Source organism: Carassius gibelio, chromosome B8 (assembly GCF_023724105.1).
Source record: "Carassius gibelio isolate Cgi1373 ecotype wild population from Czech Republic chromosome B8, carGib1.2-hapl.c, whole genome shotgun sequence".
In the NCBI taxonomy this organism is placed as follows: Eukaryota; Metazoa; Chordata; class Actinopteri; order Cypriniformes; family Cyprinidae; genus Carassius; species Carassius gibelio.
In genome coordinates, this window is record NC_068403.1 from 5,059,503 (window position 1) to 5,120,450 (window position 60,948).

The window sequence follows — 60,948 nt, forward strand, 5'->3', positions numbered from 1 at the left end:
TTTAATTTTTAGAGTTGTTATTTATGTAGTGCTTTATCTCTGCAACAGTCTTTTAAATATTTCACTGAAGAGCCCATTGGTTCGAACTTTTGTTCGAATGGAGGTGGGTGTTAAACCACAAACCTGTGATCTTCTTTACCATGATCTCGGAAATATCTCTCTCCTCCGATCATAAGTTACAAGTGTCAGACGTGAGCTTCTTTATAGATATTTAATCTTCATCTGTTTCTTCTGAGTTGAGCTGCAACTCTTGAGATACAAGAAAGTAAGTCTCTGATTACTTCTATGCTGAAAAGAAAGATTTTTGAGAAAAGAAAACATTTGGCTTATAATATATAGTACATACTGTATATAAAAAATTTTAATAATGTAAATGAGTAAATTATTTGGTATATAATCAATACTATTACAGCGTATGCAAAAAGTATCCTATTTCTGAATGTACTTTTTTAGCCATTGCAGATCTAATTTAATAAGAGAAGGTAAAAAAAATGTTTAAATAAAGTAAATTTAATTTTATCATTGTTTGATATTGCTTGGCTGAAAATAAGTTACAAAATATATATGATGATGATAAGCAAATACAAAACCACATTAATTTCTTGTTATTATTTATTAGTAAGCATGTTTGACAGCATCCCAGGATATGAGGGAATTGCGGCAGGTGGAGGTGGTAAGAAGCAAAAAAACTATAATACAATTTTTTAGAATGATGTATTATTAAATTATTTATTACATCGCATTATTTCATTTTTATTGCAATAATTAATAGGGCCTCTACCATATAACAACATTCAAACGTTTGGGGTCTGTGATTTTTATTATTATTATTTTTTTATTTTTTATCTGAAAAAAAAGACTAAGGAGTTATGTCCCCCAAGTCTGCCATTATTTGATCTAAAATAAAAACAGCAATACTGTGAAATATTATTATTATATTTTAAAATGTATTGTTTTTCCTGTTACATAAAAGCTGAATTTTCTCAAAGTTCAGAAGAACAGTATTTATTTGAAATAGAAATGTTGTTTATAAATGTCTTGACACTTTAATGCATCATTGCTAAATGTATTAATTTCTTTAAAAAAATCTTACCGACCTCAATTTTTGTGAATGGTAGTGTATTTACTGTTTCATTAAGTTATTAAATATACAATTAAAAATTATATGAATTGCAGTGTCTCACTTATAGGGATCCAAGTACATGTAACCCATTTTGTTGGAAACAGAAGAAAATTAAGGAAAGAGTATTAAGGGGGTCATAAGATGTTGCTAAAAAGAACATTATTTTGCATATTTGTTGTAATAAAATGTTTATGTGGTTTAACATTCAAAAAACAATATTATGTTTCTCCTCTATATTCCTCCTTTCTGAAACGCATTGTTTTTTACAAAGACCATCAGTCTGAAAAGCGAGGTGTGCTCTGATTGTGTGCATCTGGATATTTGAGTTAAACTGTTCTGGAACAGTGTCGTAAATACAACTTCATCTCTGATTTCTTATTGTGTCCTCTTTTGGAAAGCCAAAAAGTATTTTCACTTTCACAATGAAACATTGACTCCACAACATGGTGACGGTGGCAACATTGAGAATAAAAGGTTATGCCATCTTTCTTTGCTTGAACATTTGGGTGGAATTATGCAAATTTTCCCACAGATGCTCAGTGAGGCAGACATGTGAGGCATGTTTAAACGAGGCATTTTAGGGGTGTGTGGACTAGTCTTATTAAGAATGTCTTAACTTTGATAAAGAACATTTCTGTGGTTTTGAGACTTTAGTCTTGGTTATTTTGCAGATATTCTTCATGCACCAAGAGCTTGTAACACTCCAAAGAGAAAGGAAAACTTGAAATCGCATCATATGATCCCTTTAAGAGTACTAAACAGTTGATGTGTTACCTTTAATTGTTGCAGAGGTATAGCTTCTAGGTTTTAGAATTTGGATGCTGGACGGGTTGCTGGAGTTATAAACAGAGGTCTCTTGTGAATGTTCTTGTAACAGGTGCCTATCTTCCTCCTCCAATTCCCTCTGTGCTGACGCCTGTGCCAGAACACGCTTCCAGCAGTCCAGAGTGGCAGTATGTTTTTCTTCTGTCAAGTCACATTTATTTATATAGCTGTATACAATACAGTTTGCTTCAGGAAACAATTGTCAATTAGTGTAAATCAAGTTTTAAACACTGTTTACATGTCTGTCGGGTGTTTCTGATAGTCAAGCCAAAGGCAAGTGACATCAGTTATTGCTTCTGACTTGTAGAGAGCAATCAGTAAAATGCATTTCCTGATACATCTACTTGTAGACGACCCAGTATAATTGAAATCAAAAACTTGGCTTTTCTTCTGCTTCATCGGAATCGGTTTCTGGTTCAAATATATATTTCTGAATTTATCCAATATTGCTAATATTGGGAAGTATTTTTTACTTCATTTAACTGAGTGAAAGTGGAGCTGATAGTCAGAACTTTTGTGATTGAGTGGAGATGGGAACTAATTTGCATATTCATGATCATCGTATATGAAATGAGGTAGACTTATATGTAAGGTATTTAGGTAAATTGATAATATTACTGAATATGAATTAAATTATTTTTCAAAGATAAATGCACAGTCTTTGTGATTTTTCAAACTGACTCCTGTTGTTTTTTCATATAATGTGTTATTTAACATGTCTGCATGTCATCAGTATATCAATATCTTCCTGTTAGCAACAACATTCCTTCCATCTCAGAAGGAAGAGCACATCAAGCTTTTGAAGAGTACGTCTCCAGCAAGTGCTGCTATAGTTCTGCCCCGGTCAGAGAAGGGGTCATAACTAACATGGAGTCCTTTGGTACCTACAGGGTGAGACGTAATTTTCATCATGAGCTTGATGATATTTTAATACATTTTGAGCATGTGGAGCAGAAATGTACAAGTAAATATGCATAATTATGGAGTTGTTTTGGCTTTATAGAGCCAAGTGTTGATAGATGTATTCATGAGGTCTGTCTTTTTGTTGTTTTTGTTCTCAGTATCGTTTGGAGACATTCACAGAGTCAAGATCTACTGAATGGAGTCAGGAGCCTTACACAGGTATAGTCAATAAAGAGATGCATGTTTAGGCTGCGATATATTTGCTGAATTAAATCCAATACTTGGTTCTTACTAATTATGGTGTGCCAATTCCAAAATAGTCCAAAATGTTGATCGAACACATCACACTTTTTCAAAATATGATGAATTTCTGCTTTCGACAACCATTTGTGAAGTGAAGAAGTCCCTCAATCAGTAGAAAACTGCCATAAATACATGATTTACATATTTAGAGTCAGATTCCAACTATTTGTTAGGTTCTCATCTGATTTTCACATGTAATCTCAACTCTCGCTCAGGGCAGCATGTTGATGCCAGTATTCAGCATCCTCCAGGACCATGGGAGATGGCAGCTCAACCTCCATCCTACTTTACTGACCACATGGAGACCATTAGAGTGCCTTACACTTCCTCAGTCAAGGTTTAATCAGACACAAACAACAGAGCCTGCAGCAAATACTGGAATTGAACATTTTTTTAAAGGGGTCATATGATGTTGCTAAAAAGAACATTATTTGGTGTATTTGGTGTAGTGAAATGTGTTTATGCGGTTTAAGGTTTAAAAAACACATTATTTCCACAGACTGTACATTATTGTTTCTCCTCCATGCCCCACCTTTCTGAAATGGGTAATTTTTTTACAAAGCTCATTGGTCTGTAAAGCGAGGTGTGCTTTGATTGGCCAGCTGTCCAGTGCGTTGTGATTGGCTGAATGTCTCAAGCCCTTTACTATACTGTGATGCATGTCCCGGTTGGAACATCGACGCGACCAGACAAAAACAATAAAACCCATTACCTGGAGCCTGGAAAAGTGTTGTAAACACAACTTAACCATTGATTTCTTATTGTGTCCTCTTCTGGAAGGCCAAATAAACAAAACATTTTCACAACAAAACAGCGTCTCCACAACATGGCGCCGGTGGCAACATTAAGAATAATAGTTACCCCTTCTTTCTTTGCATGAACATTTGAGCGCATTATGCAAATCTACTCACATCGTGACTTAGACATGTTGAAATAATATCTCTTTGGATTCAAGACTTTACTCTTTGCAACTTTACAGATCTTCTTTAAGCACCAAGAGCTTGTTACACTCCAAAGAGAAAGGAAAACTTGAAATAGAATCATATGACCCCCTTAATGATCACATAATCATATTTAACTATGAAGCTTTTGGTAGCACTTAATTTTAAGAACGTCTTGAAGACTTTTAGTAAAAAAAAAAATAAAAGTCATGTATGTTATATAGTCTAAATGGTTTCTGGTTGTATCCTAGAAATGTAACCCATGCAGTGGAATGGGAAAAAACTCCTGTTCTTCCTGCACTGGAACTGGAAGTGTAAGTAACATATTATTGTGTTTTGATTAGATGAGGTTATATTATCATATGTAAAATGACCCTTTTATGTCTGTCTTAATGCAGAAAGTGTGCTCTGAATGTAACGGTTCTCGTCAACGTCCTGATAATGAGTCCTGCGATAAATGTGACTATAGAGGACAGGAAGAGTAAGTCTGCCATTCTCCATGTGGAAACTTTTATTAACATTTTTCAAACATCTGATAAAATGATAGAAACCTCATTTAGCTAATATTTTCCAAACATTAAAAACAATGGATATTTTCTCACAACTTTTAATTAATTAGCTGATCAAAATACCTGTCCAAAACTGCAGAGCAATAAATGAGCAGTAGATTTAGAATCTCCAGGAACATAAGGCATGCATTAGGTTTTTTTTTTTTCAGATTATATTAACAGATATATTCCTACAGCATGTACTACAGCATGCAGGGGCGGATCTACCGGGGTGGCATAGCAAATGCCTTTCCACCCCTGCTGCCACCCCAGTTAGCAGCAACGAATTAAAGGTTATGGCCAATTTGAAAATTTACAAGCGAGAATCTTTCGTGATTCGTGATGCCGCTCCGAACTCCCGAACTGATTCAAATGATTTGCGATCCCCAAACTGACTCAGATGATTCGCGAACCCGCTTTGAACTCCCGAACTGACTCAAATGATTCGTGAACCCGCTACGAACTCCCGAACTGACTCAAATGATTCGCGATCCCGCTTTGAACTCCCAAACTGTCTCAAATGATTCGCGATCCCCATAACTGACTCAAATGATTCGCGATCCCGCTACGAACTCCCGAACTGATTCAAATGATTCGCGATCCCCAAACTGACTCAAATGATTCGCGATCCCGCTCCGAACTCCCAAACTGACTCAAATGATTCGCGATCCCGATACGAACTCCCGAATTGATTCAAATGATTCGCGATCCCCAAACTGACTCAAATGATTCGAGATCCCGCTCCGAACTCCCGAACTGATTCAAATGATTCGCGATCCCCAAACTGACTCATGATTCGCGATCCCGCTCCGAACTCCCGAACTGACTCAAATTATTCGCGAACCCGCTCCGAACTCTGACATATATTCAGATATAAATGTAGGTAATTTAAAAAATAAATTAATAATTTTCGATTTTCAAATATTGCACCTGTCAAACATAGTCTATTTTGCCGTCAATACTGTTGACGGTGTCCTTTATCAGTAGGCTTTATATTTATGCTCAACATGAAGTAGCTATAGATATTGTTGTCCTGAAGACTAGACCCTGGTCTGTCAGCGGCCTCCCTCTATGTCACCTACAGCAGCAGCAGTGCGCCAGCGCCGCGTCAGGCACGATTCTGGTGTGTAAAGATCATAGACTGTAAAAAATAAGGGATTGAATCGCGCATTTGAGGAGAAAGACTTGCAGTCATAAAACTATTGTAATGTGTTCATTTAGGTGTCAGCTACAATGCACACCTAATACATTTTTAATATATATATATATATATATATATATATATATATATATATATATATATATATATATATATATATATATATATATATATATATATATATATATATATATATATATTAAAATAAAGTATAAATCATTTAGGTAAAAACGAGGCCCGTTTATCATCTTCAGGCACATTCCTGTGAAAGTTTTTTTTTTTTTTTAGGTTTCCTTACGAAAATTACCCATGGTTTTAACAATAACACCACAAATCATTGTTCTTGTAGCCATGGTAACTGCAAATTAACCATGGTTTTGTAACTTCAAATAATAATTTACAAAGTATTAATATACTGTAATATTTTTTTGTTGTTGTTGTTGCTATAAAAACAGACCTAAGCCATCAATAGCCTTTAAAATCACTTAAAATGCATTATATAAAAATAATGAGGCAATAATGATTGGTCAATAATAACACTGTTAAAATACATAATGTAAGCACATACAAAATAAACAATTTATGTACATGTTATTACAAATGCCATGTGATTGCTGCTGTTACACTTACAGGACAATCAAATCCTTGTTTAGGCTACTGACCAAACATTAATTCAAATATTCACTTAATCTTTCATTTTTGGCCACCTTTATGCTATAGATGACACAGCCTTTATAATTTCTTCAACAAAAAATGTGCATATCACAACCCTTACAAAAATAAACCATGGTTTTATCATAGTAAAACTGATTTCTGAATGCTTGAGACTATAAAATAAATTAGAGTCATAATAAAGTTATAGCCACATGTTAATGTCGAGAGCTACAATTGTGATTTGGAAAAATACAATTTATTAATTTAGTTTTTTATTTAATTAAAGTTCTATTTTCACCTCTACAGTATTTTTTTCCATCATCATATTTGAGGAAGGGGGGCACAACACACACACACACACACACACACACTGAAGCACGCGTGGTGTTTTCAGCTCTTCACTATATTGATGCAGGATGTATTCTACACATGTGCACGTCAGCGCGCTATGAGAGGATTTCACCATTTCATTTGATAAAACTATCGTCATTCATTTGTATCGTATACACAGACTGACAGAAACGGCAATGTCTTTATGACAACCTGTCAAAATAAAATTTCGGTATAGCTTTGAAGAAATTCAAACAGAAATATAGTACTATTGCACAGTAGAGTATGCTATACTTCAAGTAGGCCTATTAGCTAATAATAATAGTTTGTTAAAAAAACACAGAAACTCTGTCTACAACCCACCAGAATAAAAGTTTGGTCTAACTCAAAGAAATTATGTAAGAAATTGCACAGTAAAATATACTTTAGAAAAGATAAACTAAAACGTTATTTTAAAGGAATATCACACAAGTTTTCATAGAAGTATTAATCTAAACTTGCCAAAACAATAACACCATCTTTTTCAAAAACAATCTCTAAAAGTACATTTGTATTTGTGCCTATAATGTTTATTTATTTATTATTATTGTCAGCTAATAAAACCTATGCTTCAGATTAACACTAGACAGATTGTTAATTAGTGATTAACACTAAACAGTAGAAAATCAGTTGAGTCTCCCCAGCTGGAAATGTCATTGACTATTAAAATCTTGTGTTTCTTATAATAAATTGACATTGGTAACACTGAACCTTTTATAATACTCTTAATTACATGTCGATGCATACTGTATGCATTAGTGAGTGTGGTGGTGCTTATGGGGTATGGTCACTTATTCCTTAAATGAACTGTTTCAAATGCACTACATTGATTGCATGAGATTAAGTTTGAAAATGATAGCCTGTGTTCTTTTGTAGTGTGCACATATATTTATCATCAAACTGTGATGACTTTGACTAAATTCAGTATATATACGTCTACCATATGTTGCCACCCCTCAAAAATTCCTGCCCCCTTCTCGCCACCGGATCAATATTTTTCTAGATCCGCCCCTGACAGCAGGTAAAGGTTGTTTTCTAAATGAAGGCTTAACCAAAATATATCTTTGGGTAACACTTCACAAAAAGGCTGCATTTGTTATTATTAGTTATAAACAACATTATTAAACATGAACTAGCAATAAAAATCACTTGCATAGTTTTAATCTTAGTTAAATTGTTAATTTCTTAATTGACTAAATTATTATTCAAATTAAAAGATGTGTCTGTTAATATTATTTAATGCACCAGAGCTGACATGAACTAACAATGAAGTAAATGTGTATATATGTATGTATATAAATATGATTAAAGTTAATAATTGATCGATTTAATCGATTTTTGAGCCTTTTCACTTTAAAAATCAAAATAATATAATATAAAAAGTTAAAAATAATTGTATCATTTTAAAATATCATCTCACTATCACAAAGACATTTGAATGCTAGGCTATGTAGTTTGCTATAGTAATTTTCTCAGAAAAATGCATACAAGATAAAATGTGACATAAATGTGAAGTAATGAGATCAAAAGGGTGTTTTGAGAAAGGAACACATCCATTTATTTTTTTTTATTTTATTTTTTTCTTAACACTTAACTATAATTACTGTCAAAATCATACGACTTTTTTCACTCTGGCTGTTTGTGACTGATTTTTGATGATTTATAAGTATTAAAAAAAACTCCTAAGAGAATGAATCCTTTGTTAGTGAGTTGTTTGATTCTCATGAATCTTTGATTTTTCATGTGTCTGACTTCACCGGTTGTTGTATTTGCGACCAGTAAAGACTTCACATCACAACAGAGAGAAGTGTTGTCTGTTGATTTGGCTTTGTCTCTCAAACACACATGATTCAGTCTCTAAGCTCAACTGTCATGGTGTCCTTCCTGCACGTCCTGATTTTGCCAAGTTCGATGTGTTCCTAGGTCAACATATTTTGTTGACCCTGGAACAACATTTTACTCCAAAAATATATTCTTAACCATATCCCTACACCTAAACCTAACCTTAACCATGAGTAATCCCTAAAATCAGAGGATATGATAGATGAATGACACTGATGTACAAGCACCAATGTTAAGCGTAAACTTCACAAAATCTATAAACTGGTTCTTCAAATCTGATTGGATAATCACAATGTTGTTCCAGGGTCAACAACGATGTTGTCCCAGGAACATGTCTCACTTGGTAAAATCAGGTTCTGCGTCCTTCCTTCACTCATGTTCTATTCTGCAGTCTTTAAACAGTTGAACATGCATCCAGTAGAGGGCAGCTGAGCATTTGTCTGATATCTTTCAGATGTAGTTCATGTAGCGGCAGTGGCTTTCACAAGTGTGACACCTGTGATGGAAAGGGACAGCTACTCGTCTTCATCAGCCTCAAAGTTAAATGGTATTATCATCATAATTTCACTGATAATATCCTAACCCTGTACACTCTGTCAAACTCATCTGTCTCAATCGGAAAGCTATTTTCTGGGCCGTTTCAGGAACACTGAGAAGGACGATTACACAGCGCAAGATTCGAGTGGACTGAGACCAGAAAAGCTGGGGAAGGTTTCAGGAAAGGAGCTTTTCAAAGACGCCCAGATTATGGTAAGAACAGATGAGTGCAGAAGATAGTTAGAAAGAGTAATAATCAGCTGAAGATGATATATGTCCAGTATGGTTGTATGTTTACTGCAGGTCTATCCAGTGATGGGTTTCCCTGATGTTTCTGTTGCACAAGCATCTGAACGTTTAATCAGAGACCATCAGGTGAAATATACCAAGGATTCTCGCATAATTCAACAGGTAACTACTGTATTTTATTGACAATTGCATATGTAATCATGATCACTTGTTACTGATGAATCCTGAATGTCGTTCTTTAAATCAATTTTCTTTTGTTTCAGAGGCAGACGATTGAGCTCATTACCATAACAAGAGTGAATTACACATGGAAAGAGAAGTCCTATGTTTACTATGTGTATGGAAATGAGTTGAAAGTGAACGCTGATGACTATCCTGCCACCTGCTGCTGTTCTGTCATGTGACTCAAGTTGATTCAAACCACTGACTGCACATCCCACATTCATCACATCTCAAAAACACCTGTCAGAGATGGCTATTATTCCATATTTGTAAACTGTTTAAGACAAAAGTACATTATGATCATATACATTTTCATACGATTAAAAAAAAAACAATATTAAAACTTATTTTAATGCTAGATTATGCACAATTTCCGAGACGGACTTCTTCAATGTATTCTGCAGTAAATTTAGAAATAAAGTCTAAATACAGGGAGTTTTGTGAATGGAGCACAGAAATTTGGCTTTTTATTTTTGTAAAAATATATCCATCAATGTGAATGCGGTTCAAAAATCTAAACTCAAGAATACTTTTTCACACTTCAGGTTTGCAAAAAGAAAAGTAAAAACTACTCAGAAATTAAATCGCTGGTGTCTAAATGTTAAGTTATTCTCGCACAGTTTAAAGCGGGTGAATGAAGAAGTGTTCATTGGTGACCAAATGTAGGGGTCCTTATTTGAATGTATAAAATAAACGAATAAATAGGAATGAAAAAAAAAAAGAATTACATCTAACATTAACTCATATGGTAACCTCATTAAAGGAATAGTTCACACAAAATGTAATAATTTAATAATATTTACCCAAACTAATTTACATCTTTTATGTCCTGAAGGTTTCTTCATTAGAAAAATTTTGGAGAATTTAGCATTAAATTACATGTTCATCAATGGATCCTGTGCAGTGAATGGGTGCCGTCAGAATGAGAGTTCAAACAGCTGATAAATACATCACAGTAATCCAGAAGAAATCCACACCACACTAGTCTGAATAACATGAAGGATGTGTCATCCACGAGTCACTCTACTGATTCTGAACTGCATAATATGTGTATCATTCATTCATTCATTTGTTTTTAGTTTTAAAATTGAAAGTAGAAAAATGAAAAAAAAATTATTTTGATTTTCTTCTGAAAAACATAAATGAGAATTCATCTTACATTATTATTACTGGGGCAGAGTCTAGACAGGGCTTTCTTCTGTGTAGAACAGTAGTTCTTAAAGAGATATTTGTATTCTTAAAGATACAAATAATCAACTTCATGCTTTATAAGAGTATAATTTTAAAAATAAAAGTAATGTCATAAAATAACCATTCTTGTTTCTCCAGTAAACTTTTTAATGACCATTTCTTAAAAGAACCTTTTTTTCAATAAACATTTCAATAATCTAAAGAAACTTTACTTCCAGTGGAAATGTTACATGGATAAGTAAATAAATATATATATGTATAATATAAAGGAAATAGTGCTAAAAGACCAGCACCAACAACCCTAGGTGTATGTGGTATGTACAACTCAAAACTGTAGAAACAGTAAAATGGTGCTAACATTAATCGTTATTAATTGTTAATCTAGAACAGCTTATTTATGTTACAGAATGATAGTTATATAATCATTTCATTTTTTTTTCAGGTAAAGACTTATGCTTATGCTCTGAATTTTTATTTCATAATCATGCATCTGTCTACATCCAGTAGGGGGCAACCTTGTTGATGAGTCTTGATTTTAAAATGTTTTTTAATCATGTTTGTTTACTTAAAAAGTTCTTTATGGCTCTTTAGTGCATTAAAATTGTAATAAAAATAATCATTTTATTACTAGCAATACATATGTCAAGCTTGTATTTTAAAGTCACTTTTTGTCACCGAGAGAAAAAGCTACTACAGGCTTCAGTTCCTCATGAATGTGCAGATGATTGTGAGTTACTATTCCAGAGAAATATATTTTTAATCAAAGCTGACAGGTGTGAAATTAGAGTCAGTGCATGAAGATCTTCAGTCCTCTTATCTGTGACAACATGAGACAGCTTTCTGTGCTTCTACCGACCCTTTGGTCACTCGTTAGTAAGTACTCGAGATTCATTGAGCTTTTCTTCATATTTTGTGTCTACATTTTTAATAATGCAGTTTAACAGCCTTCTTTTTATATAGATTCATCTCATTCATTATTCAGTGGTTATCACCCTTCAATGACAGGTAATCTGGCATTTTCCTGTCTAATATCTAGGCTACATAATATAATTTTAATAGCAATTGAAAGGATTGATGCAAGATTTGTGCAATCAGATAAAGTAAATTCAGGGTAATGGGGGACACAATATGACTGAAAACTGTAGGGGAATTTACAGTTAAAACCCAAGGACCAGATATGTTGCAATGAAGACCAGGAGTCAGAGATGAGTTCAATAATAATAATTTTACTTGAAGAAAATAGTTTGCAATTTCATCAGCAGAAGTCAGCTTCAACACTCTCGAAGGAGTTCGCAGGCCGCCCCCATACAACTAAAAATCAACCACAGTTATACCCTGACAGAGGATACTAATTGCGTCAATACATAAGTCAAAAACATTCTGATTGGTTCCAAAACCTAGATAAACTCTCCAAAGACGTATATCTGATACGCTGGACACTGGCAGTTGATCGTTTGTTCTGGGACTGTCTGAGCTTCTCCCTGTACAGACAGATACTAACACACGTACACAGAGAACTTATCTAAAATTCAAGGCTTTCTAGCACTGGCAAGTGTCTTATCATTACGATTGGATACACACACATAATATGTGGACATTACTCTTGAGGAAAAGAAATACAGGGTAAAACAGGATTCTTTAATATCTCATAAGCACACATAAGGTTACACATTTCACTCTTGCCATAACTTGATTAATAGTCAAACAAGAAATCATGTAATAATATAATTAATATCAGTATGAAGGATATGGCAACTCGGCATCCACTTCTTCAAAACAATAAGTAAACAATAATCTTACAGTGATACACACACACACATACACATTTCAGACCAGTTTCCAGTAACATAAAATTTATACAGAGGCTAGTTTTGGATTAATATGCACATTTATTGTTTTACCTTGTTTTCTGTAGCACCAGTAATCAAAATTGTGTTGTACAAACATCTTTATTATTGCTATTTTTCTAATTTCAGCACTAAACTGGATCACTTAAAGTATGTCTTTAAATATTTTATAACACAAAAAGTTGTAAATAAAACAGATTTGTTTTGTATGTTTTGTAAGAAATATATTTCAAATATTCAAATGTTTAGATGTTATGTCTGACTTTTTATTTTTTTGCAAAAAATAATCTTATTTCTAAACACTTATATTTGTCCATTTTATGAGCCTATAAACTGTTGAATTATTTATCACATCAGTGTGTTTCAGAAGCTCCAGTGCCCATCATCACAGTGTACCAGCAGATGGAGGACAGAGAGCATGTGATCGTCATGTGTTCGTTTGGAAGAAGGTTTATTGAGAGCTCTTTCCAGCTGTCAGTGGACTATGAACAGAACTACACCCTGAAGAACCCAGCATGCATTGCACATGCAGTGTGTGTGTTTAACATCACTGTGAGACCTCCTGTTTCTCTAACATGTATACATGAGATCATTACCTTTGGAAATGAGAGTTATCTGCTGAGTGAGACCTACGGTCAGTCTGATAAAATACTAGATGCATTTCTATGAAATATAACACAAAAATTATGATCATTATGATCATTTTTCTGTATGTACAATCAATGGCAGATATAATATGTACACATACAAATTGTAATGTTTTACACCTCTGTATTTATCATCATTTTCATGCAGTCTTAGAGCATCATGATGGAGTATCTTCATTCTACATTGGCTTTTTCTCCTTCATTGTTGTTGGTGTCATTATAATGACTGCTGCAGTGATTGTGACCAACCTTAGAAGCAATGCACAAGGTGTGTGTTTAGTCAATTATTCATTCATTTATAGCAACCGTGACCAAAGTCAGATCAAACCTAAACTAAATCAAAATGCAAACTTTAACTGAAACTTTAATTTGTTTCAACACAGATTTACTCTCTGAATGCAAACACTTAACATGTTGAAGTACAAGAGAAAAATAACTTATACATGTATATTTATGTTCTTTCATGACAGATTTCAATAATGATTATGTGGATGTCTGAATAACAGCGGATTACTGACGACATAAATCAGACATGAAGGATGATCTGATCTGGAGGGGGGCAGCTTCTCGTCTTCTTAAAATAAATGTCACATACACTGAAAAAAAGGTGTACATTGAATTAAATTACATTTTGTTGTATAACATACTTCAATAACATATTTAACAAAAAATTAATTTAATGTCTTTTTTTTATAATCTTTCCTGAGGATGCCAGCTTCCATACAGAAAAAAATTAATAAAAAAGGTAATTGCTACTTTTTATTTTGCAAATCCAATATTTTGGATTTATATTTACATTTCCCAAACGAGTGTAATATCACACTGCATTTAAATCTCACAATTCAGACTTTTTTTTTCAGAAATGTGCATTTATATCTCTCAGTTCTGAGAAAAAAGTCAGAATTACCTTTTTCGTAATTCTGTTGTGGATAAAATCTTTCATATAATATCCTTCATTCAAAACGACACAGATTAAAAAATGCTATGATTCGCTTTTAACTAAGTGCAAGTTCTAAATGTATGTGAAACACAGACAAATATGGAAGCTGTAAGCTTGTGGTTGCGTGATCAGATCAGATGATCTGTCCTGATAGCCACAACCCTTTTAGAACAAAAGGAAAACAACATGACCTCTTTAAACTACGTAATTGAGGTTTTAATTATTAGCTGCATCTCAGTTATTCATCCACATATAGGAAGCAGGCATTAAATCAGCATCAGCTGATGAAAAATGGGCTTATAAGCTCTTCAAATCAGCCTCATTTTCCAAATCCAGCAGAAGTTTGAAGTTAACGTTTGTCATGAGAACCACTTCTGCATTGTTACATCTACTCTGCATTTTTCATGTTAACCCAGAGGAAGTCTCTCTATGTCAGACTCTCTGACCGCATGTATCTCAGAAACCTGTGGTCTGTAATCTACAGTATGACAAGATGAACCAACTTTCTTCTTAGTTCTTACCTCTAAGACCTTAAAATAAATTCTGCCAAAATGTTAAATTCATATCTAATAGATCTATTTTGAATTTCCCTGTATGAGGATTTCAACGCTGTTGAAAAAAAAAAAAAAAAAAACCTCTTATAGCTGGCCTGTAAATCTGACAATTCACACACTAACAGACTGACCCTGTGTGTGTTTTAGGGCACACAGGGCCTACCATGACATTCACCAGCAAACAGTGTGAGAATGCATAAAGAACCTTGCGGCTTTCTGAAGAAAGAGCATAAGAACAAGAAGAGAAGGCAAAACAACATTGAAAAAAATAAATTAAATTAAATAAAAAACAAAGAAATATCTCTTTTGTAAATGCAGAAGGCGGCGGAAGAAGCAACCATGAATATAAATAATAATCATTTCACTAGCGGTTGAAATTAATTTGCACTTTTGTTGCAATAATGTGTTACATCATTTAAAAATATATATAGAAATACAACTCAATATTTTATGTATTTAAGCTTAACAAACCTCACATCTGTTTTTGTTGTTCCTCTCCTCATCTTGTAGTTTTCTTGAATAAAAATATCTGCTAAATGAATAATTGCAAATATCAATGTTTTTTATTATAATTATCTTTCATGATTTGGAATTGTAGCTGTTGAATTAATCATTAAAAGTAAATGATGTTTAATGTGGCTCTTTCACCTGTAGGGTAACACCTGCTACAGTATGGATTGAGACTTAATCTTAAATCTTAAATAACGTGCCAAAACAATGTAATTTTGAGCAAATCTTGTTATTTCACATTCTCCATCTGCACACACAGACAGGTTTTATATTCATAGAGTAAAACTACTTATTTTTTGTTACTGAAAGTTAGACACTTCCTCTTCCTCTTTGCATGCCCGTGTGATAAAAATGGTTTGCTGAATTTCATTTTTTAATCATGCTTAAATTCTGAGAAGCTTTTAATGATCCATTAATGTAATAATTTAGTATTTTTTTGTAAATTTAGTAAATTTAATATGTAATATTTTATGACTGAGAAACACATTGAAGTGTGTGTGTGTGTTTATGACTGAGAAACACATTGAAGTGTGTGTGTGTGTGTGTGTGTGTGTGCTCTTGTTTTTGTGACATATCAGGACACAACTCTGTATAATGACATGGGTATGACACAGGTATTACAAGAAGAGGTATTACTTATGAGGACATAACCCATGTCCCCATTTTTCAAAACGCTTATAAATCATACAGAATGATTTTTTTTTTTTTGAGAAAGTAAAAATGCACAAAGTTCCCTGTGAGGGTTAGGGTTAGGTGTAGGGTTGGTGAAGGGCGATAGAATATACAGTTTCTACATTATAAAAACCATTACGCCTATGGGATGTCCCCACTTTTCACAAAAACAAACATGTGTGTGTGTGTGTGTGTGTGTGTGTGTGTATTGTACTGTCACAGTGTCTAAAGCTGTGATCTGCGGTTATGTGATTTAAGTGCTGATGATCGGAGCTGCATATGTAGAAAAGAATTGTGCATGTAAACATCTATAATCTGTAAAATAAAGATACTACTATATCAAGATTTTTTGCATTATAAAATATGACACTGTTTGTCCTCATTTGGTGCAGCAGGTTTAATATCTCCTAAAACCAGCCTGATTTTGGTGATCCAGACAATGTTATAGAATTTTTGTCACGAGAGCTATACTTCTGCTTTCCACATTAACATCAGTACTTTTTTGGTTAAGAAGCTATTGAGTCACTGTGAGTCTCGGTCACTGTCATTGTTGTATTTTAGAAAGTTGTAGTCTCTACAGCATGAACCAGATTTATATCCTTTTATTGGCCCTTTGGTCAGCCTTCAGTAAGTGAATTACATTTCTTTGCCTAAGATTTTGTGTCTATATAAAATATATGCAATATAATGTTTGTCATGTTTTTGTACAGATTCCTCTGATGCATTGTACTGGAATTACCCTACAACACCAGGTGCATCATCTAATAACTTTAATCTATTCACTTTTCTATCTTTGTTCTTTTTAGAAATAAGCATATTGAAGTAAGACTTAATTTGGGGGAAAACTTTTACCGAGATATCTGTTCATAGTGCTCAGAGATATATATCTATATATGTATGTAAAGATACTGTATATATATTAGTTTTTATATATATGGGTCATTGATTCTGGTTTTATTTGCTTTTGATGCAATGCGACACGATGCAATGCAATATAACACTTGCATTCAGAATAAACGAGCATTAATAAATGTTTTGTTTATAATGAGGACATTTAAGATATGAAACTTGCTGGATATTTTAATGGTACAAAGACCTCTATCATGTCATGATACATTTAAAAATATTTTAAAGTGCAATTTAAAATACAGGGAGGATAAAATTGAATTGAAGTATCTGTGCTCAAGAAGGGAATCAATAAAGGGAAATTTTATTTTTTTTATGGATCAAAAATCTAAATGAAATGATTCTGTTCAAAAATGCATTGAGTTGTTGCCATGAACAGATTTGCATTTTTTTTTTATTAACAAAAATTAATATTTAATTAAGTAAATGATAAAACTGTGTAAAAATCTCTTTCAGTTTTTCAAGACGCCGTTTTGTCCGCGTCCTTCTGGATGCGGTCGTTTCCTGTTCTCTGACAATGGCCACGTTCGCTCTCTTCCGTGTCTGGGCATTCAGCACGCTGAAGGCGCGTTCATGGATGGTTCATGCACGCATTGCGTGTGTGACCATGGCAACGCTGTGATCGCGTCACCCCTTTCTTAAAGGGAAGGAAGCAGACCCCTCTGTCACTACCCGTTCTGGTTTCTCTGTCTCGAGCAGAGGACCGCTGGCTAGTGCTCTGGGAGATTTGAAGGTGACAGTGAGAGCTTCTCCGCCGGGCCACGCCCCACGGACCTCTTACCCCTTCCACAGTGTTTGTCCTGTGCGGCTACTGGGTGATTTTGCTGGGCTGTCTTATGGCAGTCCCAACGGGTCATTCAGTTTGCCACCGGAGATCAGATGTCGATTGCAGCATCGGGGATGGGCTGTGGACCTCTGTGGATGAAGATTCGGCGGGGCTGCCCCCATCAGGTGTTGTCGCCACTGCCGAATTGTACCCAGAGTTGACAGCCGTGCTTGCCCGGGCAGCTGTGAGCATCAGGATGGAGGTGAATGCACCGCCCAGCCCTGAGTGCTCATGGCTGTTTGATTGGTTCTCGGTGTGGAGCGCGATTCACAACCGCGTTTTACTCTGGTTCCTTTCTTCCCGGATGTGCATGGGGAAGTGATGTAGTCGTGGATTGCCCCTTTTACGGCCGGAAGCAGCTCATTTTGTTCCTCCGTCCTCACTACCCTCGATGGCGGGGCAGCTAGGGGTGCGTTGACATTCCCCAGCAGGAGAGTGCGATTGCGGTGCACTTGTGTCCGCAAAACGCCGCCACTGGGAGGGATAGTCCGCGCCTCTCACCCAAGGCCTGTAAGCTGTCGGCTGCGCTCGCTACCCAGGCTTACAGTGCTGTGGGCCAAGTTGTCTCTGCTTTGCATTCCATGGCTATCCTGCAAACCCAACAAGCCAAGGCTTTAACAAATGCACGAGGATAGGACCAACCCGAGGTTGATGCAGGAGCTGCGCATGGCGACTGACCTCCCCCTTCCGGGTGACGGAAGTCACAACGCAGTCCCTCGGGTAGGCGATGTCCACTCTGGTGGTCCAGTAGTGCCGTTACAGGTTCAGCCTGGTCTGTATGAGAGACATTGACAAAGTGCATTTTCTCGATGCTCCCATGTCCCAGGCTGTCCTGTGTGGCGACGCTGTCAGGGGCTGTGCCCAGTACATCCTGACAGAACAACAGCAGACTGAGGCCATACAGCACATCTCGCCACGACGTGATCCTCCGGTTGCCCCCATTCCGTCGCAGGCAGTGCCTCAGCCTGCTCATCGCCGTGGGCGGCCCCCTGCGTCCTCCACACCAGCTCCGCCCCGTGCTGAGAGTTCTTCGAGGCTGGCGCGTCGAGCCCCGCACAGGAGAGCGGCGCCCACCGTGTCACTCCCGGCTGCGAAGTCCTCAAAGAAGTCGACTAAACGGCCCTGACACGGGCAACTCGGAGATGTGGGAATCTGCTCTTCAGGAGCTGGTGAAGACAGCTCCACTCCTTCCCCCGGGGGAGGGCCGGGTGGAAAATCTTCAGTTATGTTTCTTTCTGTTCCGCCGCTGGTCAAATGGCCAGTGGCACCCACTTTTTCAATGAAAGAGCAATTTCCCTTTCCTCCGAATTGCAAGGCTCATGGGTTGACGATGAGCGACGCACTGCCTCCTCATTCTCACCCACGATGCCCCCTTTCGCTAGCAGTCGAGAGGTCGCGGTTTGGAGACGCAACGCCTCTCCACACGTCTCTGGCCAGTTCCTCTGGGAACACGGGAGTGTGGCTGTGATGACCCAGGACGCAATGCCTTCTGGGCCTTCCGACACGACTCCAACCCGTCACGCTGGCTCATCCAGACGGTCCGACTCGGCTACATGATTCAGTTCGCCCGGCGACCCCCCCCCCAAGTTCAATGGCGTGCTCGAGACTTCGGTGGCAGTCCGGGACGCCTCTGTCTTGCACGAGGAGATTGCTGTCCTGCTGGCGAAGGATGCAATCGAGCCGGTCCCTCCAGCCGAGATGAGGACGGGGTTTTACTGCCCTTACTTCATCGTACCCAAGTAAAGTGGTGGCCTTTGGCCTATCCTGGATCTGCGAGTCTTGAATCGGGCCCTGCTTAAGCTCCCATTCAAGATGCTGACGCAGAAACGCATTCTCAAATGCATTCAGCCCCAGGACTGGTTTGCAGCGATCGACCTGGAAGACGCGTACTTTCATGTCTCGATCCTCCCTCGCCACAGACCACTCTGCGGTTTGCATTCGAGGGTCAGGCATGGCAGTACAAGGTCCTCCCCTTCGGGCTCTCCCTGTTCCCCCGTGTCTTCACGAAGCTCACGGAGGGCGCCCTTGCCCCACTCTGGGAAGTGGGCGTCTGGATCCCTTAGCTATCTCGACAACTGGCTCATTATGGCCTGGTCCCGAGAGCAGTTGTGCTATCACAGGGACTTGGTGCTCCGTCACCTCAGTCAGTTGGGGCTTCAGGTCAACAGAGAGAAGAGCAAGCTCTCCCCTGTGCAGAAAGTCTCTTATCTCGGTATCAGGGGTGCTCCGATCACGATCGGCCGATCGTTAATGCGCATCTCGTCAGTAAAGCCGGTTCTCTAATCAGCGGTTAATTCCATCAGGTGCATGATTTCACATAGAGCAGCTGTTACTACACAGAGCCATTGTTAACTGAGAGAATGCGCCAATAAACGCTGAAAATGAAGTGGATTTGCGCATCTTCTCTATTAACAACGGCTCTCTGTAGTAACAGCTGCTCTATGTGAAATCATGCACCTGATGGAATTAACCGCTGATTAGAAAACCGGCTTTACTGACGAGATGCGCATAACGATCGGCCGATCGTGATCGGCGCACCCCTACTCGGTATGGAATTAGACTCAGTGAGTATGATGGCACGGCTCACCAGCGAGCGTGCCCAGTCAGTGCTGAACTGCCTGAGTTCCTTCAGAGGCAGGACAGTGGTACCACTGAAACACTTTCAGAGGCTCCTGGGGCATATGGCATCCGCAGCCGCAGTCACGCCGCTCGGGTTGCTTCATATGAGGCCACTTCAGCACTGGTTACAACCCCGAGTCCCGAGATGGGCATGGCGCCGCGGTACACATCGTGTCACCATCACACCGATGTGTCGCCGCCTATTCAGCCTCTGGTCGGACCTTGCCTTTCTACGGGCCGGCGTGCCCTTAGAACAAGTGTCCCGGCACGTTGTTGTCACAACAGATGCCTCCAACTCGGGCTGGGGCGCGACATGCACCGGGCAGGCAGCTTCAGGGTCCTGGACAGGACCTTGACTGCTTTGGCACATCAACTGCCTGGAGTTGCTGGCAGTGCATCTAGCTTTGCGACGGTTTCGTCCGCTGTTGCTGGACAAGCACGTGTTGGTCCACACACTGCGGCTGTTTCGTACATCAACCGACAGGGCGGCCTACTATCACGTCGCATGTCTCAACTCGCCCGCCATCTCCTCCTCTGGAGTCAGACGTGGCTCAAGTCGCTGCGCGCTGTCCACATCCCGGGGGAGCTCAAACGTGCAGCCGACAGGCTCTCACGACAGCTCACTTTCCCCGGGGAATGGCGACTCCATCCCCAGATGGTCCAGCTGATCTGGAGTCGATTCTGGGAAGCCCAGGTAGACCTGTTTGCTTCCCACGAGTCCTCCCACTGCCAGCTGTACTATTCCCTGTCCCAGGTCCCCCTGGGCACAGATGCACTGGCACAAAGCTGGCCTCGGGCTTTACGCAAGTATGCGTTTCCCCCAGTGAGCCTGCTCGCACAGACACTGTGCAAGGTCAGGGAGGACGAGGAACAGGTCCTGTTGGTTGCGCCTTACTGGCCCACACGGACCTGGTTTTCGAAACTCATGCTCCTCGTGACAGCCCCTCCCTGGCGCATCCCCCTGAGGAGAGACCTCCTCTCTCAGGGGCTTGGCACCATTTGGCACCCGCGTCCAAATCTCTGGAACCTCCACATGTGGCTTCTAGACGGGACGCGGCAGACCTAAGTGATCTGCCCCCAGCGGTGGTAGACACTATTACTCAGGCTAGAGCCCCTTCTACGAGACAGGCCTATGCTCTGAAGTGGAGTCTGTTCACGAATTGGTGTTCTTGTCACCGAGAAGACCCCCGGAGATGCACGGTCAGAGTCGTGCTTTCTTTCCTGCAAGAAAGGTTGGATCATGGGCTGTCACCCTCCACCCTGAAGGTGTATGTGGCTCCCATTGCAGCCCATCACGATGCAGTGGACAGCCAGTCCCTGGGGAGGCATGACCTGATCGTTAGGTTCCTGAGGGGTGCCAGAAGGTTACATCCTCCTAGGACACCCCTGATTCCCTCCTGGGACCTCTCTATTGTCCTGGCGGGACTTCAGAGGGGTCCCTTTGAGCCGTTGGATTCAGTCGAGCTTAAGTTCCTGTCTCTCAAGACAGCGCTCCTGATCGCGCTCACTTCCATCAAGAGGGTCGGGGACCTCCAAGCATTTTTGGTAAGTGAAGAGTGCCTTGTGTTCGGGCCAGCCTACTCTCACATTGTCCTGAGACCCCGGCCTGGATACGTGCCCAAGGTTCCCACCACTCCCTTCCGAGACCAGGTAGTGAACCTGCAAGTGCTGCCCCTGGAGGAGGCAGATCCAGCCTTGTCATTGCTTTGTCCCGTAAGAGCGCTTCGCATATACGTGGACCGCACCCAGAGCTTTAGAATCTCTGAGCAGCTCCTGGTCTGCTTTGGAGGTCAGCAGAAGGGGAAGGCTGTCTCTAAGCAGAGGTTGGCCCACTGGATAGTGGACGCCATCGCCTTGGCTTACCATTCCCAAGGCGAGCCGTGCCCCCTGGGGGTGAGGGCCCACTCCACACGGAGTGTGGCCTCCTCCTATGCACTGGCGCACGGCGCCTCTCTGGCAGACATCTGTCGAGCTGTGGGCTAGGCGACACCTAACACCTTTGCGAGGTTTTACAACCTCCGTGTAGAGCCAGTTTCTTCCCGTGTGTGGGGTAACAGGTAATTGGCGGGAAGGGCTGGCTGGGTGTCACGCTTGCTGCGCCATTCCCCCTAACGCGGGGATGTGAGCACCTTTTTTCTCCCAGTAGAGTTCCCCGGTTGGCGTACCCTGGTCGAGCATCCTCCAGCACCCTCGGCAGTCAGACTTGGCAGAGCAGTCTGTCACCAGGCCCAGTACTGGCGTTAGCATGCCCGGAGTCCCGGTCAGCCCCTGTACTGGGCTAGGTGTTCATATGGCTTGGTTCCCTACGGGTAATCCCATATGTGTATTCTTCCACGGTAAGGTTTCCCTCTTGGCAAACCCGTGTCTTCCCTTGACAGACCCGTTCTGTCAGTCACTTCTGGCAGCCGTTCCATCCCTACTCCAAGGTAGGACCTGCCTCAGAGACCCCTTCCATGTGTAGTACTGCCCCTGGGTCAGTCCATATCGGTATATCCACATGTCACCTCCCTACGGGTAGGATGTGGTCTCCGTAGCGACCTTTTCCTAAGGCTCGCTTCCCCATTGTCTTGCCAGCTGAAAGAACAAATAGGGAAGATTTGAAGCAATCTTTCTCTGAAGGTTGAAATCCCTTCCATTAACTTTATGTGGGCGGAACAGCAGCATGGCCTTCTCCAGCAGCGATGTACTCACCCTTTGGCCCCTTCGGTACCAAGGTCAGTGAATTTGCGCTGGGGCTTTGGGAAGGTTACGACCTTAAGCTTAGCCAGGGCTTGTCAACAATTGCAGCGCCACAGGGTTGTGACGAGGTTCAGGTTGTGGCGTTTTCCATAGGACCCCATTTGTCGGTCGACATAACTCGTAGTGACCGACAGACAGGGAACGTCTCGGTTACGTACGTAACCCTCGTTCCCTGATGGAGGGAACGGAGACGTTATGTCCCCATGCCACAACCTTGAACCATTCACTGTTGCCGGGACACATTCTCGGCTCCTCAGCATAAAACCTAATGAGTGGATGCAACTGTCGCCCTATTTATACCCGTCGGCACGGGAGTGGCTCAGGTATGTTAATCCACTAGCCAATTTTCATTGGCGTTTTCTCTTAAATTAAGAGATGATTGGCCTCCCAAGTGAGACCCCATTTGTTGGTCGACATAACGTCTCCATTCCCTCCATCAGGGAACGAGGGTTACGTACGTAGCCGAGACGTTTTCCCATTTGAGGTTTCTTTGTAATAGTGTAATGGCAGTAATACAGTGGTATAATAGTTTGAGTTTGTTATTTCACGCTCATATATTCAGCTGTTCAGTGTATCGTGTGTCTGTCTTTGTTTTATTGAAGCTCAAACCCCCTACTGGAGGAATGTGTATTACCAAACGCAGAGTAAGTCAGCAGATTTGTACTGTTGCAATGATTCATAATGTTAGATAATAAAGTAAGATAAGTAATTTTTTTATTAAGAAACATTACTGGCATTTGTAATTACTATTTAATTTAGTAAATGTTAAAACTGTGTAAAAATCTCTTTCTGTTCTTAAAGCTCAAGCCCCTTCTTGGAGGAACCCGTATTACTATGCAACAAGTCAGTACATTTACAATGTTGTATTGATGCATATTAATGCTTTTTTAATTCTAATAATGGTCTCAATGTATTTTATTATGAAATGGCAAACTATTACTTTAACTGCTTTTTACGATATTAGTTTTCTGACAATACTCTTAGGGTGCTTTCACACTTGGTTCACTTTCCTGGTCCGAACCAGAGTTCGATTACTCCCCCCTCCCCCGCTGGACTGCGTTCATATTATATTATTTGGGTCTGAACCGCGGTTTGCTTCCATCATCAAGACAGCAGCTGATTACACTGTTCCTCAGTAACGACGGAGCATGAGAAGGCGGCAAATGCATAACATTACTCTCTGCACTTCTATGTGTTTACGGATTTGAACTGTTCATTTTGTTTACAAAGCTTCGGTACATAACGGCACTTGCGTCTGTCTTACGAATGTACTGCAAATGATCTGAAGAACACTGAAGGTGAACACAAATGAGATATACAGCTCTCTGCTTGCAGTGCTCAGTCACGCTTGTCAGGAAAGTGAGTGAAACACACACACAAATACATTCATCAAATAGTATGTCATTAATAAACGGTACACTTCCGCGATTTGGTATGATTGCGTTCACATCAGAAGCAAACCATACCAGAGTTCACATGAACCGTACCCCAGATCACCGTTTTTAAGCTGACTTGGGTACGGTTCATGGGTGTGCACCAGGGGGGCAGGGTTTCATCATTTTTTGAAGCACCCCTGGGTGCCGCCATTGGCTAGCGGACCCCCACCTGCTGTTAGCATTCCATTGACTCCCATTCATTTTGGCGTCACTTTGACAGCGAATAACTTTACATCTGAGGCATTTAAAGACTCCATTTGTCCATTAATTATTTCTAAAGAAACACAAAAATGTATAAAAAGCTCCATCACCTTGTATCTAACGTTATGTTCCCGTAGAAGCAGTTTTTGTAAAAAAAATATGCTAACGATTGCGTCATAACCAGCGTCTCTCTGTTGCACAGTAGAGAAATTACCGTATGGACAGGAGGAGAAGCTCACAGGCAATCTTTTACTGTCTATGAGGCTATCAGGGGGACGTGGAGGCATGAAGTCAAGGGAGATAATTAATCAAAATACTTACCAAAATGTGCTCCTGTTCACGCTCGGCTTCTCTGAAAGATTTGGTGGGTGATTCAGATTTCTCTTTGCATAGCAATTATAAGACCTACAGGTTGCTCACGTGACATTATGTCATCAAGCTCAGTTTGAGTCTGCGCAGTACGCCCGACCCCCAGGAAGTGCTTGCTTCTAATTGACTTCTTTTTTCTGTGTTGAATCCAATGGGCTCGCTGTGTCCATTTCTTTTACTGTCTATGGTGTGCATCCAGGTTCGAAGGAGGACAGTTATCACGTAACCCAACAGAACCAAACTCTGACGTCAATCAAACCCGGGTGCGCACAAAAGTGTTAGTGTGAAAGCACCCTTAAATTCAAAATAAGATTCTTATTTAACATGTGACCATGGACCACAAAACCAGTCTTAAGTCGATAATGTATGGATCTCAATTTGAAACATTTACACTTAAGACTGGTCTTGTGGTCCAAGGTCACATATTATGTCTCAAATTATAAATAACAGTATAGACATTAGATATAACACGATAAATTTAAGTAAATACAGTTTTCCCATTTCAGGTTTCTTAATGTAATGGCAGTAATACAGTGGTATAATAGTATGGGTTTGATATTTCATGCTCATATATTCAGCTGTTCAGTGTATTGTGTGTCTGTCTTTGTTTTATTGAAGCTCAAACCCCCTACTGGAGGAATGTGTATTACCAGACACAGAGTAAGTCAGCAGATTTGCACTGTTTCAATGATTCATAATGTTAGATAATAAAGTAAGATAAGTCATTTTTTTATTAATAAACATTACTGGCATTTAACATTACTATTTAATTTAGTAAATGTTAAAACTGTGTAAAAATCTCTTTCTGTTCTCAAAGCTCAAGCCCCTTCTTGGAGGAACCCTTATTACTATGGGATAAGTCAGTACATTTACAATGTTGTATTATTGATGAATATTAATTAGTGCTGGGCAACGATCATTCATGATCAATCACTTTCAAAAAAGAAAAGTTTTTGTGTACATAATATATGTGTGTGTGCTGTGTGTATATTTATTATGTATATACTATAAATACACACACATACAGTATATTTCCAAAGTACTTACATACATTTACATGTATATATTTATATTGATATAATGTGTATTATAACATTATAACATAACATTTTTCTTAAATACATACATGCATGTGGGTGTATTTATATATACATAATAAATATACACATTACACAAACCAGCAAACCAGCCCAGTGTAATATTAATGCTTTTATTTCATCATAATATCGCTCTTAAAAGTTTTTTTTTCTATGAAATGTCAAACTATCGCTTTAACCTCTACTCTTTACAATATTATTTAAGTTACTTTTCTGACAATATGCTTAAATCCTAAGTGTTGCCCACAGACTTACAGTCTATGTGTATATTTACACATGCAAATTCATTCTCTGCTAGCAGGAGAAACAGAGGTTTCCTCAGTAGAAACTGTACACAAAGCAGCGTGATTAAATGTAATTAATGTTTTATGCCTTAATATGATAAACAGAACAATATAAATACACAAAACAGAATTATTGAGGGGAAAATAATAAGGCTGTTGTAAGAATAAATTAAACTTGTTTTATGTTTCAAATAATTGGACATGCTAAAACACTGAATTGGGTAACAATAAAAAATTAGGTTGGAAAAAAAGAAAACATTTATTGGGCCCTAAACATCTACGTCAATGTCGGTTTTGTTACAACTTTTATAAATTGATGTTAAAGCTGCGACAGGTAACTTTTGATGCACTAGCGGTTAATAAACAGAACTGCTTGCGTCTTGCGGAAGAACATCATAGCCGGAGCTACTTCTCTCTGTTTATGTCTATGAAGAATCACAAAGGTACTGGGTTACTCCGCCGCGGTACCCCCGAAGCAATCTAAAATAATCAGAATATAAACACTTATTATAGGTGCACCCTAGTGATTCAGGACAAGCTAAAAACACGGTTTGGAAAATTGATTCATGGTGTACTCTCTTATTATATACATTTAGTAAATCTTGAACACAAAAAAAAGTTACGGACCGCGGCTCTGATTGGTTGTTTCTCAACGGGAGCGGATGAATTTCTGCAAATGGCAATAGGACCACTGGGAGGAGCCAGAGGAGCTTGATTTTTTTCACAGATTAACGGTCTCATATTCTACTGTCAGGACATAATGACAGGTTTAAAAAATATGTAAAAAATATATTTTTACAAAAGTTATACTGCAGCTTTAAACGGTTTCAGTTTCATGATTTTAATTAATAATACATGATTTAATTAATGCCATTTTATTTGAACATTAAAAAGAGACCAGAAAAACTGAAATGGAACAAGATTGAATCCAGAAAAATGTAAATGGAATTTGGTGAAGTTGTTATATTGATTGCTATCATTATAAAAATACATGAACACCACGATTCCTTTAAGTGTCTGTGTCTGTCTGTCTGTGTCTGTCTAGCACTAACCTACTGATTTTTTTATTTATTGTTATTCGAAATTAATAAACATTACTAGTATTTAACATTGCTATTTAATCTAGTGAATGTATGTGTAAAAATCTCTTTCTGTTCTTAAAGCTCAAGCCCCCTCTTGGAGGAAACCGTATTACTATGCAAAAAGTCAGTACATTTACAATGTTGTATTGAAACATATTAAGGCTTTTTTAATGCTAATATGCTCTTAATGTGTTTTCTTATCAAATGTCAAACTATTACTTTAACACCTAATTTTTTATGATACAAATTTTCTGACAATACTCTTAAGTACAAGTAAATACAGTTTTCCCATTTGAGGTTTCTTTGTAATAGTGTAATGGCAGTAATACAGTGGTATAATAGTATGAGTTTGTTATTTCATGCTCATATATTCAGTTGGTCAGTGTATTGTGTGTCTGTTTTTGTTTAATTGAAGCTCAAACCCCCTACAGGAGGAATGTGTATTACCAGACGCAGAGTAAGTCAGCAAATTTGCACTGTTGCAATAATGCATAATGTTAGATAATAAAGTAAGTTAAGTCATTTTTTTATTAAGAAACATTACTGGCATTTAACATTACGATTTAATTTAGTAAATGTTAAAACTCTGTAAAAAATCTCTTTCTGTTCTTAAAGCTCAAGCCCCTTCTTGGAGGAACCCGTATTACTATGCAACAAGTCAGTACATTTACAATGTTGTATTGATGCATATTAATGCTTTTTTAATTCTAATAATGGTCTTAATGTATTTTCTTATGAAATGGCAAACTATTACTTTAACTTCTTTTTACAATATTAGTTTTCTGACAATACTCTTAGGGTGCTTTCACACTTGGTTCACTTTCCTGGTCCGAACCAGAGTTCGATTGCTCCCCCCTCCCTTTGCCCCCACTGGACAGCGTTCATATTATATTATTTGGGTCTGAACCCAGGTTCGGAGGACAGTAATCACGTCACCCAACAGAACCAAACTCTGACGTCAGTCAAACCCAGGTGCGCACCAAAAGTGTGTGAAAGCACCCTTAAATTCAAAATAAGATTCTTATTTAACATGTGACCCTGGACCACAAAACCAGTCTTAAGTCGATAATGTATGAATCTAAATTTGAAAAACTGACACTTAAGACTGGTCTTGTGGCCCAAGGTCACATATTATGTCTCAAATTATAAATAACAGTATAGACATTAGATATAACACAATAAATTTAAGTAAATACAGTTTTCCCATTTCAGGTTTCTTAGTGTAATGGCAGTAATACAGTGGTATAATAGTATGGGTTTGTTATTTCACGCTCATATATTCAGCTGTTCAGTGTATCGTGTGTCTGTCTTTGTTTTATTGAAGCTCAAACTCCCTACTGGAGGAATGTGTATTACCAGACGCAAAGTAAGTCAGCAGATTTGCACTGTTGCAATGATTCATAATGTTAGATAATAAAGTAAGATAAGTCATTTTTTTATTAAAAAACATTACTGGAATTTGACATTACTATTTAATTTAGTAAATGTTAAAACTAGAGTTGGGTCCGAGTCCACCTTTGTCGAGTACAAGTCAAGACCAAGTCCACAAACATCGAGTCCAAGTCCGAGTCCGAGTCCAAAAGGGGCCGAGTTGGACTCAAGTCCGAGTTCTTAAAGGCCGAGTCCGAGTCGAGTCCGCCCGAGTCCAGAAAGTAATTAAATTAAAAAAGATTATAAATTGGTATTGTACATTTTTACATTCTATTAATATTTTGACCTTTCAATACATTAAACCAATGGCAATATAAAAATGTAATAAAAAAAATACCACTGTTACATCTAGTCATTGCCATTGAACATTTTTATTTTATGTCAACAGAACTAGTTTCCTATCAAAAAAGTTTTCAAAGGTTTTATTGTATTACAAGTGCATGAAAATACAAATGAACCTATTTTATTATTGTATCACACTATATTGTCCTCCAGTTAAAGATGACATTTCAGTTATTTAATGCCTCTCCCCCACATTTGACAGAGGTAAAGTGCAGCCAATGAGGAGATCCTTAATGATGGCATTATGAATTTCTTGTTGTCTTGGCGAACTTGCATCATAAAGTTGCATTGCTTGTTTGGTCAGTTCTGGTCTTGCAAATCCTGCAATGCTGAGCTGTGCAGCATCTGTTGGTTGCTGCTGCTGTCTTTGGTAGTCGGTTGCATCGGTTTTCGGATCACCAGTACACTGAACCGAAAACCGTTTCTTTCGGAGGTGTCCGATTTGAGAACCGATGAACTGATGATACTGCGCATGCGTGTAATTTTTTTTTAAGTATTTTGTTAAACATCGGAAAGTGTGATAAAACTAAAAAATATATATGTATATATGTATATATATATATATATATATATATATATATATATATATATATATATATATATACGTTTTTTTTAAAGATGGGGCTACATGTTTCTAATCTGTATATTGTAGATTATGTATGGGCCAATGGGGTTTTCAGGGAAGTTGGACATTAATTAAGTCTCTAAAGACTCCATGTTTAATATGAATAAGGGATGATTTTTGAAATATCTGTACTGTATTTATAGTTAATGATGACAGATTCACAAACTGAGTTTGTAGTAAACAGAACATGAACACGAGTAGAGCAGCTGATGATACTGAACTGCAGCACGTGCTGGTGTCCTGACATTTTATCCTACCCTGTCAGATTTTCCTACCCGGGTTTTGAGCGATTCTCGTTCTCGAGTCAAGAACCGGTTGTATCAGTTTTCATATCATCAGTAAACTGAACCGAAAACCGTTTCTTTCGGACGCGTCCGATTCGAGAACCGAGGAGCTGATGATACTGCGCATTCGTGATTCAGCATAAAGCCGAATGACTCACAGCGCGTCTGAACCGAACTGATTCTTTTGGTGATTGATTCTGAACTGATTTTGTGCTAATGTAATGAGTGCGGGTAAACCGAGGGCTTGAATGAAGGGCAATCTGACGAAACGTAAGTTCATTTAATAACAAATACATCGCAATGGATTATGTATCCGGTGAACTGTTTTTTTTTTTCAACCGGTTTATTGAATCAAACCGTCCGAAAGAACCGGTTCGCGGAAAAGAATCGAACTTCCCATCACTAATCCACATTGATATCCAGTGAGTGGTGCGTGTGTTTCGTCTGCAAGCAGGAGACTTCTGCCTGCCGGTGTGGTGCAGTAAAATGACAGAAGGGGAGACATTCATTAATTTATCATTTCAATTTTATGCTGGTTTTATTGTTACACATGACGCGGACTCGACTGTACTCGGAATATTTTCCGAGTCCAAAATGTTCAAGTCCGTGTCAAGTCCGAGTACAAATTCACCCGAGTGCGTGACAAGTCCAAGTTCATTCAAAATTGGACTCGAGTCCGGACTCGAGTCCGAGTCCAAGTTCGAGTACCCCAACTCTAGTTAAAACTGTGTAAAAATCTCTTTCTGTTCTTAAAGCTCAAGCCCCTTCTTGGAGGAACCCGTATTACTATGCAACAAGTCAGTACATTTACAATGTTGTATTCATGCATATTAATGCTTTTTTAATTCTAATAATGGTCTCAGTGTATTTTCTTATGAAATGGCAAACTATTACTTTAACTGCTTTTTTACAATATTAGTTTTCTTACAATACTCTTAGGGTGCTTTCACACTTGGTTCACTTTCCTGGTCCGAACCAGAGTTCGATTACTCCCCCCTCCCCCGCTGGACTGCGTTCATATTATATTATTTGGGTCTGAACCGCGGTTCGCTTCCGTCATCAAGACAGCAGCTGATTACCATGTTGCTTAGTAACGACGGAGCATGAGAAGGCGGAAAATGCATAACATTACTCTCTGCACTTCTATGTGTTTACGGATTTGAACTGTTCGTTTTGTTTACAAAGCTTCGGTACATAACATCACTTATGTCTGTCTTACGTATGTACTGCAAATGATCTGAAGAACACTGAAGGCGAACACAAATGAGATATACAGCTCTCTGCTTGCAGTGCTCAGTCACGCTTGTCAGGAAAGTGAGTGAAACACACACACAAACATTCATCAAATAGTATGTCATTAATAAACGGTACACTTCCGCGATTTGGTATGATTGCGTTCACATCAGAAGCAAACCATACCAGAGTTCACATGAACCGTACCCCCAGATCACCGTTTTTAAGCTGACTTGGGTACGGTTCATGGGTGTGCACCAGGGGGGCAGGGTTTCATCATTTTTTGAAGCACCCCTGGGTGCCGCCATTGGCTAGCGGACCCCCACCTGCTGTTAGCATTCCATTGACTCCCATTCATTTTGGCGTCACTTTGACAGCAAATAACTTTACATCTGAGGCATTTAAAGACTCCATTTGTCCATTAATTATTTCTAAAGAAACACAAAAATGTATAAAAGGCTCCATTACCTTGTATCTAATGTTATGTTCCCGTAGAAGCAGTTATTGTAAAAAGAATATGCTAACGATTGCGTCATAACCAGCGTCTCTTTGTCGCACAGTAGAGAAATTACCGTATGGACAGGAGCAGAAGCTCGCAGACGATATTTTACTGTCTATGAGACAATCGGGGGGACGTGGAGGCATGAAGTCAAGGGAGATAATTAATCAAAATACTTACCAAAATGTGCTCCTGTTCACGCTCGGCTTCTCTGAAAGATTTGGTGGGTGATTCAGATTTCTCTTTGCATAGCAATTATAAGACCTACAGGTTGCTAACGTGACATTACGTCATCAAGCTCAGTTTGAGTCTGCGCAGTACGCCCGACCCCCAGGAAGTGCTTGCTTCTAATTGACTTCTTTTTTCTGTGTTGAATCCAATGGGCTCGCTATGTCCATTTCTTTTACTGTCTATGGTGTGCATCCAGGTTCGGAGGAGGACAGTTATCACGTAACCCAACAGAACCAAACTCTGACGTCAATCAAACCCGGGTGCGCACAAAAGTGTTAGTGTGAAAGCACCCTTAAATTCAAAATAAGATTCTTATTTAACATGTGACCATGGACCACAAAACCAGTCTTAAGTCGATAATGTATGGATCTCAATTTGAAACATTTACACTTAAGACTGGTCTTGTGGTCCAAGGTCACATATTATGTCTCAAATTATAAATAACAGTATAGACATTAGATATAACACGATAAATTTAAGTAAATACAGTTTTCCCATTTCAGGTTTCTTAATGTAATGGCAGTAATACAGTGGTATAATAGTATGGGTTTGATATTTCATGCTCATATATTCAGCTGTTCAGTGTATTGTGTGTTTGTCTTTGTTTTATTGAAGCTCAAACCCCCTACTGGAGGAATGTGTATTACCAGACACAGAGTAAGTCAGCAGATTTGCACTGTTTCAATGATTCATAATGTTAGATAATAAAGTAAGATAAGTCATTTTTTTTATTAATAAACATTACTGGAATTTAACATTACTATCTAATTTAGTAAATGTTAAAACTGTGTAAAAATCTCTTTCTGTTCTCAAAGCTCAAGCCCCTTCTTGGAGGAACCCTTATTACTATGGGATAAGTCAGTACATTTACAATGTTGTATTATTGATGAATATTAATTAGTGCTGGGCAACGATCATTCATGATCAATCACTTTCAAAAAAGAAAAGTTTTTGTGTACATAATATATGTGTGTGTGCTGTGTGTATATTTATTATGTATATACTATAAATACACACACATACAGTATATTTCCAAAGTACTTACATACATTTACATGTATATATTTATATTGATATAATGTGTATTATAACATTATAACATAACATTTTTCTTAAATACATACATGCATGTGGGTGTATTTATATATACATAATAAATATACACATTACACAAACCAGCAAACCAGCCCAGTGTAATATTAATGCTTTTATTTCATCATAATATCGCTCTTAAAAGTTTTTTTTTCTATGAAATGTCAAACTATCGCTTTAACCTCTACTCTTTACAATATTATTTAAGTTACTTTTCTGACAATATGCTTAAATCCTAAGTGTTGCCCACAGACTTACAGTCTATGTGTATATTTACACATGCAAATTCATTCTCTGCCAGCAGGAGAAACAGAGATTTCCTCAGTAGAAACTGTACACAAAGCAGCGTGATTAAATGTAATTAATGTTTTATGCCTTAATATGATAAACAGAACAATATAAATACACAAAACAGAATTATTGAGGGGAAAATAATAAGGCTGTTGTAAGAATAAATTAAACTTGTTTTATGTTTCAAATAATTGGACATGCTAAAACACTGAATTGGGTAACAATAAAAAATTAGGTTCGAAAAAAAGAAAACATTTATTGGGCCCTAAACATCTACGTCAATGTCGGTTTTGTTACAACTTTTATAAATTGATGTTAAAGCTGCGGCAGGTAACTTTTGATGCACTAGCGGTTAATAAACAGAACTGCTTGCGTCTTGCGGAAGAACATCATAGCCGGAGCTACTTCTCTCTGTTTATGTCTATGAAGAATCACAAAGGTACTGGGTTACTCCGCCGCAGTACCCCCGAAGCAATCTAAAATAATCAGAATATAAACACTTATTATAGGTGCACCCTAGTGATTCAGGACAAGCTAAAAACACGGTTTGGAAAATTGATTCATGGTGTACTCTCTTATTATATACATTTAGTAAATCTTGAACACAAAAAAAAGTTACGGACCGCGGCTCTGATTGGTTGTTTCTCAACGGGAGCGGATGAATTTCTGCAAATGGCAATAGGACCACTGGGAGGAGCCAGAGGAGCTTGATTTTTTTCACAGATTAACGGTCTCATATTCTACTGTCAGGACATAATGACAGGTTTAAAAAATATGTAAAAAATATATTTTTACAAAAGTTATACTGCAGCTTTAAACGGTTTCAGTTTCATGATTTTAATTAATAATACATGATTTAATTAATGCCATTTTATTTGAACATTAAAAAGAGACAGAAAAATGTAAATGGAATTTGGTGAAGTTGTTATATTGATTGCTATCATTATAAAAATACATGAACACCACGATTCCTTTAAGTGTCTGTGTCTGTCTGTCTGTGTCTGTCTAGCACTAACCTACTGATTTTTTTATTTATTGTTATTCGAAATTAATAAACATTACTAGTATTTAACATTACTATTTAATCTAGTGAATGTATGTGTAAAAATCTCTTTCTGTTCTTAAAGCTCAAGCCCCCTCTTGGAGGAAACCGTATTACTATGCAAAAAGTCAGTACATTTACAATGTTGTATTGAAACATATTAAGGCTTTTTTAATGCTAATAATGCTCTTAATGTGTTTTCTTATCAAATGTCAAACTATTACTTTAACACCTAATTTTTTACGATACTAATTTTCTGACAATACTCTTAAGTACAAGTAAATACAGTTTCCCATTTGAGGTTTCTTTGTAATAGTGTAATGGCAGTAATACAGTGGTATAATAGTATGGGTTTGTTATTTCATGCTCATATATTCATCTGTTCAGTGTATTGTGTGTCTGTTTTTTTTTTTATTGAAGCTCAAACCCCCTACAGGAGGAATGTGTATTACCAGACGCAGAGTAAGTCAGCAGATTTGCACTGTTTCAATGATTCATAATGTTAGATAATAAAGTAAGTTAAGTCATTTTTTTATTAAGAAACATTACTGGCATTTAACATTACGATTTAATTTAGTAAATGTTAAAACTGTGTAAAAAATCTCTTTCTGTTCTTAAAGCTCAAGCCCCTTCTTGGAGGAACCCGTATTACTATGCAACAAGTCAGTACATTTACAATGTTGTATTGATGCATATTAATGCTTTTTTAATTCTAATAATGGTCTTAATGTATTTTCTTATTAAATGGCAAACTATTACTTTAACTTCTTTTTACAATATTAGTTTTCTGACAATACTCTTAGGGTGCTTTCACACTTGGTTCACTTTCCTGGTCCGAACCAGAGTTCGATTGCTCCCCCCTCCCTTTGCCCCCACTGGACAGCGTTCATATTATATTATTTGGGTCTGAACCCAGGTTCGGAGGACAGAAATCACGTCACCCAACAGAACTAAACTCTGACGTCAGTCAAACCCAGGTGCGCACCAAAAGTGTTAGTGTGAAAGCACCCTTAAATTCAAAATAAGGTTCTTATTTAACATGTGACCCTGGACCACAAAACCAGTCTTAAGTCGATAATGTATGAATCTCAATTTGAAAAACTGACACTTAAGACTGGTCTTGTGGTCCATGGTCACATATTATGTCTCAAATTATAAATAGCATTATAGACATTAGATACGACACAATAAATTTAAGTAAATACAGTTTTCCCATTTCAGGTTTCTTAGTGTAATGGCAGTAATACAGTGGTATAATAGTATGGGTTTGATATTTCATGCTCATATATTCAGCTGTTCAGTGTATCGTGTGTCTGTCTTTGTTTTATTGAAGCTCAAACTCCCTACTGGAGGAATGTGTATTACCAGAGGCGAAGTAAGTCAGCAGATTTGCACTGTTTCAATGATTCATAATGTTAGCTAATAAAGTAAGATAAGTCATTTTTTTATTGAGAAACATTTCTGGAATTTGACATTACTATTTAATTTAGTAAATGTTAAAACTGTGTAAAAAATCTCTTTCTGTTCTTAAAGCTCAAGCCCCTTCTTGGAGGAACCCGTATTACTATGCAACAAGTCAGTACATTTACAATGTTGTATTGATGCATATTAATGCTTTTTTAATTCTAATAATGGTCTCAGTGTATTTTCTTATGAAATGGCAAACTATTACTTTAACTGCTTTTTTACAATATTAGTTTTCTGACAATACTCTTAGGGTGCTTTCACACTTGGTTCACTTTCCTGGTCCGAACCAGAGTTCGATTACTCCCCCCTCCCCCGCTGGACTGCATTCATATTATATTATTTGGGTCTGAACCGCGGTTCGCTTCCGTCATCAAGACAGCAGCTGATTACCCTGTTGCTTAGTAACGACGGAGCATGAGAAGGCGGCAAATGCATAACATTACTCTCTGCACTTCTATGTGTTTACGGATTTGAACTGTTCATTTTGTTTACAAAGCTTCGGTACATAACGGCACTTGCGTCTGTCTTACGAATGTACTGCAAATGATCTGAAGAACGCTGAAGGTGAACACAAATGAGATATACAGCTCTCTGCTTGCAGTGCTCAGTCACGCTTGTCAGGAAAGTGAGTGAAACACACACACAAACATTCATCAAATAGTATGTCATTAATAAATGGTACACTTCCGCGATTTGGTATGATTGCGTTCACATCAGAAGCAAACCATACCAGAGTTCACATGAACCGTACCCCAGATCACCGTTTTTAAGCTGACTTGGGTACGGTTCATGGGTGTGCACCAGGGGGGCAGGGTTTCAACATTTTTTGAAGCACCCCTGGGTGCCGCCATTGGCTAGCGGACCCCCACCTGCTGTTAGCATTCCATTGACTCCCATTCATTTTGGCGTCACTTTGACAGCGAATAACTTTACATCTGAGGCATTTAAAGACTCCATTTGTCCATTAATTATTTCTAAAGAAACACAAAAATGTATAAAAAGCTCCATCACCTTGTATCTAACGTTATGTTCCCGTAGAAGCAGTTTTTGTAAAAAAAATATGCTAACGATTGCGTCATAACCAGCGTCTCTCTATCGCACAGTAGAGAAATTACCGTATGGACAGGAGGAGAAGCTCGCAGACAATATTTAACTGTCTATGAGACAATCGGGGGGACGTGGAGGCATGAAGTCAAGGGAGATAATTAATCAAAATACTTACCAAAATGTGCTCCTGTTCACGCTCGGCTTCTCTGAAAGATTTGGTGGGTGATTCAGATTTCTCTTTGCATAGCAATTATAAGACCTACAGGTTGCTAACGTGACATTACGTCATCAAGCTCAGTTTGAGTCTGCGCAGTACGCCCGACCCCCAGGAAGTGCTTGCTTCTAATTGACTTCTTTTTTCTGTGTTGAATCCAATGGGCTCGCTGTGTCCATTTCTTTTACTGTCTATGGTGTGCATCCAGGTTCGGAGGAGGACAGTTATCACGTAACCCAACAGAACCAAACTCTGACGTCAATCAAACCCGGGTGCGCACAAAAGTGTTAGTGTGAAAGCACCCTTAAATTCAAAATAAGATTCTTATTTAACATGTGACCATGGACCACAAAACCAGTCTTAAGTCGATAATGTATGGATCTCAATTTGAAACATTTACACTTAAGACTGGTCTTGTGGTCCAAGGTCACATATTATGTCTCAAATTATAAATAACAGTATAGACATTAGATATAACAGGATAAATTTAAGTAAATACAGTTTTCCCATTTCAGGTTTCTTAATGTAATGGCAGTAATACAGTGGTATAATAGTATGGGTTTGTTATTTCACACTCATATATTTAGCTGTTCAGTGTATTGTGTGTCTGTCTTTGTTTTATTGAAGCTCAAACCCCCTACTGGAGGAATGTGTATTACCAGACGCAGAGTAAGTCAGCAGATTTGCACTGTTTCAATGATTCATAATGTTAGATAATAAAGTAAGATAAGTAATTTTTTTATTAATAAACATTACTGGCATTTAACATTACTATTTAATTTAGTAAATGTTAAAACTGTGTAAAAATCTCTTTCTGTTCTCAAAGCTCAAGCCCCTTCTTGGAGGAACCCTTATTACTATGGGATAAGTCAGTACATTTACAATGTTGTATTATTGATGAATATTAATTAGTGCTGGGCAACGATCATTCATGATCAATCACTTTCAAAAAAGAAAATTTTTTGTGTACATAATATATGTGTGTGCTGTGTGTATATTTATTATGTATATACTATAAATACACACACATACAGTATATTTCCAAAGTACTTACATACATTTACATGTATATATTTATATTGATATAATGTGTATTATAACATTATAACATAAAATTTTTCTTATGTGGGTGTATTTATATATACATAATAAATATACACATTACACAAACCAGCAAACCAGCCCAGCGCTAATATTAATGCTTTTATTTCATCATAATATCGCTCTTAAAAGTTTTTTTTTTTCTATGAAATGTCAAACTAATCGCTTTAACCTCTACTCTTTACAATATTATTTAAGTTACTTTCCTGACAATATGCTTAAATCCTATGTGTTGCCCACATACTTACAGTCTATGTGTATATTTACACATGCAAATTCATTCTCTGCTAGCAGGAGAAACAGAGATTTCCTCAGTAGAAACTGTACACAAAGCAGCGTGATTAAAAGTAATTTATGTTTTATGCCTTAATATGATAAACAGAACAATATAAATACACAAGACAGAATTACTGAGGGGAAAAATAATAAGGCTGTTGTAAGAATAAATTAAACTTGTTTTATGTTTCAAATAATTAGACATGCTAAAACACTGAATTGGGTAACAATAAAAAATTAGGTTGGAAAAAAAGAAAACATTTATTGGGCCCTAAACATCTACATCAATGTCGGTTTTGTTACAACTTTTATAAATTGATGTTAAAGCTGCGACAGGTAACTTTTGATGCTCTAGCGGTTAATAAACAGAACTGCTTGCGTCTTGCGGAAGAACATTGTAGCTGGAGCTACTTATTTCTGTTTATGTCTATGAAGAATCACAAAGGTACTGGGTTACTCTGCCGCAGTACCCCGAAGCAATCTAAAATAATCAGAATATAAACACTTATTATAGGTGCACCCTAGTGATTCAGGATAAGCTAAAAACAAGGTTTGGAAAATTGATTCATGGTGTACTCTCTTATTATATACATTTAGTAAATCTTGAACACAAAAAAAAGTTACGGACCGCAGCTCTGATTGGTTGTTTCTTACCGGGAGCGATGGAGTTTCTGCAAATGGCAATAGGACCACTGGGAGGAGCCAGAGGAGCTTGATTTTTTTCACAGATTAACGGTCTCATATTCTACTGTCAGGACATAATGACAGGTTTAAAAAATATGTAAAAATATTAATATAAATATTTTTACAAAAGTTATACTGCAGCTTTAAACAGTTTCAGTTTCATGATTTTAATTAATAATACATGATTTAATTAATGCCATTTTATTTGAACATTAAAAAGAGACCAGAAAAACTGAAATGGAACAAGATGGAATCCAGAAAAATGTAAATGGAATTTGGTGAAGTTGTTATATTGATTGCTATCATTATAAAAATACATGAACACCACGATTCCTTTAAGTGTCTGTGTCTGTCTGTCTGTGTCTGTCTAGCACTAACCTACTGATTTTTAGATTTTTTTATTGTTATTCAAAATTAATAAACATAACTAGTATTTAACATTACTATTTAATCTAGTGAATGTATGTGTAAAAATCTCTTTCTGTTCTTAAAGCTCAAGCCCCTTCTTGGAGGAAACCGTATTACTATGCAAAAAGTCAGTACATTTACAATGCTGTATTGAAACATATTAAGGCTTTTTTTAATGCTAATAATGCTCTTAATGTGTTTTTTTATCAAATGTCAAACTATTACTTTAACACCAAATTTTTACAATACTAGTTTTCTGACAATACACTTAAGTACAAGTAAATACAGTTTCCCATTTGAGGTTTCTTGGTAATAGTGTAATGGCAGTTATACAGTGGTATAATAGTATGAGTTTGTTATTTCACGCTCATATATTCAGTGTATCCTGTGTCTGTCTTTGTTTTATTGAAGCTCAAACCCCCTACTGGAGAAATGTGTATTACCAGACGCGGAGTAAGTCAGCAGATTTGCACTGTTGCAATAATGTTAGATAATAAAGTATCATAAGTCTTTTTATCAATAAACATTACTATTTAATTTAGTAAATGTTAAAACTGTGTAAAAATCTCTTTCTGTTCTTAAAGCTCAAGCCCCCTATTGGAGGAACCCGTATTACTATGCGACAAGTCAGTACATTTACAATTTTGTATTGATGCATATTAATGCTTTCTGAATACTAATAATTCTCTTAATGTGTTTCTTATGAAATGTCAAACTATCACTTTAACACCTAATTTTTACAATATTAGTTTTCTGACAATACACTGTAAATCTTTAATAAGGTTCTAATTAAACATATGTGAACCTGGACCACAAAACCAGTCTTAAGTTGCTGGGGTATAGTATTTGTAGCAACAGCCAGCAATACATTGTATACATTTTTCTTTTATGCCAAAAATTATTAGGATATTAAGTAAAGATCATGATCAATGAAGATATTTTGTACATTTTCTACTGTAAATATATAAAAACTTAATTTTGGATTAGTAATATGCACTGATAAGAATGTTTAGATTTATTTCACCCTCAGAGTCCAGATTGTCTAGTAGTTGTATCTCAGCTGAATACTGTCCTATTCTAACAAACCATACATCAATGGAAAGATCTTTTTTTTCAGCTTTCAGATAATGCATGAAACGCAATTTGACAAATGGACTCTTAAGACTGGTTTGTGGTCCAGTGTCACATACTATGTCTCAAATGATAAATAACACTATTATGGCAAGCCGTTTTGACTTTTTGTCATTCTCAGGATATTAATTCTTTATATCAACAATTAAATTTTCACTAGTTAAAATGTTTATTCTTGATATCAGGGATTAGATTTCTACTAGTAATAACTGCTTTTTTTAATATCATCAATTACATTTCCACTAGTGACAATGATAATTCTTGATGTATCCAAAATCACCATTTACCATAGGCTGCCATTCAAAATTAATTGTTGATATCAAGAATTGATTTCTTACTAGTGGAAATTCCAATTTCACATATCAGAAATAGAATCCTAACTAGTAAAAACCTTTATTTTTGATATCAGTAATCACATGGTTACTAGTACAGACGTCTATTCTTGATATCAACAATTTAATTGTCACTTGTGACAATGTTCCATTGTGATATCATGAAAGCCATTTTAGATATCAGAAATTACCTTCCCAATTGTTGATATTAGAAATACATTTTCAGATATTAGAAATGAACATTGTCACTAGTGACAATTAAATTGTTGATATCAAGAATTAACATTTCAACTAGTGACAATGAATTCTTGATATCAATAATTTACCTTTTTACTAGTAAAAATGTCATTGTTGATATCAAAAATTATACTTCTACTAGATAAATACAAAGCTGATTGGTGCATTTAGAATTGTAACTAGTAGGACATGCATTTTGATATCTGCAATAGTTTTGGCGCTCTTTTAAAATTTAAACATATGAATTGTTGATATCAAGAATTAAATAGTTGATATCAACTATTTAATTATTGATCTCAAAAATTACATTTCCACTAAGACCAACACGAATTCTTGATATTCACGAACACGAATTCTTGATTCGTGTGTCTGTCTTTGTTTTATTGAAGCTCAAACCCCCTACTGGAGGAATGTGTATTACCAGACGCAGAGTAAGTCAGCAGATTCATACTGTTGTATTGATAATGTTATCTATTAAATTAATTACTTCTACTTTTAAACAACAACAGTTCTTATGTTTAGTTTCTTTTTTTTATTCTTTCAAATATCACAGCACCATTTTGGCGCATTCAGAGTACGTCTCATTTCCTACTCATCAACATTTAAATAAATAAATGGGCAATACAAAAATATCTGTCAGTTTGGAAAACAGTTTGTAATTAATAATTGTGTTGCTCAGATGGACATCATTCAGAAGTACCAGTACCAAGTATTACAGTGTTCAGGCAGATGGAGGATAAAGAGCGTGTGATCGTCATGTGTTCATTTGGAAGGAGGCTCGCTGAGAGCTCTTTCCAGCTGTCACTGAAGAGTGAATACAACTATGACTTAAAGAACCCACGGTGCTTTTCAAATGAAGAGTGTGTGTTTGATGTGAAAGTGAGTCCACCGGTTTCCTTCACCTGTGTACACCAGATTAATTCGGTTGTGAACCGTCAGAGTGAGACCTACACATACAGCCTGTCAGGTAAAACATATTGTTACTACTGTATAATGTAAAAGTTGCTCTGTTTTGCTGGCATGTTCGATATAGACACATCATCATGTATATCAATATAATCTAAACTAGGGATGTCAAATTTCGATTATTTCCATGATCGATCGTCGTTTAAATTAACGATCAATTAATCGATTAATCGTTAACCATAATACTGCAAAATGCGTCTATTGCAGGCACACAGTCAGCGGTATGACAGGATGTGCAAAAGCCACACACACACACAAAACGCTTTCTCACTTGAATTAAAGAGGTTTTAGTCTGAATAAAATGCTAGTAGCAGGATTATAAAATGAATAGATGCGATTATGATCATTTGATAAAATGAAGAGAGCGCGCCATACTTTTGAGGTCATTTTACTTTGTTGACAGTTTCCAATCCCGCACGGAGAACGCTGAACGCGCCTCTTTAAATGGTTTTGTGGTGCTCGTTGTTGTATTTTAAAGCACAATTGCGATGTTTTCAACTGACATTATTGTATAAAATTATCCGAAATGTGGAGCGCGTGTGAATGCGCTGCACATTAAGTGAACTACATCGGCGCTGCTGCACCAAAACACAGTTGCTCACATTAATTTGATCCTGCTGGATTCTGTCCTAGAAAATGTCAGATTTTTAAAAATCCGGCATACAGCGCATTAGATCGTGACAGTGCATGCGTGCAGTCGAGGATGAGCGAGCGCGGCTTTGGCTAGATTTATTTGGAGGTTATTGCTCATGTCTCATTCGGCACAAATCGAAATGTTTCCATATTCGCAATGTATTTGAATGTTAAACTATTATTTATAATGTAAACTAGGCTTGTACTTAACACGCATTCGCATATAGACGGAAAAGATGATCCTCTTCATATGAGCAAAAACGTCCTTGGCATAACAGCAGAGTGGACCGGTATACTACGGTCTATAATAAACTGAATGCTCCAGGAATGTGTCGGTCACAGCGCCTATGAATCGCTGTTTTGAATCCAGCAATTATTTATTTAGAAATGATAAGATCTGATTATGACAAGTGTGGTATAAAAGCTTTGTTTATTAGAGGAATAATAGGTTAACTGGAAAATGTTACATCGCGACCATGCTTTTGGACCCCATAGTCTTCATTTACGCGGCTTTGATCTGGTTTGCCGGTTGGTCACGAATTTCCACAAATTCAGTATATTTAGGCATTGTTTCTTTTCCTAAATCTTCATCGTCTAACCCTCTAATTTCCCAGGTTTATTTTATTATCTTTCGCTTTTAATAACTGTTTTCGCATCTCTTACAGTGGTAAAAATGGGAAGGGAAATTAAAGATTTCATGAATTAAGAATTCGTTCGATTTATTAATTTGTTCCCTTATTTCACTTAAATCATGGGTTATTTAGGGAACAAAATTAATGAAACATGGACAATTGCCACATTAATAATTCGTAGGAATGAATTAACAAGTTGTAGGAATGAATAGACTACCTGTCCTGTCACTGTGTCCCGCAGCCCTGCAAAGCGCACGATATAAAACAGTTATCTGATGAAATGATTAGTAACTACATTTCTATTGCATTTAATGTTGAATAACTTTTATGTTGTTTCTATTTTAATGTACTTTAAAGTTTAAATCACATTAAAAGCTTAATTTGTACATTGTGAATGAATGATGATGCTTTTATATATCGTCACCGTCACTCACAGCCGCTTGCACGTGTTGAGTGCGCATGAGCCGCACGCAGCCCAACATTGAATCGGTTAACCGACCATCGATAGCCTTAATCGATTGCATCTCTTATCGACAATTAATCGATCATCGATTAATCGTTGACATCCCTAATCTAAACCCTTTAAAATATAGATTTTTTTTCTTGTCCTGTTGAGTATTTCATGAGGTTTACTGGTATTCGCTTAAGAAGCAGTACTTGCATAGGCTCAATATTTCATGTTCATTCATTTAGTAATATTTAATAGGTTCACACCCAGCTTTCAGTATCATACTGAAAGTGAAGTGAAAGTGAAGTGAAAGTGAAAGTGAAAGTGAAACTGAAGTGACATTCAGCCAAGTATGGTGACCCATACTCAGAATTTGTGCTCTGCATTTAACCCATCCGAAATGCACACACACAGAGCAGTGAACACACACACACACACACTGTGAGCACACACCCGGAGCAGTGGGCAGCCATTTATGCTGCGGCGCCCGGGGAGCAGTTGGGGGTTCGATGCCTTGCTCAAGGGCACCTAAGTCATGGTATTGAAGGTGGAGAGAGAACTGTACATGCACTCCCCCCACCCACAATTCCGTCCGGCCCGAGACTAGAACTCACAACCCTTCGATTGGGAGTCCAACCCTCTAACTATTAGGCCACGACTTCCCCCTACTGTATGTGCCCTGTGTGTCTCAAAACATGTAACTGTATATTTGTTCTGTACATACAGTTTATGTCACCTGTGTTTTCTTTCAGATTTTGCTGCAGAACCTCATTATGAAGGAGTATCTTCATTCTACATTGGCTTTTTCTCCTTCATTGCTGTTGGTCTCTTCATCATGACTGCAGCAGTGATCGTGAACACCGTTAAGAGCAAAGCTAAAGGTGTGTGTTTCATCCAAACAACTCATGTTTGTGTCTAAAATTCAAATGCACACATAAAACTATACAAAATTTGTTATAACATCTGGTTTTAAATAAAGGCTACAAGTTTCAAAGAACAAGCAAACACATCACAATAGAGTTCAAGTAACACCTAGACCTCACTTGCTCCTAACATGTGACTGATTCTACTGCTAGATGAGTTTGCCACATTTATGCTGCTCTACACAACACAGTTAGCACTCTGTGCCTTCAGCAAGAATGCATTTGTTTCAACAGGTTCAATTACTACTGGGAAAGATAATGTCTATACTGATGTATAAGAGGACATCCGAGTTTCTGAAGAGAAAAAATGGAAAACCAATCAATTAATCATTTCCGATTGATCAAATTATTTTTGGCATGCTAAACTGTAATACTCTCAACAATGTAAAATAATGATTTGATATATACACATTTAATCTAAATCATATTTTAATCACAATGTAAAAAAAAAAAATTACTATGCTGGTTTATTCTTGAAATCAGATATTGCATATTTGTAATTTTGATGAAATTATGTGCAAAATAAATCAATACATTTTATATGAATCATATGCATTTTACATTAATAAATATTTTGTTCTTCTATGTGTCTTTGCATATTTACATTTTTCTATGCTTTTTATAATATTATTATTATTATTATTATTATAATTATTACTACTAAAGTCATTCACTGCAGAGGATCAATTGGTGAGCTAGTGATGTAATGCTAAAGTTTTCCAAATCTGTTTTGATGAAGAAACAAACTAATGTACATTGACATCAGGACAAGCTAAGGTTGAGTAAATTTTATACATATTTTCATTTTTGGATGAACTATTCCTTTAAGATATTATAATAATAAAAGCTGCCAAAAATTTTAACTTTATATCAGATTCATATAAAACAGAGAGATTACTTAATTTGGACCCAAAAACCTGTACAAAGAATCTCCTAGAATACAGTTTGCATCCAGAAGGATACTGTTACTTTTTCCTCTATACAGTCAAAGACCTGGGTGTTATATTAGATAACAATTTGACTTTTGAAAATTGTTATAAGACAACTATAATGAAACTTGAATGTTAATCAAACTGCAAACTCAAAACTGCCTGACAGCAGTTACATTGGTTTCAATGGAGAAAATCATTTCTACAGTTCAGACTAACTTTATATTGCTGTTAACACATAAAACATTGACATATAAGAGAAAAACAAATCATGTTTTTCTATGTTCAGATTTTCAAGTGACTACACGTGTAAAATATTATGGCAGGTTTCTAAATAGGGAAAAAACATTGAAGCAAAAAACTAAAGTAATTATCATCTACCAAATGATAACTAAAAAAACTGTTTCTATTTGAATGATGTTTATTTATTATAATGGACCTCTTAATTTCGGTCACTACATTTTATTTCTTTAGTATAAAGTATTAGAGTATTAGAGATGTTTTTAAAATGGCACAGCTTTTTAAATACCTGAAAGTACATACTTAACATCAGTCAGTCAAGCATTGTAATATGATATCTGGATAATCAAGTACTATTTAATGATAGAACTTTAGTAATTATAATTCATAGCCACGTATGAATGCACATACATTTTAACTTAATTTAGGACTGGTGGTGGTGCTTTGTTTGTCATTTAGCGTTTCTGTAAAAAAACAAAAAAAAAAACAGTATAAATAATAATAATGATAAGAAGATAATAATAATCCGAATTCTACTAATAACAACAGTAAAACATGCACTAAGGATGAACGAGCTGCTGGAAACATGAATATTAATCAGGTTGTGTCCATTCGCGGGAACTGATTTGCTGAAATCAAACTTATACTTAGCCTCAAACTCACACACTGGCGAGTAAAATCTGAGAATTTATTAGCCATTGGCTAATATTATACATCATTTAGTTGCCAGAGTGAAGATTTAGTCGCATATGCGAGTGATTTACTCACAGTGTAGTGGGTTGTTTATGTGTTCCACACTAAATAATGTTATTTCACTAAATGTTTAGATTTCATAAAATCATGATTTTTCTAGAATAATTTTGCTGCTAAATTATCAACCTGGTTTATAATAGTATTTTTGTCATAGATTATTATTATATATTTTTTCATTTGTTATTTTTCATCAAGATTAAGTTGTCTACATTTAGCAGATTGTGTTTAACACACAAAAGAGTGCTTGAATTAGATCGGAACTAGCCAATACTCGGAATTTTCTGAATCAGATCGAATCTGAAAAAAACGTATCACTGATTATTGATAGTATCGGATTGATGAATGAGATTTATGTCCCAAGTGTGTGCAAACACAAGGAATTTGTAGTGGTTCTACAGGAGCTCTTGGTACTTACATACATACATATAAATAACCATATATATATATATATATATATATATGACACAATATAGTTATAGAAGTTCACAGAACCGACTCTGTCGGTAAAAACTGTTGAGTAAAAAGCTGAGTAAAACGGTTTCATTTTAGCATGTGGCACTTTAATCATTATCGTATTGCATATCGAATATCGCATTATTTAATGAGTTATCACATTTTTTCTCTATTTCTCAGTCTTATACTAAGGCCATGCATATCACATGATTAAATTGTATACTGTAGACTTTAGTGATTAAACTTTCAGCTTTTAGTCAGATGCAACCAATCAGATTGTAGAACACTGTAAAGCACATAGATAATTTTATGATGACCAAAGTATAAATGCATGTATATTGTTCTGGTCGTTGAGTTGCTCTGCTGTGTTTAAAGTGACCCCTGAATTAAAATTAAAATTTACATAAACATTTAATCATTTAGCAGACGCTTTTATACAAAGCGACTTACAAATTAGAACAACAGAAGCAATCAGATCAACAAGAGAACAACAACAGTACACAAGTGCCATGACTTCTCGGTTAGTCTAGTACAGAACGCATAGTCAGGTTTTTATTTTTATTATTATTATTTTTATAAAAATATGAAAGACAAGAAAAGATTACTGCTAGTATTAGTTAAGTGCTGGCGAAAAAGAGGAGTCTTTAGATGTTTTTTGAAATTGAGATTGGGAGGTCATTCCACCAGCTGGGCACAGTCCAAAAAATAAGGCAAATCTGCAGGACTGGGTCGTTGTACCAATATGGTCTGTGAAGCTTAACTGATGATCCATCACAGCTCCTAGGTTTTTTGGTTGTCCTGGTAGGAGTTATGGTTGACAAACCCAGCTGTATAGAGAATTTGTAATGAAACGATGGGTTCGCTAGAACCACCAGCAGTTCTGTCTTAGTAAGGTTGAGCTGAAAGTGATGGTCATTCATCCAGCTAGAAATGTCACTCAGACAGGCTGAAATGCGAGCAACTACCGTTGAGTCATCAGGTTGTAATGAGAAGTAGAGTTGAGTGTCATCAGCGTAGCAGTGATAAGAAAAGCCATGCTTCTGAATGACAGATCCTAATGACACCATTTAGATTGAGAGGAGAAGTGGTCCAAGTACTGATTAGTGTTGTCACGGTACCAAAATTTCAGTATTCGGTACCGATACCAGTGAAAATCCACAATTCTCAGTACCAATTTCGGTACCAAAGCAAAACACAAATATGCTAATAAAAAATTTAAAAACACACACTTTTTATCACTAAAAATAAAACCAATGCCATTCTTTATACTTATTTACAATTGTGATTAAAGTTTTTTTTACAAGTAATACAATTATGAAAAACAGTAAACAAGTTTCACTAAAACTTTATTTGTCTTTTAATTAATGAAATTTGAACACATTCAATTTTTTGGTAAATAGTAAATAAAGGGGATTTGCAATTAAAATTAAAACATGGAAGAAATATTGTGTGATTTATTTCTTTAAAAAGTTGTATTAATTTTTTCAACAGTAGTAGCAGTATCACATACATTCTACTAATAAATAATAGTAATATTTCTAGCACAATGCCTTCTTGTAAAAATAAACTTATTTTGACGGTTGCCGTGAATACCTTTAAACTGACATTGGTTTTACTCAAATGAAACGGTAAAATACTTGTGAAGTGACTCAAAACAGTTCTGGTGATGTTGTATATGTATTTATGTCCTCATTGAGATAGCAGATGCTGAAATTACTGCAAATGTCATGCGTTTCAGTCTATGCAACCCTCTACTGACACCTCTGCAATTGAATCGCCATTGGCCATTAAATATTTTAGTTTACTCGCCAGACTGATATATAATTGGAACTTTAGTAATTAGAAGTAAACTTGATAACCATGTTTAAATGCATATAAGTCAATTTAACTGAACAATTTAACTGGAACGGTGGTGGTGCTTTTTTTGTCATTCAGTGATTCTGTAAAAAAAAACGAGGTGAGAACTAACAAGAATACTGATAAGATAATATTGATACGAATTCTAATAAGAAGAACTATAAAAACTCACTAAAGATTACTAAGGATTAATTAGCTGCTGGATTCATGAATATTAATCAGGTTTTGTGCATTCGCTCAAACTTATTTTCTGAAATCAAAACGAACGATAATAGGTGAGCGCCAGGCAATGAGATTGCCATTTGCGCATTAACTCCACACACTAACGTTATTGTAAAAACCCAGCTATTTTTTAAAAGCTGAAGACTTCCATAGATATACCACTATTTTGACAGGAAAATACAACCAAAAATAGTTTAAATATAGTGCGTCAATTCTCTCTCTCGGTCTCTGCATGTGTGTGAAAGAAAGTGACAGCGATCTGTGCGCCTTCACACTAGAGGTACATTAAACACATGTGCGCCGTGCATCCATTGAGATGAACTGAATCACACAGATTGCCTGACTGAGAGTGAAACTTTAAAGCACTCAGTCAGAGAGTGTTCGTCAAGTGAACATATATCTGAGCTAATACTTATCCTCCAACTCACACAATGGCGAGTAAAATCTGATAATTTATTAACCATTGGCTAATATTAGACATCATTTAGTCGCCAGAAGGAAGATTTAGTCGCATATGCGAGTGATGTACTAGCAATGTAGAGGGTTGCTATGTAGTAAACAAACCCGCACGTCTCTGCCATTCATTAATTCACACAGAGACACGCAGAACATGCAGGAACTTTTGCGGCTTAACATTTAAAAGAGATTTAGATGGAGATTTGATTTGATTAATTTATGCTAACTTCAAACAAATTCTGTGACTGTTCATATTAAAATGTAAGTTTCATTTTAGACTGGATTTTGAGATTCCGTCCTCGTCTTCTGCTTTGTGGTAATCATATCGCTGTGCTTCAAGAACCGGGTTTGAACGGGACTTCGGTACCACCGGTACTTAAAGGGACACTCCACCGTTTTTTGAAATAGGGCTTATTCACATTATTTCCTACATTTAGATAGGTGGGCAAATGCATTTTTGTGTCAGTGCATGCATTGTTTTAGTTTGACGTAGTACCGTCTTTCTGGACCCATATTCCATTTTTTCAAAGTAACGTTAGTCCTCTGGTGCAAAATGTTCTTCGCAAACACGATACTGCTTTATTTTGTTGAGAGGCGTTGAACTACAGATCTCCAGAGCTGCTAGCCATTTATTTCTCAGTTCCACATTAGATGGAATTCTGTGAAACATTACATTCGTGTATGTCCTTTGCTTGTTCTCACAACCTTTTGCTATGCAGGTAATAACCATGTTTGCTGTAACTTCTCAAAATAAATCATCCAAAAGCGAAGACACTCGGTGCAGGTCACGTCGGTATGTTCTTCTTCTTCTGTTTTTTTGATGCGTTGCACGCCGGTATGTTGACGGAAGTCGTGGGATTTCATGTGTTGCGTGATATCTCTGCGCCGAAGTAGCAGTGCTTCGCCTAAGCAGCAGTGCTTCGCCTGTGCTTCCCCATAATATAGTCCCAAGTCAATATCTGCCTAGGAAATCGCCTAGTGTTAATCTGGATCGCTATTTGTACTCGTTGTGAATACGCAGCCCACAAGAAGTAATTAGGTGGGTTTTTTTAAATTTTTTGATCACTTTTACTCAGGCCATGCTAGCTGGCAACAAAGGATTACATTCATTGTGCTAAGCTAAGCTAACGCCGACCCAGTCAAACTAAAACAATGCATGCACTGACACAAAAATGCATTTGCCTACCTATCTAAATGTAGGAAATAATGTGAATAAGCCCTATTTCAAAAAACGGTGGAGTGTTCCTTTAAAGAAACCTGGTGGATCAAATTTTCATTTTTTTAGTACCGACTTGGTACCAAAGTACCGGGTCTTTTGACAACACTAGTACTGACCCTTGAAGAACCCCAGTAGCAGGTTGTTGTGACTTAGAAACCCCCCCCCCCAAGACAGCCTGAAGGATCTATCGGAGAGTTAGGACTTAAATCACAGGAGTGCAGTTCCAGAGATGCCCATCTGTCTGAGGGTGGACAGGAGAATCTGGTGATTAATGGTGTCAAAAGCAGCAGGCAGGTCCAGTAAGATGAGTACTGAGGATTTTGAAGCTACTCTTGCCAGTCGCAGGGCTTCAGTAACTGAGAGCAGGGCAGTCTCAGTTGAGGGGCCACTTTTGAAGCTAGATTGTTTGATGTCAAGGAGGTTGTTCTGTACAAGGAACATAGAGAGCTGGTTGAACACAGCCCGCTCAAGTTTCTTTGCAATGAATGGAAGAAGGGATTCCAGTCTATAGTTTTCTAGAAGTGCTGGATTTAGAGATGGTTTCTTAAGCAGTGGGCTTACCTGAGCCTGCTTAAATGCTGAGGGAATTGTTCCAGAGTGAAGAGGGAGTTGATAATGTGAGTAAGTGAAGGTATGACTGAAGAAGAGATTGCTTGAAGGAGGTGAGTGGGTATCGGATCAAGTGGACAAGTAGTAGGATTAATGTGAGAGTGGATAGAAGGAGGAGAGAGAGTATACATTCGTCGTTGTGAAGTTATCCTCAGTCTGCAGTTTGGAGAATTGGTCACTGATGGTTCTTGTCTTATTTGTGAAGAAAACCGCAAAGTCGTCAGCTGTAAGAGATGATGGAGGAGGAGGTGGAGGCGGATTAATAAGAGAAGAGAAAGTTTTGAAGAGTGTCCGAGCATCACAACAGTTGTACGATGTTTTAGCAATGAAGACATTTGCAGAGAAGGAAGAGAGGAGAGACGGATACACACTGAGGCCAGTAGAGTTTCTTGATTTATGCCATTTCCTCTCTGCAGCTCTGAGTTTAGAGCGATGTTCACGGAGAACATCGGACAGCCAGGGGGCAGATGGGGTGGTGAGTGCTGGTTAGAGGTTAGAGAGGAGCAAAGAGTGTCAGTAGCACCGTTCATGTTCAGAGCTGAAAACTAAGAAAGAGTAAGGGAAGTGAGGATGAAACCACAGAAGATAATAGAGATGGAGAGAGTGAGCATAGGTTCCGTCGAAAGGTGACCTGAGTTGGAGCGTGTGCCGCTTCAGGAGTAAGTGCTAGGTTAGCAGTAATGAGGAAGTGGTCTGAGGTGTGCAGTGGAGCAACTAAAGAGTTGTCCACGGAGCAACAGCGTGTGTAGATGAGGTCCAGTTGGTTCCCTGATTTGTGTGTCACTGTAGTAGACACTCGCTTGAGATCAAACGAGGTGAGCAGAAAGTTGAAGTCAGTAGCCTGGGGTTTATCTAGGTGGATGTTTAAGTCACCAAGCAGTACCAGAGGAGTACCATCTTCAGGAAAGTTTGATAGCAGCACATCCAACTCCTCCAAGAAGTTTCCCAATTGACCTGGGGGACGATAAATGACCACAAAGTGGATTTTAACAGGGTGGGTTACAGTAATTGCATTTGATTCAAATGAACCATTACCTGTAGGTGATGGTTGAAGATCACATTTCAATTATTTTATATAAGGAGACCAGTACCTCCACCCCTCCCAGTCGTATGAGGAGGGAACAAGTAAAATTAGTGGAGAGGGCTGCAGGAGGGGCAGTGTCTTCAGGTTTGATCCAAATCTCAATCAGTGCCATGAGGTTGAGACCGGAATGAGTAGCAATAGAAGAAATGAAGTCTGCTTTGTTAACAGCAGACTGGCAGCTCCAGAGACCAACTGGAATAGAAAGCGTAATAGTAGAGGTCAGAGGGACAGGCCGTAGATTTGTCTGACAGGCCTTCCTTCGACGTACATTGCATGCTCTCCAAGTGTTAGTAGTGATAATAGAGATCTGAAAGCACATAATGAGTACATGTGACTTAAATAAGTATTTGAGCTGTGAATAAACCTTATTACTCATAAGAATAACTTGAGAGTCTTTATTGATGCTGCACAGCTCAGGAAGGGAAGCACTAAAGAATCTAACACACATTTTGAAAGTGATATGCAGCTATATATATATTCTTGGACGGTATGACGACCCACAGGTGGTTAGAAGGAAGAATTCTAAAATTGGAAAGTTTCTTATCAAATAAGCACTGAAAGTTTATACATATTACAAATACAGATATTGCTATTTATTTATTTTTCTTTTTTCTTTTTTAGACACAACTATTTTGTTATACATGAAACACAGACAAATGTCAAGAGTCTAAAAATGTATCAGCTGTGAGCTTGTGGTTGTAGTCAGAGCTGAAATTAGTGACATGTCACAAAGACAAAAACCTTGCATGTACTGGAAGCAGGTATTATATCAGCCTTAGTTATCTCTGAAAATAGGAAGATTCAACAGTTTGTCATAAGAGCAACTTTTGTTTTCACAATCTACTTCTCACATCTTTTTTGTTTTTCTTGTTAACACAGAGGAAGTCTGTTAAGTATAAATACTCGGTCACATCCCCGTACATACATCAGAAAGATGCAGTCCCTAATCGATTACAGCATGAACCAGCTTTATATCCTTTTTTTGGCCCTTTTTCCAGATTTCAGTAAGTGGATTGCATTTCTTGCCTCATATTTTATGTTTATGTACTATGTGTAAGGAGTCGGTATAATTTTTGCTTTGTCCTGATTTTACTATTTTTCTATTGTAAAATTACTATAAAATACTATTACTATTCAATACTGTTTTATTGGCAAGTGCATCTAAAGACTTTAGTTTTTACTCTGTTCTGTCAGTATACATTCTGAAAATATTTTAAAGTGTATTATAATATTTTGTAAAATGTCGTTTTTGTCATGTTTTGTCATTATTCCTTTGCAAAACTTTTTTACATTTTCAAGTTAATGGGTCAATACAATTTTTTCCAACTTTTTGTACAGTGGCATTTAATACATCTTGTCCTGATACTACAGTTTACCCTTCTATGACCGGCACTGTAAAATTTTTATTTGATTTATTTATTTTTAATTTTATTTATTTTAATTTTATAATTGTTTTATTGGGACTAGGGATGCTCATTTTGGTAAATATTCCTGACCGACAACAGCTGCTCGTTATCTGAACATTTACTGTTAACTCATAAAGTTAGAATAATAAATTAGTAACCTGGATTTACACATGCATCCTCAAATTATCATACACCAGCTGTGCTCCTGAGAACAGAGAAAATACAGAAGAAAGAATATAAATAAAAAAGAATCAAATAAATAGGTTTACACTAAATATACGTATATCAATTAAATAATTAACTAATGAAGATGTTAAAACTAAAACACACATTCAATCCTATGCACTTGAAATCAGAATGGAACCAGCACAGTCTTGTTTTTTCCCATCAGACATAAACATATATAGCAGGCCTACCTCAGTGTACAACGTGTCTAGTTTTTTTTTTTTAGTAACATGTCGACATGCTACACGAATAGATGTAGCGCTGCCTGTTAGACCCACAGTAAAATCCCCATCACAAAAATCCTGTCAATTTGCGGTTAGGGACTTTTCATCCACTGGTCATATATTTTAATTCACAGAATGTTTAGAAATATATGGCCAGTGGATGATTTCATTATTGTAGTGGCCAATCAGAGACGGTTAAGTTACAATCCACTCACCACCCAAAAGGCCGGTGCTCTGTTCATTTCTACACAAATTCTCTCATTAAAGCAAAGAAAGTGTAGACATTATGTAAATAAGAGATTAATTGTGCAGTGTAAAGCTTCTTTGATTACTTTTAATAAACTTTGTAAGATAGCAAGGAACCACAGTAAGATGAGAGACAGCTTTCCGGTTATTAAACGGGGAGGACCCATTGCACACTTTCTAGGCTACAATCCATTCATAAAACATTTATTCACAGCTTCATTCTCTGATAACCATTTATCCAATATTCCCACTTGTGTTGCATATCTGTCAAGGTGAAGGTGACGCAGGTGCTTGCTCAGTGAAATGTGTCCGTATAGGTATGCAGCGAGTGTCGACATGCATCCAAGAGTTAACAAATATAGCATTATTTTTTCTTTCACCATGTAGCAAAAGTAAAATATACTTATATATATATATATATATATTTTAGATTTTATATATATAAATTTCAGTTTTCGGTACCAATACCAGTGAAAATCCACGGTTCTCGGTACCAAATTCGCTACCAAAGCAATACACAAAATTATGCTAATAAAAAAACAAAACAAAAAAAAACTTTTTAGCATTAACAATAAAACCAATGCCATTCTTTATACTTATTTACAATTTTGTTTAAAGTTTTTCTACCAGTAATATAATTATGAAAAACAGTAAACAAGTTTCACCCAAATTTAATTTGTCTTTAATTAATGAAATTTAAACACATTTAATTTTTTGGTAAATAAAGGGGATTTGAAATTAAAATTAAAACAAGGAAGAAATATTATATATATATATATATATATATATATATATATATATATATATATATATATATATATATATATATATATATATATTTATTATTTATTTATATAAAAAATAAAAAGATAAAAAAATAAAGTTTTATTTTTTTTTTCAACAGTAGCAGTATCACTTTTATTTTGACAGGTTACCGTGTAAATGTCTTTACTCAAATAAAACTGTAAAATGCTTGTGAAGTGACTCAGAACAGTTCTGGTGATGTTGTTTATGTATTTATGTCAATACTGAGACTGCAGATGCTGAAATTACTGCAAGCATCACGCACTTAAGTCTGTGTAGTAAACAAACCCGCACTTCTCTGCCATTTATTCATTCACACAGAGACGTGCAGAACATGCAGGATTCATATTTCAACCAACTTTTGCGGCTTAACATTTACAGATACTGGTCCATATGGATATTTGATTTGATTCATTCATGCTAACTTTGACAAATTCAGTGACTGTCCATATTAAAATGCAAGTTTCATTTTCATGACTGGATTTTGAGATTCTGTCTGCGTTTTCTGCTTAATGGAAATCAAAGCATTGTATGCATCAAGAACCAGGTTGACCGGGTACTCGGTACCACTCAAACTCAAACTCAAACACTGGCGAGTAAAATCTGAGAATTTATTAGCCATTGGCTAAAATTATACATCATTTAGTCGCCAGAGTGAAGATTTAGTCACATATGCGAGTGATTTACTCACAATGGAGTGGGTTGTTTGTGTTCACCACTAAATAATGTTACAAACAAAAAAACAAAAAATAAACCCATAATGTTTAGATTTTATAAAATTGTGCACTCATGATTTTTCTAGAATAATTTTGCTGCTAATTTATCAACCTAGTTTATAATAGTATTTTTGTCATAGATTATTATTATTATATATTTTTTAATTTGTTATTTTTCATTAAAATGAACTTGTCTACATTTAGCAGATTGTGTTTAACACACAAAAGAGTGCTTGAATTAGATTGGAATTAGCCAATACTCAGAATTTTCTGAATCGAATTGAATCTGATAAAATGTATCACTGATTATCGACACTTAGTATCGGATTGATGAATGAGATTTATTTGCCAAGTGTGTGCAAACACATACACACGCACACACACACATATATATATATATATATATATATATATATATATATATATATATATATATATATATAAAATTATTAAGGGTGTAACGGTACGTGTATTCATACTGGACCGTTTCGGTACAGGCTTTTGGTACGGTGCACGTGTGTTCCAAATGACCAAATGCAATATTTTGTGTGCGGAACATAGGTACATATTCGTGTTTCCACACGAACATATTAAGTGGCGGAAGTCTCCGCGTTCAGCACAAATCCCGCCCTGCAGCTGATTCTAAGGTTTTCAAAAGGCATCGTGCGAGTGTGAACATCCCTACAACTAGGAGTCAAACGCAGCTACCATCGGCATTTAAACAGACCTTTGCTCTTAATTCCGATCGGGCCAACGCAATCTGACGAAATCTGAGCAGGTCTAAACAATGAAACTGCTGATGCTGCACTTTACACTTTGGAAAAGTTACATATATATATTTTTTATACAATTAGTCTAGTACAGAAAACATAGAAAACATAGGTTGTTATTTTTTTATACAAATATGAAAGACAAGAAGAAGAAAAAAGTGTTAGTATTAGTTAGTTAAGTGCTGGCGATATTTAGATATTTTTTTAAATTAAGATTGGGAGGTCATTCCACCAGCTGGGAACAGTCCAGGAAAAGTTCCATGAGAGTGATTTTGAACTTCTTTGGGATGGCACCACAAGGCATCATTCACTTGCAGAGCGCAAACTTCTGGAGGGCACATAAGACTGAACTAGTGAGTTTAGGTATGTAGGTGCCATGCCAGTGGCCGTCTTGTAGGCAAGCATCAGTACCTTGAATTTGATGCGAGCGGCTACTGGTAGCCAGTGTAACCTTGTAGACCAAAAATTTCTTATTTTAATATTACTTATATTTATTTGTGAAGTTTTAGTCCATGATGAAGTTTTACTATATGAGTTAAAGTCTGCATGAACATGTAGGATCATATGAAAGACACAGCGAGAAGAGCTAATTTTGACCATACCAGAATGTGTACATGAAGGAACGTGTGTACATGTAATGTGTTCTGCTGAGGGTGGTTTGTTCTTTCCATCAATGTATGTATGTATAAATATACCAACTGATGTAAGCATGAAGTATACATTCTATTAACTTGGTCAGTGGTATATAAGCTATGGTCACTGTTAAAGCCTCGGAGAAACGGAGAAACGAACATACAGCTGGCAAAGACAACAAGTTTCTCTCCTATACCCGATACATATGACAATAAAGATGTTTGACAAGGTAACTGGTATTTAGCCCTGAGATTGAATTGTAAGGGGACAAAGACTGATTTTAGATCAACATTTGGCGTCACGAACAGGATCTCCATTTCAAACATTTGTGTCAATAATCACGATTCATCAGGTAAGACATTTTTCTTTTTCCTAAAAATAAATCGAAGTCTGCCTGATGACATATGTGATGTTCAGACGGTGACTGAAACTGCTGAAAAGAACTGTGTCGTGTCATGTTGCCAATAAATGTGTCAGACATAGCTAAATTTAAGTAATTTAATTTGATGTAACTAATTGAGTTGTTTTGATCAGTGGACCTCCAAAATATTTGAATGAAGCTGGGGTAAAAGTGGATCTTATACAATAAAAGACCATTTAGTCAAATTTTCAGGAGAATAAGCCGTAATGCGATTCAGCAATTAGCTGTGATTAGAAGTGGTAGAATGTGGCGAATCTGCTATAAGGGGCAGGTTAAACTCTAAAACATGTCTACACACTAAAAAAGATGATTAGAGGTGATAAAATGTGGCGAGTCTGCAATAAGGGGCAGGTTAAACTCTAAAACATGTCTGTTCACTAAAAAGCCGCACTTAGAAAACTGTGGGGAAGTACTATTAGAAGTTGTGGAATGTGGCGAGTCTGCAATAAGGGGCAGGTTAAACTCTAAAACATGTCTATCCACTAAAAAGCCGCACTTAGAAGGAGTGTGGGAAAGTTATAAGTTGTAAAATTAGGAGCGGTTTAAAGTGACGGGTCTGCGCTAAAGGTAGTGCATTAATTTAATTTATCTTTTAATTATTGAAAATTAACTTAACTTTTTGGTAAACAAAGGGGATTTACTATTAAAAAAACATGGAGGAAATGTTGTGTGATTAAACCTTTAAAAAAATGCTTTTTTTGTAGTATGCTATGTACATTCTGCTGAACAATAGTCTTTAACCGGACTTTTATTTTGACGGGTTGGCGTACCTTTACAGTTCTGTTTATGTGATGTGATGCTAGATTTACTCAAATCAAACGGTAAACTGCTCATGAAGTGACTGTCAGACCAATTCTGGAGATGTTGTTCATGTGTTCACGTCTTTATTAAGTGAGACAGCAGAAGCTGAAATCACGGCGAGCGTCACGGGCGCTTCAGTGTGTCACTGTGCGTTCACACCACAGGCGTCGAGAGCATCAAAAATTGCTCTTGCCGCTCTGCTCACGACGCTGCAGAAAGATTTGTGAGTGCTCAGATGCTCTGACGTAGATCAAATGCTTATTTTGTATTTAAAGCGACTGCAAAGCAAACAAGCTTGTTGATCTCGTGCAGACTAACCACAAGGAGGGTAACGTTATAAGTTAACCTCATTAAATATTGTTGTGGACGAAGTATTAAGATCCTTACCTAATAATGTATAAAGCACTGTAAAAATACTCTGATGCAAGTAAAAGTCTTGCATTGAAAATGATACTTAAGTAAATATAATCAAGTATAAAAATTACTTAATGTAAGTATAATCAGGGAAATTTGTTTAAAAGTAAACTGGGACTACAGTACTGTTATTTATTATATCATTAGATAACTATTCCTATAATTAGATTATTATTCCTATAACGTTACTGCACATCAGCAACTCACCAGGAAAATGAACAATCTCAGACACCTTGGTCCACGTATCACTTTTAATTTATTTGTTCCATCCCTGTACGCAAACAGGGACACATAATAGATTATTGCAAACGCGAAACAGCAATAATCAACCTGTCCTCCAATTTGCTGGGAACTAATGTGGTCGGAGCTGCGTTCTCTGGAATCCTCTCAAGCGGTGGACTTCTACGTTCCGATTGGTTGCTGCCCAACCGTGTCATAGCTCATTACAATAAAGTTGCCTTGATTTCAACTCTCCTCGATGCTTTCAACAGCCATGTCGTGCCGCGCCGCTCCTCGCCACTGCTTGACGCCGGCTTACATTGAAAAAGAATGACTTCCGGCCACTTTGACGCTCAGTTAATAAAGGAAGACGTGCTTCTGCTCCATTCATCAACACAGACACGCAAAACATGCAGGATTCATATTTAAATAGACTATTCCGGCTTAATATTTACAGAGATTAGTCCATATCATGATTTGATGTAAGTGCAATGACCTATTTTTATTAATTCATTCAAAATTTGGCAAATTCCGTGCCATTCCGCGTTAAACTGTAAATTCTGTTTTTATGACTGGATTCCGTGAATCCCTCCACGTTTTCTGCATCACGGAAATCATAGGGCCCTAGTTGTGGTATGCCAGCTCTATCTTGCAATGGACACACGCCACGATGTTCTCTTGACATTTTCCCATGCCCTCAAAAATAAAAAAACTCTTGACTCCTTGCAGTATGTTTCGGATGCAGTGCTTGTGTCTCCTTCCACTTTGTGGGTGACGTAAACGTGTTGTCACATTAAAAAATCATTGCGAAATAACCTGACGTGAGATTTAAAATAAATTTAAAAAAGGCTTCAAGGCTGAGGAATTTGCCTCGATCATTTTTTGTAATCGAGTTACTCGAGGAATCATTTCAGCCCTAGTTTAAACACTCTAAAGTAAAAAGGTACCTTTATGAATTATAATGGCTAGATTCGTGAGCCTTCTGATTTTGACAGTAAAGCTGTTCAATGTTTGGGAAAGAGACAGATCAGCTCAACTAAAAAAAAATGGAATTATAAGAATATTTAAGATTTAACTTTGTTT

The 60,948-nt window shown here is 36.9% G+C and overlaps 2 protein-coding genes across 52 annotated transcripts in view; both read left to right on the forward strand.

Annotated features, from left to right (window-relative positions):
- LOC127963977 (protein SSUH2 homolog) overlaps nucleotides 1-11,364 on the forward strand; it is a 13,435-nt gene extending 2,071 nt beyond the window's left edge. Inside the window, exons 1-12 of one of the 2 annotated variants that reach the window (XM_052564090.1) lie at nucleotides 1-265; nucleotides 624-673; nucleotides 2,001-2,076; nucleotides 2,704-2,839; nucleotides 3,010-3,070; nucleotides 3,370-3,491; nucleotides 4,347-4,409; nucleotides 4,494-4,576; nucleotides 9,122-9,214; nucleotides 9,312-9,417; nucleotides 9,508-9,615; nucleotides 9,717-11,364. The exon at nucleotides 1-265 is cut by the window's left edge and continues 2,071 nt beyond it. In XM_052564090.1, the coding sequence (XP_052420050.1) occupies nucleotides 625-673; nucleotides 2,001-2,076; nucleotides 2,704-2,839; nucleotides 3,010-3,070; nucleotides 3,370-3,491; nucleotides 4,347-4,409; nucleotides 4,494-4,576; nucleotides 9,122-9,214; nucleotides 9,312-9,417; nucleotides 9,508-9,615; nucleotides 9,717-9,857 (1,038 nt within the window). In that variant the 5' untranslated portion in view covers nucleotides 1-265; nucleotide 624 and the 3' untranslated portion in view covers nucleotides 9,858-11,364. Of the gene's footprint in view, nucleotides 674-2,000; nucleotides 2,077-2,703; nucleotides 2,840-3,009; nucleotides 3,071-3,369; nucleotides 3,492-4,346; nucleotides 4,410-4,493; nucleotides 4,577-9,121; nucleotides 9,215-9,311; nucleotides 9,418-9,507; nucleotides 9,616-9,716 lie in introns of both variants that reach the window. The other variant, XM_052564089.1, reaches the window with a different exon arrangement.
- A 5,140-nt stretch (nucleotides 11,365-16,504) lies between these two features.
- On the forward strand, nucleotides 16,505-45,749 carry LOC127963097 (uncharacterized). Of its 50 annotated transcripts, XM_052562761.1 has the most exons (28): nucleotides 16,505-16,663; nucleotides 16,747-16,788; nucleotides 23,729-23,770; nucleotides 23,928-23,969; nucleotides 25,751-25,792; nucleotides 25,950-25,991; nucleotides 27,677-27,718; nucleotides 28,011-28,052; nucleotides 28,211-28,252; nucleotides 28,920-28,961; nucleotides 31,033-31,074; nucleotides 32,856-32,897; nucleotides 33,056-33,097; nucleotides 34,751-34,792; nucleotides 35,086-35,127; nucleotides 35,286-35,327; nucleotides 35,999-36,040; nucleotides 36,199-36,240; nucleotides 38,021-38,062; nucleotides 38,220-38,261; nucleotides 39,948-39,989; nucleotides 40,274-40,315; nucleotides 40,447-40,488; nucleotides 41,952-41,993; nucleotides 42,116-42,136; nucleotides 42,242-42,529; nucleotides 44,994-45,122; nucleotides 45,399-45,749. In XM_052562761.1, exons 1-28 carry the CDS (start codon nucleotides 16,618-16,620, stop codon nucleotides 45,440-45,442), a joined length of 1,494 nt encoding a protein of 497 aa, XP_052418721.1. In that variant the 5' UTR covers nucleotides 16,505-16,617; the 3' UTR covers nucleotides 45,443-45,749. The 50 variants fall into 50 exon arrangements, with proteins under 50 accessions (XP_052418721.1, XP_052418723.1, XP_052418724.1 ...); XM_052562763.1 differs by lacking the exon at nucleotides 38,220-38,261; XM_052562764.1 differs by lacking the exon at nucleotides 23,729-23,770.
- The last annotated feature ends 15,199 nt before the right edge of the window (nucleotides 45,750-60,948 follow it).

Bases quoted from the DNA above. Each gene is read 5' to 3' on its own strand.
- LOC127963097 (XM_052562761.1), top strand. From the start codon at position 16,618: ATGAACCAGATTTATATCCTTTTATTGGCCCTTTGGTCAGCCTTCA. The intron at 28,962-31,032 runs GTAAGTCAGCAG...CTGTTCTTAAAG, and splicing joins TGTGTATTACCAGACGCAAA to CTCAAGCCCCTTCTTGGAGG. The intron at 35,128-35,285 runs GTAAGTCAGCAG...CTGTTCTTAAAG, and splicing joins TGTGTATTACCAGACGCAGA to CTCAAGCCCCTTCTTGGAGG.